The sequence below is a fragment of the Tachyglossus aculeatus genome, chromosome 5, assembly GCF_015852505.1.
Source record: "Tachyglossus aculeatus isolate mTacAcu1 chromosome 5, mTacAcu1.pri, whole genome shotgun sequence".
Lineage (NCBI taxonomy): Eukaryota > Metazoa > Chordata > Mammalia > Monotremata > Tachyglossidae > Tachyglossus > Tachyglossus aculeatus.
The window spans coordinates 61,954,315-62,024,734 of NC_052070.1; the positions used below are offsets into that span (position 1 = coordinate 61,954,315).

Consider the following 70,420-nt stretch of genomic DNA (forward strand, 5'->3'; position numbering starts at 1 on the left):
GCACATAGTAAGCACTTAATAAATGCCATCATTATTATTGAGAAGCAGCGTGGCTCAGTGGAAAGAACCCACCAATTGGACTAGAGTCAGCAATAAATGGCCTAAAACTAAAAGCTCCCATGTCTTGGGGGGGAGGGGGGTCTGGGCAACCACCTGCTGCTTGGTGGTGACGGTTGGCGGTCATAGAGAGGCAGCATGGCTCAGTAGAAAGAGCCCGGACTTTGGAGTCAGAGGTCATGGGTTCAAATCTCAGCTCCGCCAATTGTCAGCTGTGTGACTTTGGGCAAGTCACTTAACTTCTCTGTGCCTCAGTTACCTCATTTGTAAAATGGGGATTAAGACTATGAGCCCCCCGTGGGACAGCCTGATCACCTTGTAACCTCCCCAGTGCTTAGAACAGTGCTTTGCACATAGTAAGTGCTTAATAAATGCTATTATTATTATTATTATTATTATTATTAAACCCCATTTTCCAGATGAGGGAACTGAGGCCCAGAGAATAATAATAATAATAATGGCATTTATTAAGCGCTTACTATGTGCAAAGCACAGTTCTAAGTCCTGGGGAGGTTACAAGGTGATCAGGTTGTCTCATGGGGGCCTCACAGCCTTGCTCCCCATTTTACAGATGAGGTAACTGAGGCACAGAGAAGTGAAGTGACTTGCCCAAAGTCACAGAGCTGACAGTCGGCGGAGCCGGGATTAGAACTCATGACCTCTGACTCCAAAGCCCGGGCTCTTTCCACTGAGCCACGCTGCTTCCTAGCTCCCAGGGGGGAGTACCGGGTGGAGATGCCACAGCCTCCCTCACGCCCCCAGTCCTTCTGGGAGATTCCTTTATGGGCTGCCCAGCCCTATGAGTAATAGGGAAGCAGAGATACAGAGACGCAGCGTGGCTCAATGGAAAGAGCCCGGGCTTGGGAGTCAGAGGTCGTGGGTCCTAATCCCGACTCCGCCAAATGTCTGCTGTGTGACCTTGGGCCAGTCACTTAACTTCTCTGAGCCTCAGTTCCCTCATCTGGAAAATGGGGATGAAGACTGTGAGCCCCACGTGGGACAACCTGATCACCTTGTATCACCCCCAGTGTTTAGAACAGTGCTTCGCACATAGTAAGCGATTAACAAATGCCATTATTATTATTATTATTATTATTATTATTATTATTATTATTATTAGGGAAGCAACGTGGCCTAGTGGAAAGATCACGGGTCTGGGATTTGGAGGACTCGGGAGTCACAGGACCTCCGGGATTGTCATCCTGGCTTCACCATTTGCCTCCTGTGTTGTGCCTTTGAGCAAGTCACTTTTCTTTGTTCCTCAGTTTCCTCATCTGGAAAATGGGGATTATTTGTTGGGGATTGTATGTTGCCAACTTGTACTTCCCAAGCGCTTAGTACAGTGCTCTGCACACAGTAAGCGCTCAATAAATACGATTGATTGATTGATTGATTGATTAAATGGCGCTTCTCCCTCCAAAAGAAACTGTATCCATTTTAATTACACTGTATCTACCCCAGGGTTTCGAACAGTGCTTGGAACCTAGTAATCATTTAACATGCATAGCCGTTATTATTACTATTACTATTTATTATTAATCAGCATGGTCTACTGGAGAGAAATGGGCCTAGGATTCAGAAGGACCTGGGTTCTAATCTCGGCTCCGCCGCTTGTCTGCTGTGTGACCTTGGGCACACTTCACTTCTCTGTGCCTCAGTTACCTCATCTGGAAAATGGCAATTAAGACTGTGAGTCCCATGTGAGGCAGGGACTGTCTCCGGCCTGATTAGCTTGTATCTACCCCAGCCCTTCGAACGGTGCTTGTCATATAGTAAGCATTTAATAAATACCATCGTTATTATTATGATTACCTAATGATAATAACCTTTTCCAGGCTCCCAGGAGAGTGTTTCCCTTTTCTCCAGAGTCAACTAGGATAGGATGGGTTGGCTCTTTCTGCCCACCGCTGAACCCAAAGTAGAAACTGCTGGCCGGTTAAAATATTGATGAGGGCAGGACACAAACTCAGCTATCGAATTCTTAACGGTGCCTTGTTCTCATCTCCTACCTCTTCTTGACATCTTATTTATACCCTCTTGGAAGGGAAGATCCTTTCACATCCAGCAACCTACTTCTCTCCCCACCGTCAAACCCCTTCTAAAAAAATCACATCTCCTCCAAGAGACCTTCCCCAATTAATTTGTTCTCACTACCACTTTATATCTCTCATTCATTCAGTCATATTTATTGACCAGTAACCATGTGCAGAGCACTGTTTTAAGCTCTTGGAAAGCACAATTCAGCAACAAATGGAGACAATTCAGTCATATTTATTGTCAAACCCCTTCTAAAAAAATCACACCTCCTCCAAGAGACCGTCCCCAATTAATTTCTGTTCTCACTACCACTTTATATCTCTCATTCATTCAATCATATTTATTGACCAGTAACTGTGTGAAGAGCACTGTATTAAGCTCTTGGAAAGCACAATTCAGCAACAAATGGAGACAATTCAGTCATATTTATTGACCAGTAACCGTGGGAAGAGCACTGTATTAAGCTCTTGGAAAGCACAATTCAGCAACAAATGGAGACAATTCAGTCATATTTATTGTCAAACCCCTTCTAAAAAAATCACATCTCCTCCAAGAGGCCTTCCCCAATTAATTTCTGTTCTCACTACCACTTTATATCTCTCATTCACTCAGTCATATTTATTGACCAGTAACCGTGTGAAGAGCACTGTATTAAGCTCTTGGAAAGCACAATTCAGCAACAAATGGAGACAATTCAGTCATATTTATTGACCAGTAACTGTGTGAAGAGCACTGTATTAAGCTCTTGGAAAGCACAATTCAGCAACAAATGGAGACAATTCAGTCGTATTTATTGACCAGTAACCATGTGAAGAGCACTGTATTAAGTTCTTGGGAAGCACAATTCAGCAACAAATGGAGACAATTCCTGCCCACAATGGCATTTATTAGGTGCTTACTATGTGCAAAGCGCTAGGGAGGTTACAAGGTGATAAGGTTGTCCCACGGGGGGCTCACAATCTGAATCCCCATTTTACAGGTGAGGTAACTGAGGCACAGAGAAGTGAAGTGACTTTCCCAAAGTCACCCAGCTGACAACTGGCGGAGCCGGGATTTGAACCCATGACCTCTGACTCCAAAGCCCAGGTTCTTTCCACTGAGCCACACTAAGGGGGGAGACAGACATCAATAGCATCAATATAAATAAGTAGAATTAATAAAAATAAATAGAATTAGAAATTTGTACATATAGAGACATGTTGGGTGGGGAGGGAGTCAGACTGTGAGCCCACTGTTAGGTAGGGACTGTCTCTATATTTTGCCAATTTGTACTTCCCAAGCGCTTAGTACAGTGCTCTGCACATAGTAAGTGCTCAATAAATACGATTGATAACGATGATGAAATAAGTAGAATTAATAAAAATAAATAGAATTAGAAATTTGTACATATAGACACATGTGGGGTGGGGAGGGAGTCTGTTGGACTGTGAGCCCACTGTTGGGTAGGGACTGTCTCTATATGTTGCCAACTTGTACTTCCCAAGCGCTTAGTACAGTGCTCCGCACACAGTAAGCGCTCAATAAATACGATTGATGATGATGATGAAATAAGTAGAATTAATAAAAATAAATAGAATTAGAAATTTGTACATATAGACACATGTGGGGTGGGGAGGGAGTCTGTTAGACCGTGAGCCCACTGTTGGGTAGGGACTGTCTCTATATGTTGCCAATTTGTACTTCCCAAGCGCTTAGTACAATGCTCTGCACATAGTAAGCGCTCAATAAATACGATTGATGATGAGGGAGGTAGAACAAAGGGAGGGAGTCAGGGAGATGGGGAGGGGAGCCGAGGAAAAGAGGAGCTCAGTCTGGGAAGGCCTCCTGGAGGGCGTGAGTTTTCAGTAGGGCTTTGAAGGGGGGAAGTGTGCTAGTTTGGCGAATTTGAGGAGGGAGGGCACTCAATAAATACGATTGAACGAAGGAATCCCAGGGCAGAGGTAGGATGTGGGCCAGGAGTCGACGGTGGGACAGGCCAGAACGAGGCCCAGAGAGGAGGTTAGAGGCGGCAGAGGAGAGGAGGGTGCCGGCTGGGCTGGAGAAGGAGAGAAGGGAGGGGAGGTAAGAGGGGGGAAAGGTGATGGAGAGCTCTGAACCCAATAGTGAGGCTTGATAGGGACATTTTGCCGTCAACTCCCACGTCAGCACTTTCGCACCACCTAAATACTTGGTAGCATTTACGTCCATATCTTGTGTACTGTAGTTCTTCCTCCTATCTGTAATATGTTCGTCTTCCCCTCTAGATTGTAACTTCCTTGAGGGCAGGGATCATATGCCTAGTCCAGTGCTCTGTACCCATGAGACACTCGGTAAATACTAGTGAGGCTTGATAGGGAGATTTTCTCTCAACTCCCGTGTCAGCACTTTCGCACCACCTAAATACTTAGTAGCATTTAAGTCCATATCTTGTGTACTGTAGTTCTTCCTCCTATCTGTAATGTGTTTGTCTTCCCCTCTAGATTGTAACTTCCTTGAGGGCAGGGATCATATGCCTAGTCCAGTGCTCTGTACCCAGGAATCACTCAGTAAATACTAGTGAGGCTTGATAGGAAGATTTTGCTCTCAACTCCCATGTCAGCACTTTCTCACCACCTAAATACTTAGTAGCATTTAAGTCCATATCTCCTGTACTGTAGTTCTTCCTCTTATCTGTAATGTGTTTATCTTCCCCTCTAGATTGTAACTTCCTTGAGGGCAGGGATCATATGCCAGTGCTCTGTACCCAGGAAACACTCAGTAAATACCATTCATAGTTGATGATGTGCACTCATTCTGTTATACTCTCCCAAGTGTCTAGTACAGTGTTTTGCACCCAGTAGTCACAGCAAATACTATTAATTGTGGGTGGCCAGAGCAAGGCGTAGTGGATAGAACACAGGCCTGAGAGTCAGAGGGTTGTAGGTTCTAATCCCGGCTTTGCCACTTGTCTGCTGTGTGACCTTGGGCAAGTTGCTGTACTTCTCTGGGCCTCAGTGACCTCATCTGTAAAATGGGGATGAAAACCGTGGCCCTCCCCATGTGCGACAGGGACTGTTTCCAACTTAATTAGCTTGTATCTACCCCAGCCCTTAGAACAGTGCTTGAAATAGAGTAAGCATTTAACAAATGCTATCGTTATTAACATCATCATCATCCTATGATAATAACCTTGTCCAGGCTCCCAGGAGATCGTTTCCCCTTTCTCCAGAGTTAACACACCCTGATTAACTTGTATCTACCCCAGCCTTTGGTAGAATGCTTGGCGCATAGTAAGCGCTTAACAAGTACCGTAACAATAATACAAATATCACGCATAGTAAGCGCTTAGCAAGTACCGTAACAATAATAAAAATATCAATTACAATATTATATCATAACATACTCGGCATATGTAATAATGTAACATAACATTTTATATATTATATAGCAATATTAATTGTTATATACTATCATTTATTATTATATAACATATTGCATCATTACATATTATAGAGGAAAGAGCACGGACTTGGGAGTCAGAGGTCATGGGCTCAAATCCCGACTCCGCCGCGTGTCTGCTGTGTGACTTTGGGTGAGTCACTTCACTTCTCTGGGCCTCAGTTCCCTCATCTGTAAAATGGGGATGAAGACTGTGAGCCACACGTGGGACAACCTGATCACTTTGTATTCATTCATTCATTCAATCGTATTTATTGAGCGCTTACTGTGTGCAGAGCACCGTACTAAGTGCTTGGGAAGTACAAGTTGGCAACGTATAGAGACGGTCCCTATGCAACAGTGGGCTCACAGTCTAGAAGGGGGAGACAGAGAACAAAACAAAACATATTAACAAAATAAAATAAATAGAATAAATATGTACAAATAAAATAACTAAATAAATAGAGTAATAAATACGTACAAACATATTTACATATATGCAGGTGCTGCAGGGAGGGGAAGGAGGTAAGGCAGGGGGATGGGGAGGGGGAGGAAGGGGAGAGGAAGGAGGGGGCTCAGTCTGGGAAGGCCTCCTGGAGGAGGTGAGCTCTCAGTAGGGCCTTGAAGGGAGGAAGAGTGCTAGCTTGGCGGATGTGTGGAGTATCCTCCCCAGTGCTTAGAACAGTGCTTTGCACATAGCAAGCACTTAACAAATGCCATCGTTATTATTATTATATAATAATAACAAATACCAACATTATTATTACGATGATAATAATAATAATGGCATTTATTAAGCACTTACTACGTACAAAGCACTGTTCTAAGCACTGGGGAGGTTACAAGGTGATCAGGTTGTCCCACGGGGGGCTCACAGTCTTCATCCCCATTTTACAGATGAAGTAACTGAGGCACAGAGAAGTTAAGTGACTTGCCCAAAGTCACACAGCTGACAATTGGCGGAGCCAGGGTTTGAACCCATGACCTCTGACTCCAAAGCCCATGCTTTTTTCCACTGAGCCACGCTGCTTCTCCATAATATATAACAATGCAATATATAATATATAATAAACCAATAAATAATAATACTTGTTTTGTTGTTTGTCTCCCCCTTCTAGACTGTGAGCCCACTGTTGGGTAGGGACCGTCTCTCTATGTCGCCGACTTGGACTTCCCAAGTGCTTAGTCCAGTGCTCTGCACACAGTAAGCGCTCAATAAATACGATTGAATGAATGAATCAATGAATGAATGAATGAACAGGCCCACACTTAGTCCAGTGCTCTGCACACGGTAAGCGCTCAATAAATACGATTGAATGAATGAATGAATGAATGAATGAATGAACAGGCTCACGCTTAGTTCAGTGCTCTGCACACACAGTAAGCGCTCAATACGATTGAATGAATAAGTGAATGAATGAATGAATGAACGAACAGGCCCACGCTTAGTCCAGTGCTCTGCACATGGTAAGCGCTCAATAAATACGATTGAATGGATGAATGAATGAATGAATGAATGAATGAATGAATGAATGAATGAACAGGCCCACACTTAGTCCAGTGCTCTGCACACGGTAAGCGCTCAATAAATATGATTGAATGAATGAATGAATGAATGAACTTCTAGACAGTGAGCCCCCTGTTGGGTCGGGACCGTCTCTATATGTTGCCGACTTGTCCTTCCCAAGCGCTTAGTCCAGTGCTCTGCACACAGTAAGCGCTCAATAAATACGATTGAATGAATGAATGAATGAGCAGGCCCCGCCCCTTTCCCCTCAGGCCTCACCTACTCCCCCTCAAGCCCCGCCCCACGCCCCCAGGCCCTGCCCATTCCCCTCAAGCCCCTCCCCTTTTCCTCAAACCCCGCCCCTTCCCTCAGGCCCCGCCAATTTCTCCTCAAGCCCCGCCCTTTCCCCACAAGCCCCGCCCCGTCTCCAGGCCCCGCCCCTTCCCTCAAACCCCGCCCCTTCACACAGGCCCCGCCCAGTCCATCAAGTACCGCCCCCTTTCACTCAAGCTCCTCCCCTTCCCCCATAAGCCCTGCCCGTTCCCCTCAAGCCCCGCCCCTTCCCCGGGCCCCGCCCCATTCCCTCAGGCCCCGCCCCATTCCTTCCGTCCCAGCCCTCTCTCTCAAGCCCCGCCCCTTTCCCCTCAAGCACCGCCCCTTTCACTCAAGCCCCGCCCCTCCCCCCTCAAACCCCGCCCATTCCCCCTCAGGTACCGCCCCCTTTCCCAGGTCCCGCCCATTTCCCTCACGCACCGCCCCTTCCCTCAAGCACCGCCCCTTTCACTCAAGCCCCCCCCTTCCCTCGGGCCCCGCCCCTCCCCTCAGACCCCGCCCCTGTCCCGCAAGCCCTGCCCGTTTCCCTCAAGCCCCGCCCCTTCCCCTCAAGCCCCACCCCCTTCCCCAGGTCCCGCCCCTTTCCCTCAAACCTCGCCCCTTCCCTCAAGCACCGCCCCTTTCACTCAAGCCCCTCCCCCTCAAGCTCCGCCCATTTCCCCTCGGGTCCCGCCCCATTCCGTCAAGCCCCGCCCGTTCCACCGGGGCCCGCCCCTCCCCTCGCGCCCCGCCCCTTTCCCGCAAGCCCCGCCCGTTCCGCCTCAAGCCCCGCCCCTCTCCCCTCAAGCCCCGCCCCCGGCCTCTCCCCGCCTTCCACGACGTCACGGGCGCGGCGCCGGGCTCCTCCCGGAAGCGGAAGCGGAAGCGGAAGCGGAGTCGTCGGGGACGGGAGGCTCCTCCCTGTCGCCCGGCGGCCATCTTGGAGGCTGAGGCGGCGGTGGCGGTGGCGGTGGCGGTGGCGGGCGGGTGTCGGCGGCCCCGGGCCCGCGGCTCCCCGGCCCGATCCCCCGGCCCGATCCCCCGGACCCGCGACCACCGTGGAGCGCGGGGCCCGCGCCGCCCCCGCCCCGGGAGCCCAGCGGCCGCGGAGAGGTGAGCCCACCGTCCCCCTCGCCTTACCTCCTTCCCCTCCCCACGGCACCTGTACAGATGTGTAGACGGATTTATTACTCTATTTTATGTGTACACATTCTATTTTATTTGGTTAATACGCTTTGTTTTGTTGTCCGTCTCCCCCTTCTAGACTGTGAGCCCACTGTTGGGTAGGGACCGTCTCTAGATGTTGCCAACTTGTCCTTCCCAAGCGCCTAGTCCAGTGCTCTGCACACAGTAAGCGCTCAATAAATACGATTGAGTGAATGAATGAATGACGGGACGGGCCTAGCCTCGCACCATAGCCCCGCCGGCTAATCATCATAATTATCATAACAATAGTCATTCATTCAATCGTATTTATTGAGCGCTTACTGTGTGCAGAGCACTGCACTAAGCGCTTGGGAAGTCCCAAGTGGGCAACGTATAGAGACGGTCCCTACCCAACGGCGGGTTCACAGGCTAGAAGGGGGAGACGGACAAAAGAACAAAACATATTAGCGAAATAAAATAAATAGAATAGTAAATATGTACAAGGAAAATAAATAGATTCGTTCATTCAGTCGTATTTAATGAGCGCCTACTGTGTGCAGAACACTGCACTAAGCGCTTGGGAAGTACAAGCTGGCAACATATAGAGACGGTCACTAACCAACGGCGGGTTCACAGTCTAAAAGGGGGAGACGGACGACAGGACAAAATATATTAACGAAATAAAATAAATAGAATAATAAATATGTACAAGTAAAATAAATACATTCATTCAATCGTATTGAGCGCTCACTGTGTGCGGAGCACTGGACTAAGCGCTTGGGAAGGACAAGTTGGCAACCTATAGAGACGGTCCCTATCCAACGGCGGGCTCACAGTCTAGAAGGGGGAGACAGACAAAAGAACAAAACATATTAGCGAAATAAAATAAATAGAATAGTAGATATGTACAAGTAAAATAAATAAATTCATTCAATCGTATTGAGCGCTTACTGTGTGCAGAGCACTGGACTAAGCGCTTGGGAAGGACAAGTTGGCAACATATAGAGACGGTCCCTACCCAACGGCGGGCTCACAGTCTAGAAGGGGGAGACAGACAACAGAACAAAACATACTAACGAAATAAAATAAATAGAATAGTAAATGTGTACAAATAAAATAAATAAATTCATTCATTCAGTCGTATTTATTGAGCGCTTACTGGGGAGACAGAGAACAAAGCATATTAACAAAATAAAATAAATAGAATAAATATGCACAGATAAAATAAATAGAGTAATAAATTCATACAAAACGATGATGGTGACACTTATTCAGCGTTTACCATAGGCAAAGCCCCGCTCTAGGCGCCGGGGATCCCCGCCCCCCCCCCCCCCCCCCCCCCACAACGCTCACAGTCGCCCTTTACAACGAGGCGGGGGGAGCCTGGAGGGGAGGGGTCCGGCAGCTCCAACCCGCCCCCCCATCAACCCATTGATTCATTCATTCAGTCGTATTTATTGAGCGCTTACTGTGCGCAGAGCACTGTACTAAGCACTTGGGAAGTACAAGTTGGCAGCATTCACTCATTCAATCGTATTTATTGAGCGCTTACTGTGTGCAGAGCACTGGACTGAGCGCTTGGGAAGTACAAGTTGGCAACATATTGAGATGTTCCCTACCCAACAGTGGGCTCACAGTCTAGAAGACCCGGGACGCCTCCCTTCCCGCCCCTGAATTCATTCAGTTGTATTTATTGAGCGCTTACTGTGTGCAGAGCACTGCATTAAGCGCTTATGGAGGGGTGGGGCTGTGGAGGGTGTCCCGTGCCCCCCCAGCCTCCAGTCTGTGTTGTGAAAAATGAAATCTGCGGTGGCGACCCCGCCTCTCCCAACCCGGGCTAGCCTGGGGGTCCCGGGGTGTTCAGGAGCCCCCCCCCATCCTATAGTAAGCACTTAATAAGTGCCATCATTATTACCCCCCCCACCGCGACCCCCGCTTATAATAATAATGGTGTCTATTATCATCATCATCAATCGTATTTATTGAGCGCTTACTATGTGCAAAGCACTGTTCTTAGTGCTATTACACGCTTACTATGTGTAAAGCACTGTTCTAAGCGCTGGGATAGGCACAAGGTGATCAGGTTGTCCCACTGGGGGCTCCCAGTCTTAATCCCCATTTTACAGATGAGGTAATGTTTGCATCTAGGGCCCCATCGCCCTAGAGTTCCAGTAACTTCCTCGCCCCCCCCCCCCCCCCCCCCCCCCCGGTGCCCTGGGGGAGGGGGATGTCCGAGCCCCCCAAGACCGGGGTCCGGCGGAGCAAGCTTGGAAACCAGGGTGAGGGCGAGGGGGCCTGGGTGAGATCCAGGAGTGTCAACAAGAGAGGAGCGGTGACGGCTGTGTGAGTGAGTGAGTGAGTGAGTGCTGAGGTGGCTTTCGTGGGGCCAGGGGCCGGGCAAACCTTCCTGTGACGTCTAGTAGATCCTCTGCAGGAAGGGGAGTGGTTTGGGTACCCTGGGAAGGCCCCGAAGGCCTCCCCCCTGGCTCTCTCACAGCCTGATGATGATGATGGCATTTATTAAGCGCTTCCTATGTGCAAAGCACTGTTCTAAGTGCTGGGGAGTTACAAGGTGATCAGGTTGTCCCACGGGGGTCCTCACAATCTTCATCTTCATTTTACAGATGAGGGAACTGAGGCACAGAGAGGTTAAGTGACTTGCCCAAAGTCGCACAGCTGGCAATTGGCAGAGCTGGGATTTGAACCCATGACCTCTGACTCGAAGGCCTGTGCCCTTCCTACTGAGCCACGCTGCTTCTCTGGTGCTCTGCAGAGCACCCCCCAGTCACTCTCCACATCCCCCCCAGAGCCTCATTTCACTTGGGATGCTCACTGTTCACCTGTTGGCAGAGGCTTAGAGGAAAGAGGCAGCAGTGGGGTTTGGCCACCCTGGGACTTATATATGTATATATGTTTATACATATTTATTACTCTATTTTATTTGTACATATTTATTCTATTTATTTTGTTAATATGTTTTGTTTTGTTCTCCATCTCCCCCTTCTAGACTGTGAGCCCGCTGTTGGGTAGGGACCGTCTCTATATGTTGCCAACTTGTACTTCCCAAGCGCTTAGTACGGTACTCTGCACACAGTAAGTGCTCAATAAATGCGATTGAATGAATGAATGAATGAATGGGACTTGGGTAGCTGGAAAGGAGGCAGGACCCCACCTCTAGACTGTAAACTCATTGTGAGCAAGGAATATGTCTGTTTATTGTTACATTGTGTTTTTCCAAGTGCTTAGTCTAGTGCTCTGCACACAGTAAGTCTTAATAAATAATAATAATAATAATAATAATAATAATGATGGCATTTATTAAGCGCTTAGTATGTTCAGGTTGTCCCATGGGGGGCTCACAGTCTTAATCCCTATTTTATAGATGAGGGAACTGAGGCCCAGAGAAGTTAAGTGACTTGCCCAAAGTCACACAGCTGACGATTGGCGGAGCTGGGATTTGAACCCATGACCTCTGACTCCAAAGCCCGGGCTCTTTCCACTGAGCCACACTGCTTCTCTGATGCTCTGCAGAGCACCCCCAGGCACTCTCCACATTCCTCCCCCCCCCCCCCCAGCCTCATTTGACTTGGGATGCTCACTGTTCACCTGTTAGCAGAGGCTTGGACGAGAGAGGCGGCTGTGGTGTTTGGCCACCCTGGGCCTTGGGCAGCTGGACAGGAGGCAGGACCCCACTTCTAGACTAAACTCATCGTGAGCAGGGAATATGTCTGTTTATTGCTGCATTGTGTTTTTCCAAGTGCTTAGTCCAGTGCTCTGCACACAGTAAGTGCTTAATAAATGATAATAATGATAATGATGACATTCATTAAGCGCTTACTATGTGCAAAGCACTTTTTTAAACGCTGGGGAGGTTACAAGGTGATCAGGTTGTCCCACGGGGGGCTCACAGTCTTAATCCCCATTTTACAGATGAGGTAACTGAGGCCCAGAGAAGTGAAGTGACTTATCCAAAGTCACACAGCTGACAATTGGCGGAGCTGGGATTTGAATCCATGACCTCTGACTCCAAAGCCCGTGCTCTTTCCACTGGGGCACACTGCTTCTCTGTACAGTTGACTGACCACAGAAAGACTGTTCGGTAGGGTTGCCCTCAGTTTCAGTCAAAGGTGACTACAACTCGAGTTTCCAGGGGATGGGGGGGTAAGCCCGTGAAAGTCTGAGACCCATTCTGTTGTGTCCCTAGGCTATTTCAAGCGGTGATAATTGTTAGGCCCTGGCCATTTGGATTACTGAACACCTACAGAATTCCTGGGCCTGGACTTGAGGCCTGAGAAAGTACAGTGGGGCAAGATGCACCTTTGCCTTCTGTTGCATTTGTAAGGGTGGCCTGGTCACTGCTCACTGTCTCAGAGACAGGAAAGGCAAGGCAGAGTCCCTGGCTTGGGTGTGATTATTAAGCTGTCGATGAGTTTTGAAGAAAACTTTACCTTCCAATCCATCAATCAATCAGTTGTATTTATTGAGCACTTACTGTGTGCAGAGCACTGTACTAAGCGCTTGGGAAGTACAAGTTGGCAACATATAGAGATGGTCCCTACCCAACAGTGCACTCACAGTCTAGGAGGGGGAGACAGAGAACAAAACCAAACATATTAACAAAATAAAATAAATAGAATAGATATGTACGGGTAAAATAGAGTAATAAATATGTACAAGCATATATACATATAAACAGGTGCTGTGAGGAAGGGAAGGGGGTAAGGCGGCGGGGGATGGAGAGGGGGAGGAAGGGGAGTGGAAGGAGGGGGCTCAGTCTGGGAAGGCCTCCTGGAGGAGGTGAGCTCTCAGTAGGGCCTTGAAGGGAGGAAGAGAGCTAGGGTCTGCTGCCCTGGGTGCCAAGGAGATGGGCGGTACCCGCTTGAGCAGGTTCAAAGCCTCAGGCTGCCCTGCAGAGTCCACCTTCGGCAGCTATTCCCAAGGCAAAGGCCCTCTTGACGAGGCTTTGAGCCCTGGGCCCGCGGTGGGGTCCGACACTCACCTCTCTCCCCACTCTCAGTCCTCCCCCTCCTCCTCCACACCCCTTTTCTTTCTGCCCGCATTTGGACACCTCCGTAGCAGATGAGCCTGCTGCTGAGGCACCGCTGAGCTGTCCTGTCCTCTCGGGACTGGCCCTGACTGGCTGGCTGGGAGTCGGAGGTCAGGCCAGCTCACCCCAGCTCTTTACCTCCCCACTCCTCGAGCCCCATTCCTTCTGGGAACTGAGGGTGGGAGGCGGCTGGTCCCTAACTCCCTCCTTGAGCGCATCGAGGGACAACTTGGGGCCCCAGTTTGGAAGTGTGTTTTCCCTCTCGGTCTCTGCACCCTCGTCATAGGTGCCAGCTTAGGGTGGTTACTGGGGGAGGCCTGCAACTTTCTCCGAGCGACCAGTCAGGAGGGGTTTGGAGAGGCGCCTCGGTGGGCAGTGAATCCACAGCTTCATTTGGACTGAGGCGGAAGGTCCCGGCACCGATCACGGGGCCAGAAAGAGAACTGAGAGCTCACCTCTTCCAGGGAGCTGCCCGCCGGTGGCTGTCTAACTCATAAGGCGGAGTAGCCACCTGGACTGTGCTGAGTTGGATGTTATGGAAGTGACTCGGTGTCATCTTTTGACTCGTGAGCCAACTGTGTGCCCCGAGGGCAAATCAGGGTGGCCGAGTGCAAGGTGCGGAGGGAGGGCCTGAGCAGCGTGGCACAGGAGCTGCAGGAAGCTCACTCAGCTTCTCCCCCAATGCCAAATGTCCACACACCCTCCTCCAGCCGAGACCCCCAGGCCCTGAGCCGGCCTGGCCTCTGACTCCCAGCTGACCATCCCGGGACTAGTCCCGAGAGGACAGGACAACTCAGTGGTGCCTCAGCGGCCGGCTCGTCTGCTGCGGAGGTGGCCAAACCTGGGCAGAAAGGGAAGGGGTGTGGAGGAGGAGAGGAGGGAGGGAGGGAAGAGAGGGGAGTGTTCAACTTTTCCCCACTGCAGGTCTGGGGGCTCACAGTCTCTCAGAGAAGGTCTTTGCCTTGGGAGTCGCTGCCGATGGTGGACTTTGCGGAGTGGCCTGAAACTTTGAATTTGTCTAAGTGGAGACTCCAAGGGGAAAGAAAGAAAGTTGGGGTCACCAAGTCCTGGCTGGGGGTTGATTCAGTGATTCCCTCCCTCACTTCCTGCAGGGGTCAGACACCAGGGCCAGGCTCTTCCCGCAACCCTGAACCAAAGCGACCCCCGCCAGAAGAGACCTTCCCTGAGCGTTTGAGAGGAGCCAGGGGTCTCGGCTCTAGGAGCTGTGGATTTGTGAGTGGCAGGATGGAGAGGAGAGACACCTTCTGAACTGCCCCACGCCCCCAGGGGTGATCACCAGCCTCCTTTCATTGAAGTATCAGCCAGGAGACCCTCAACTCTGTTGTATTGTACTCTTCATTCATTCATTCAATCAATCGTATTTATTGAGCGCTTACTGTGTGCAGAGCATTGTACTAAGCGCTTGGGAAGTACAAGTTGGCAACATATAGAGACGGTCCCTACCCAACAACGGGTTCACAGTCTAGAAGGGGGAGGCAGACAACAAAACAAAACATACTCTTCCAAGCACTTAATGCAGTGCTCTGCACACAGTAAGGGCACAGTAAATACCATTGATTGATTGACCCTGATCGGAAGAGCAAGGAGATCTTCAGTGTCCCTCTGGGCTTACTTCCTTTCTGCTTCTGGTGGGCAGTGTCCCACCAGTGTCTGGTGGGCCCTAAGCTCTTGGATCCACCCACCGTCTGGCTGCCCGCCCAGCAGAAGAGCATGTGGGGACCAAAGGCTGGAGCGGGGCAGGGCACCCAGTCACATTTGCAGCTGGATTGGCTGGTCCGGCCCAGGCCAGCACCGACAAAGAGGGAGCTAGAAGAACCCATCCTCAAACCCCTGACCACCGTAGCCCCTGCTGAGACTGTCATTTAGCACCTGGGAATGTGTACGTGGAAGGGGGAGCTTAGTGCGTGTGTGCATGCACCCGCACACCTCTGTTCAACCCCCACTCCCCCAAGTAGAGAAGCTAAGAGAACCAGCAAGGGCCCGAAGAGACTGGCACGAGGCCTTGTTCCCCGTTCTGTGCAGGAAACGTGGCAAAGGAGGCGATGAGGGGCAAGGAGAACCATGGCCCTCAGCTGAGCTGAGGAGGGCCCCTGGTGGGGCCTACGGGGACTCGGACCGGGAGCCGGGGCCACCCCCGGTATCTCACCAAACGGGTGTGTGCTTTCGGTCCCCCCCAGATGAGCGCCGCCGGTAACAAGCGAGCCCCGACCACAGCGACGCAGCGGCTGAAGCAGGACTACTTGCGCATCAAGAAAGACCCGGTGCCGTACATCTGTGCCGAGCCCCTCCCTTCCAATATCCTCGAGTGGTAAGGGGGCTGGCCCCGCCGATATCGCGAGTCCCAGTGCGGCGGGTCTTTCCCCAAGTTGGGGCGGGGTCGCTCAGCTCCAGGCAAGACCTGCGATTTTGGGCCCCTGGCCCCCCGAGGCATTTTAGCTCCCTAGGAACACTCATCCCTGGTCCCTGGGATTGTCCTTTTCACACCAGAGCGCAGCAGCGGCCAGCCTGGGCTGGAAACGAGAGATTGCGTGTGTACGTGTTTAACATAGGCAAGGGTGTTTCTGAAAGGGGACTGCTGGTGGGTTTGGGGTCCACAGTGGGGCCCAGAAGGCAGGGGGATATGGTGTGTGGCTTTAGAAGCCACTGGTGGATGAAGCTAAGGGGAAAAGAACACATGGCTGAGAATTCCTTACTGCGGACATTCTAGACCCTTGGTCTCCAGAAACATCCATCCTGCCCAGGCCTGTTGCACCTGGTCTCGTGATTCTCCCATGCTAGCCCGGGCAGGAGTCCGTCGTTTGCACGGGGGCCAAGACGTCTCTTCCAACTCATCCTCGACAGCAGCCTCTCCGAGAACTGTTCAGTGACCATTCCCAGTAGCCCCGGAGGGTGTCCAGACTGGCCCAGCCCTTTGCCGTATATCTGGCTGGCTCTCCCTTGGGGGATTAGGTGCTGCTGACAAGCTGGCCTTCATGCTCAGAGCCCCTGGAGAAGAGAACCAAGGAGAGAGCAGCTTCCCCGGCCAGGCAGCCCACTGTGCTCTGAGTGGACTACATTCTGGATTCTGCTCTCGGTGGAGAAGAACCATCACCTTTCCATCTTTTTCAAAATCCAAACCGGCCTCACCATGTCTATTATTTTTTCCGTGCTATTTGTTAAGCGTTTAGTGTGTGTTAAACACTGTTTTAAACACTGGGGTAGATACAAGTTAATCAGGCCGGTTAGAATCCCCTTCCCAAATGGGCCTTATAGTTTAAAGTAGGAGGGAGAGAAGGAGTTGAATCCCCATTTTGCAGTTGAGGAGACTGAGGCCCAGAGAAGTGAAGTGATTTTTCCCAAGGTCACACAGCAGACAGGTGGCAGGGCCGGGATTGGAACTCAGATTCTCTAGCTCCCGGACCCACGCTTTAGGCTCTAGGCCACACCGCTTTCGGTCTGTTCCCGAACCTGAGTGGAGTCTGCCCTCGGGGCTGGACTTCCTGTTTCTGTTGGGGTGAGGGGTGTCTCCTGTTTTTCTCTTATGCTTGAGAGCAAATTTAGTGTCAGTTTGGAGCTTTTAGGAAGCAAATACCACAGGTCACGGGCGTGAAGGAAGGCCCTGGGCTCAGCACCCTGCCTTCTCCTCAAACTCCTGAAAGCAGGTTGACAGTGGGTATATGGAACAGGTCTCAGACTCAGACCTGGCCTGGGGGTCTGCCCTTGGAGCAAGGAGTTGATGAGCTTATGGAAACCTGCCCTGGAGAGAATGGACGTGCCAAAGTCACTTTGGAGAGAGGCTGAGCTATGATCTCCGATGTTTCTGAAGCCCAAAGCTCAGGCAGGTTTACTCCACTCTTGGTCCCACAGGGTGACAAGCTCTGGCAATATGGCATCCTGAAGCCCTTTAACTAGTTTTTTCTGTCTGTCCCTCAGGCACTATGTGGTTCGTGGCCCGGAGACGACTCCTTATGAAGGTAAGTTCTGTCATGCCCAGGCCTTCCTGGCTGGTAGTGAGGGGAGACATCCACCCCTAACCCACGGCCTCACTCTGGGCCGGGCCTTGAGGGCTTGGGAGCCAGAGTTTGACCGCAGATATCCACCTCCCCCTGTTCCTAGAGGGGTTTCTTTTTCCTGAAATCAATTCTCCTAGATCCCGGTTGCTGCCCAGCATCGGGATAGCTTTGGAAATGGTAGCCAAGGCAAATCCTCAAATGGGAGAGTGCTGGGAGTGCTGGTTGTGTGATGGAGTTGGACCATTTCCCACCATGGGGCACACCTAGCGGGTCACCCTCCCGCCCCACTCCTGTCACTCTTAGGTTTCGCTGCTATTCTGCGGGACTTCAGGGCTCCAAAACACACGTGTTGCCTGGGGGACTTCCAGACCCTCAAATTGTTGAATCTTATCCACTCTGTGCTCTTAAACAGCAAAACTGGCTAAAATGGTATGTGTGTGTATCTTCCTTCTGGATCTTTCCAACAACTGTGAAGGCCGCCTCGGGGAACAAAATGTCCTGAGAGCCAGCCCCTGTCAGGACCCGCTGGCTCAGACCTGAAGCAGTCTCATTCCTGGGCTACATCGGCAGGCAGCCCAAGGTGCTGCCTCCAATAGAGACCCCGGAATACTCAGAGGAATCGGGGGGGTGGTCTCCCTTGGCTGTGACCTGAGTTTAGCTTTATTCTGCCAGTAATCCAACGAAGACTGAGTGTCCATGACTCATCTGTGACCTTGGAGCCTGAGATGGGACAGAGCTGGGTCCCAGGGTGAACTTGGGTGGGGCAGTTTGGAATCAAGCCTCCGTAGTCCTAGAAGTAGTGATGGTATTTAGTGAGCATCTGCTGAGGGCCAGACATTCGACTAAATGCCTGGAGAAATACAACAATAATAATAATAATAATAGTTTTGGTACTTTTTTGAGCACTTACTGTGTACAAAGCACTGTTCTAAGCGCTGGGGAGGATACAAGGTGATCAGGTTGTCCCATATGGAGCTCACAATATTAATCCCCATTTTACAGATGAGGTAACTGAAGCACAGAGAAGTTAAGTGACTTGCCCAAAGTCACACAGCTGACAAGCGGCGGAGCTGGGATTTGAACCCATGACCTCTGACTCCCAAGCCTGGGCTCTTTCCACTGAGCCATGAAGTGAAATACGTTAGAGAAGTAGCATGGCCTAGTGGGTAGAGCACGGAGCTGGGTTCTAATTCTGGCCCTACCACTTGTGTGTGATCTTGAGCAAGTCACTTCACTTCTCTGGGTCTCAGTTACCTCATCTGTAAATTGGGGATCAAGACTGAGCCCCATTAAGAGTGTGTCCAACCTGTTTGCCTCGTATCGACCCCAGCGCCTAGAACGATGCCTGGCGCGTAGTTAAGCACTTTAACCTGTCTTATGCTGTCAAGTTGTGTCAGACCCAGAGCGACTCCATGGACACATCTCTCCCAAAACGCCCCATCTCCATCTGCGATGGTTGTGGTAGTGTATCCCTAGGGCTTTCTTGGTACAGATACAGAAGTGGTTTACCATTGCCTCCTTCTCTGCCCTCGATTCTCTCCCAAGCTGCTGCTGCCACCCAGTACGGGTGAGTTTTGACTTGTAGCAGATTGCCTTCCACTCGCTAGGCACTGCCCAATCTAGGAATGGAGTGGTTATGCCTCTGCTTGACTCTCCCTCCCAAAGTCGAGACTAGTGAAGTACTGGATACTTTCCAGGTGCGATCCTGAGAGGGGAAAGCACTTAACGGATGCCATTAAAAATGTACCCTGCTCACATGGAGCGAACATCAAGCAGGGAGGTGGACATAAGAGTACTTACAGATAGCGGAATCAGAATAAATATTTAGGCTGGATGCAGGCAAGGATTGGTGACGGCAAGCAGAACTCCTCTTTTCCCTTAAATTATATACGCTGCTCTGTTCTTATCTTTTCTGTTCCTTTTCTGTATTATCTTTCTTTATGGGTTTGTCTCCAGGCCCCTCTCCCTCGTTTCTGCGTCAGTCAAGGACCAGGACCCGTGTCTAATTCTCACCCATGTGTTCTTCCCCAGCACTTGGAACACGGCATGGCACACGGCATACACTTAATAGATTCCATTACCACTCTTACTGCGGCATGTGTAAACATGTGCCAAGGATGGGAATGGGTACATGAGGGCTAGAGGTGGATTGATTTGATCGGGAGTTGTGATTTGCGGTCCCGTGTGATAGGCAATGATCACCTCATGCCTCCCCTCTCGCAACCAGCTGATGTGGCGACTCGACCCTCCCCTAGGGCCTTCACTGACCACATGGGTTGATGGTGTAGGGTCGAGGCTTCCAAAACCACACGGATTCCCGATGATGTGGAGCCTGGAATTGAATGGACGTGCCCTGGCCCGAGGGGCAGTCACCGAGTGGCACTTCCATTCTTTCATTCAATCGTATTTATTGAGCGCTTACTGTGTGCAGAGCAGTGTACTAACCACTTGAGAGAGTACACTAGAACAATAAACAGGCACATTCCTTGCCCACAGTGAGCACCTCGGTGTTATCCCGAATTCATTTCCCTGGTTCTGGGCAGGGCCTGGGATGGGCCCTCTTCAGATCAGCTCCAGGACCACGCCAAGCTACCAGTGTTGTGGGCAGCAAAGAAAGAGGTCTCTGTCAGGAAGCCATGCCCGATGCCACGCTTGGTGGTTAGCGATTCCATGATCGCTGTCCTTGGGCTTCATCCAGGTTGTTTGCACTGGGAGCCCTCCAATTCTGTCAAAAAAAGAGCGTTCCCCTGACATACAAAGACAGTCATCCTTCCCTTCACTGTCTCTCTCTCCCTCTCTCTCTCTGTTCCAGGTGGCTATTATCATGGAAAACTAATTTTCCCCAGAGAATTCCCTTTTAAACCTCCAAGTATTTATATGACGACCCCGAATGGAAGATTTAAGTGCAACACCAGGTAAGAGTACTTTGCCGAGTTCGGTATGTGTTCCCCGCTGTTGTGTTCAGAGACGCCGGCCCAGGGCCTTTGACGCCGATGGGCTCCTTCCTCTCACAGGCTGTGTCTCTCGATCACTGACTTCCACCCGGACACGTGGAACCCAGCGTGGTCCGTGTCAACCATCTTGACGGGACTGCTCAGCTTTATGGTGGAGAGAGGCCCCACGCTGGGCAGCATCGAAACGTCCGACTTCACGGTGAGCTCTCCATCGTGAGTGAGATTCCACGGTGCTGAATGGGGCGTGAAATCTGCAGGAGGGAAGACTAGTGGGGAGCGTTCAAACCTCAGCGTTGGAAGGGATTCTAAAGGCCACTTGGTGCGGCCATCTGGTTCCAGGCAGGCCAGTGCCTCGCCTCTGTGGGACAGACGGATCTCTCTTCTCTCCTTGAAGGCGGTGGTGATGTCCCTGTGGGATTTGTGGTGTTCGCATCCGACCCCTTCGGGCCCTCCCCGGCCCTGCCGGATATCTCCCAATCTCTGCAGGATGGCGGCCCTGCCCGTTGAGGAGAGAAACATACCACCGAATTCCCTGGGCGGGTCAGCCCTGTTAGACTCTAAGCTCCCTGAGGGCAGGGATCCTGTCCACCAACTGGATTGAACTCTCCCTACTGTTTAGTACAATGCTCTGTGCACAGCAAGCACTCGGTAAATGGCACTGATTGACTCCTTGTGTGCAGAGTGAGCCTGGCTTGGGCCCTTTCTTGAGGATGGGAACTGTGTCTTTTAGGATGCCCTGCTCACTGAGGGCAGCCAGGAAATACTGTTGATTGGAGTGAACTAGCCAGCCGGGGGGAAGAGCTCAGCCCTTGCTCCTAGGACCTCATGCTCCTTTCCCGAAGAGCCACTTCCCTGGCAAGTCTGGGCTGAAACTCTGACTCTTAATTTAATTTTCTTTCTTTCTTTCTTTCTTTCTTTCTTTCTTTCTTTCTTTCTTTCTTTCTTTCTTTCTTCCTTTCTCTCTTTCTTTCTTTCTCTCTTTCTTTCTTTCTTTCTTTCTTTCTCTCTTTCTCTCTTTCTCTCTTTCTCCCTTTCTCTCTCTCTCTCTCTCTCTCTCTCTCTCTCTCTCTCTCTCTCTCTCTCCTCCCCCCCTTCACTCTCTTTCCTTCTCTTTCCTCTGTCTCTTTGTCTCTCTCTCCAGAAAAGACAGCTGGCTGCACAGAGTTTAGCATTTAATTTAAAAGATAAAGTCTTCTGTGAGCTGTTTCCTGAAGTCGTAGAGGTAAGAATCTCCCCGTTGAATGGGCGGGCATTGGGCTCCCGCTTGCCTTGAAGCAGAAAATGCCTTCCTGCAGGGCCCCACCTGACAGGATCGCCTGATGTAATTCCGGAGGGGAGAGGAGGGGAAGGTGGGGGGCTCGCTCAGCCTGAAATGGGGAAAGCTTCATGTGCATGGGACTGGGAGAGCTGGGGTGAAAAGCGATGGGCCACTGACCACCACGGATAGGCAAGCCTCCACTCCGCTGTCCCCCCTTATCACCACCCTCTTGTTGCCCTTTCTTTCTGTCCCCGTCTCTGTCTGTCTCTGTTTCTCTCTGTGGGTCTCCCAGGAGATGAAACAGAAACAGAAAGCCCAGGATGAGCTCAGCAGCCACCCCCAGACCCTCCCGCTGCCCGACGTAGTCCCCGACCGGGGGGCTCATCACGGCCACAATGGCATCCAGCTTCTCAACGGGCACGGGCCGTTGGCCGGCCCCAACCAGCCGGGTCTCCAGCAGGCCAACCGGAACCACGGACTGCTGGGAGGCGCGCTGGCGAACTTGTTTGTCATCGTGGGCTTCGCCGCCTTCGCCTACACAGTCAAGTACGTGCTGCGAAGCATAGCGCAGGAATGAGCGGCGGGGACCCACCTCGAGACCAAATTAGCGGTAGGTGCAAAGCGAGCTGGGGCCCTCTGGGCGCCGGAGGCCGGCACGGGGGCGGCACCCTGCCGGGGCCACCCGCCGGGGGCCCGGGGAGCACCGGTTCCCACCGGCAAGACTGGAATGAAGCCGGTGCCGCCCGTCCGTCCGGTTCCCGGGGAGAGACGAGCCGCTCCGATTCGTCGTCCGCGTGGCGGCGGCGCCCGTCTGCCCGTCCATGGCCATCAAGCCCTCGAAGCGTCACCGATGGAACGCCGCCGATGCTTTGACTCTCCTTTTTTATAGCATTTGCTCCCTTTGGTTCTCTGGACCCGATGTTTTAAGTAAACAGGTTGTTTTTCATCCGACTAGATGGGGTCGTTTCTCAAAGCCGAACTGGCAGGCGCAGAGCCCCGCCCCGCCCTGCCTCACACTCTGGTGGGGGAGAGCTCGGGGAGCCCTCCGACGGGGCAGCGGAGGACCACGGGAGTAGCGTCGCCACCGCCAGGCAGGGGAGGATGGATAGGAGCTAAGGTTCTCGCTGCCGCCGTGCTGGTTGGGGGAAAACGTGTCAGTTGTGGGCAGCTGGAGGCGAGGAAGGGGAATATTCAGAAACATCTGACGGATCAAACACGTCATTTGAGCTGGGAGTCCCTGGGGGGTGAGGCACCTCTCCTGCCCGGGTCGTCAGGTGAGGATGCGGGCTTCTAGAAGAAAACCATTTCCACTTCCAAGAGCAGCGCTGCTCTGCCCCTCCCGGCCCGGAAGCCATGGTCCTGCCATGCCTTCTGACCTCAACCCCTGGTTACGTCCCCCCTCCTGGCCTGGGCCGCTGGGTGTTTGGCCTGTGAGGCTTGGTCCCTGGAACCAAGCACAGGGGGCAAGGACATCTCCGCCGGGGTCCCCGGCAGGCCGCCTTTGAGCGCAAACTATGTGCAGAGCCCTGTACTGAATGCTTGGGAGGGCACAACCCAACAGAGTTGGCAGACCCATTCCCTGTGCACGAGCTTGGCTAGTCAGGCCTCTGGAACGGAGGTCACAGAGGCCCGTGGCCCTCCTCCACCCCGATGGGGGCCCTGTTACCCAGCGGTCCAGTTCTCCATCCCGGGCTTCCCTGGCACAGAACCGCTCTGCTCCCCAACTCAGGCATAGGAGGCGGTGGGGCTCGGGTGGCCTCCCTCATCCCTTCCTGCCCGGAGAAAGGGAGTCCTGTGGGTCACTTGTGGAGTCCTCGGCCAGGTACGGTGCCCGTCCCCCAAGACCCATGGGGCTGATTGGCACACACGTCACTCCCTTGTATTCAAAGCGCTAGGAGTCTGCCGTTTGGGTGGGGCCTGAGGGGAGGGGGCTGGTCAGTGGTCGGAGACGCACCCTCCAGTCTGCCGCATATTCCTGTTTTCTGTTCTACAGAGCCTAATAAATGTTACCTCATGTACCTCCAGCTGGTCTACCTGGGGTGTGTGTACCCACGGACGGATTAGCATCTGAGTCGGGGGGCCCGGGAATTGGACGACCATATCCTAGCCCAGTCTGGCTTCTCTGGGCAGCATTGGGAGGTGCCAGCGGGATTCTCCACGGCTCCACGCTGAACCAGGAGGGGACTGGGCTCAGGGTGGGAAAGGGGGGACTGAAATCTCAGCCCTCAGCAGCCTCTACTGTGCTTGCAGCCCAGCAGCTCCGAGCAGGCCGGCAGTCGGGCTCCTCACGGCCTCTGCTTAGCGAGGATTCTCGCCGACCAGCCGGCGCCGGGGTGCAGCAGCCGACAGTTCCAATCACCAAGACCGTTGGCCACTTTTTGATCACGGTCCTTGGCAGCCACAACCCGCACCCGTAGCCTTGGCATCGTCCTCAACTCCTCAGTCGCCTCTCACATCCAGCCTACGGTTTAAAGCTGCCGCTCTTTCATCCACCACGTTTTTCAGATCTTCCCCTTTCTCCTCACCTGTACAGCTGATAATTGTGGTATTTTTAAAGCGCTTACAATTTGCCAAGCACCATTTGAAGCCCTGGGGTAGGTGTAAACAAATCGGATTGGGCACCGTACCTGTTCCACATGGGGTTCCCGTTCTTAATCCCCATTTTGCAGATGAGGGAATTGAGGCACAGAGATGTTAAGTGACTTGCCCAAGGTCTCACAGCAGACATGGCAGAGCCGGGATTAGAACTCAGATCCTCCTGATTTCCAGCCCCATGCTCTGTCCGTCAGACCACACTGCTTCTAGTGCTCAGGTTTGAACTCGTCATGTCCCCATATTGGAGACTTCAATACCAATCTCCTTTCTGGTCTTCTGGCCTCCAACAGCAGAGGAGTGAGGATAGGAGGGAGAGAGATGGCTTAGGGTCCATAAAAATTATCTGAAAAGTCAGTACCTGTCTACCCTGTCTTCAAAACCCTCCAATAGTTAATTGCCAGTTTATTTTTTATGGTATTTAAGCACTTACGTGTCAAACACTGTTCTAAGTGCTGGGGAATGTACAAATTAATTTGATTGGACACCTGTCCCGCATGGGGCTCACGGTCTAAGTAGGAGGGAGAACAGGTATTTAATCCCCATTTTACAGTTGAGGAAACTGAAGCACAGAGAATTTAAGTGACTTATGCAAGGCCACACAGCAAGCGATTGGCAGAGCTGGGATTAAAACCCAGGTTCTTCCGACTCCCAGTCCCGTGTTCTAGGCCACCCTGCTTATCAGCTACAAGGGGTCAACGGCAAGATGAGATCAGGGTGTCCTTGACTCCTTTTTCTCATTCAACCCACATACTAAGTCTATCACTAAATCCTACTGGTTTGACCTTTTCTCTCCATCCAAACTGCTACCATATGAATCCAGGCACTTACCCTATCCCACCTTGATTACTCTATCAACCTCCTTGCTGACCTTCTGATCTTCCTTCCTCCTGTCTCTTCCCCACTCCAGTCCATACTTCACTCTGCTGCCTGGATCGTTTTTCTACAAAAATGTTCAGGCACGTTTCCCCACTCGAGAACGTCCAGCGGTTGCCCATCCGTCTCCGCATCGAACAGAAACTCCTTACCATTGGCTTTAAAGCCCTCAATCACCTTGCCTCCACCTCGCCTCACCTCGCCTCACCTCAGCTCTTACTACAATCCAGTCCGTACATTTTGCTCCTCTAATGCTAACCTCACTGTACCTCAATCTCATCCATCTTGTCGTTGACCTCTCGCCCCCAACCTGCCTCTGGCTTGGAACACCCTCCCTCCTCATATCCGACAGACAATGACTCTCCCCTCAAAGCTTTTTTGAAGGCACATCTCCTCCAAGAGATCTTCCCTGACTATTCATTCAGTCGTATTTATTGAGTGCTTACTGTAAGTCCTCCTCTCCCCCCTCCCATTCCCTTCTGCGTCCTTTGACTTGCTCCCTTTATTCATCCCACCTCTGATCCCCACGGTACACGTGTACGTATCTGTAATTTTATTTATTTACATTGTCTCTCTCCCTCTAGATTGTAAGCTTGTTGTGGGCAGGTAATGTGTCTTATGTTGTTATAGTGTACTCTCCCAAGTGCTTCGTACAGTGCTTTGCACACGGTAAATGCTCAATAAATGGGATTGACTGACTGAGTAGGTTGGTGTTAGAGGAGCCAAGTGTGTGGGCTGGATTGTAATGGGAGAGGAACGAAGTTAGGTAAGGGGGTCTGCTGCTGGACTGCCATACAGCAGTTGGTCTGGAATTTCTGTTAATCAATCGTATTTGAGCGCTTACTGTGTGCAGAGCACTGTACTAAGCGCTTGGGAAGTACAAGTTGGCAACATATAGAGACAGTCCCTACCCAAGATGGATGGGCAGCAAGTGGAGGTTTTTGAGGAGTGGGGAGACATAGACTGAACATTTTTTTTTTAGACAAACAATCCGGGCAGCAGAGTGAAGTAAGCAAAAACTCTTTATTATTGGTTTCAGGATCCTCCACCACTCTTTCCTCACTGCCTATTCATTCATTCAATCGTATTTATTGAGCGCTTACTGTGTGCAGAGCACTGTACTAAGCACTTGGGAAGTACAAGTTGGCAACTTGCAGAGTCGGTCCCTAACCAACAATGGGCTCAGTCTAGAAGGGAGAGACAGGCAACAAAACAAAACATGGACAGGTGTCAAGTCATCAGAACAAATAGAATTAAAGCTAGGTGCACATCATTAACAAAATGAATAGTAAATATGTACAAGTAAAATAGAGTAATAAATCTGTACAAACATTCATTCATTCATTCATTCAATTGTATTTATTGAGCGCTTACTGTGTGCAGAGCACTGTACTAAGCGCTTAGGAAGTAGAAGTTGGCAACATATAGAGCCGGTCCCTACCCGACAGCGGGCTCACAGTCTAGAAGGGGGAGACAGACAACAAAACAAAACATATTAACAAAATAAAATAAATACAATAAATATGTACAAGTAAAATAGAGTAATAAATATGTACAAACATATACATATATACAGGTGCTGTGGGGAGGGGAAGGAGGTAAGGCTGGGGGGATGGGGAGGGGGAGGAGGGGGAGAGGAAGGAGGGGGCTCAGTGTGGGAAGGCCTCCTGGTGGAGGTGAGCTCTCAGTAGGGCTTTGAAGGGAGGAAGAGAGCGAGCTTGGCGGATGTGTGGAGGGAGGACATTCCGGGCCAGGGGGAGGATGTGGGCCAGGGGTCGACGGTGGGACAGGTGAGAACGAGGCACGGTGAGGAAGTTAGTGGCAGAGGAGGGGAGGGTGCGGGCTGGGCTGGAGAAGGAAAGAAGGAAGGTGAGGTAGGAGGAGGCGAGGTGATGGACAGCCTTGAAGCCCAGGGTGAGGAGTTTCTGCCTGATGCGTAGGTTGATTGGTAGCCACTGGAGATTTTTGAGGAGGGGAGTAACGTGCCCAGAGGGTTTCTGCACAAAGACGATCCGGGCAGCAGCGTGAAGTGGGGAGAGACAGGAGGATGGGAGATCAGAGAGGAGGCTGATGCAGTAATCCAGTCGGGATAGGAGGAGAGATTGAACTAGCAGGGTAGCGGTTTGGATGGAGAGGAAAGGGTGGATCTTGGCGATGTTACGGAGGTGAGACTGGCAGGTTTTGGTGATGGATTGGATGAGGGGTGAATGAGAGAGCGGAGTCGAGGGTGACACCAAGGTTGCGGGCTTTTGAGATGGGAAGGATGGTAGTGCCGTCAACAGTGATGGGAAAGTCGGAGAGGGCAGGGTTTGGGAGGGAAGTTAAGGAGTTCAGTCTTGGACATATTGAGTTTCAGGTGGCGGGCAGACAACCAGATGGAGATGTCCTGAAGGCAGGAGGAGATGCGAGCCTGGAGAGGGGGAGAGAGCAGGGGCAGAGATGTAGATTTGGGTGTCATCAGCGTAGAGATGATAGTTGAAGCGGGGGAGGGGAAGGAGGTAGGGCAGGGGGGATGGGGAGGAGGAGAGGAAAAACAGGGCTCAGTCTGGGAAGGCCTCTTGGAGGAGACAAGCTCTCAATAGGGCTTTGAAGGGCTGTTCATACTCATGACTCCTCCCAAGCTCACCTCTCGGCTGTACCCGCCTTTCAACTTGCCCCCCCTTTCAACTGGCCCTTTGCCCATAGTGCCCTCAGGTCTGAAAACTCCCTCCCCCACTCACCAAATCTGGCCAATTTCAGCCCTCCTAAAATCCCACTTTCCCAAGCGTTCCTTGACTAATTTTCAGCCACCCCTTCCCAACCTCCCAATTCTTATCAGTCCTTCAGCTGTCTCTTGCACGTATATTTAATTGTGCTCACCTTCAGCTCTCTCATTCAGGCACCGCATGCAGGAGGGATGAGGGTGGGGGACGCATCCCCTCTACCTGTCACCCCTGCTACTCCTGGGTGGGAGGGGCCAAGCCCAGAACCAGCTCAGTCAAGGTGCAGGTGCCAATGAGGCCGCCCAGGAATGGGGGATATAATAATTATAATAATAAAAATGGTGGTATTAAGTGCTTACTATGTGCCTGGCACTGTACTAAGCACTGGGGTGGGTTTGAGATAATCAGGTTGGACACAGTCCCTTCCCAACATGGGGCTCACAGTGTCAATCTCCATTTTCCAGAAGAGGTGACTGAGGCATGGAGAAGTGAAGTGACTTGCCCAAGGTCATGGAACAGACCAGTGATGGAGGCGGAATTAGAATCCATGACCTTCTGAATCCCAGGCCTGTGCTCTACAACAATAAAATAATAATAATAATAATGGCATTTGTTAAGCGCTTACTACGTGCAAAGCACTGTTCTAAGCACTGGATCCACTCGACCATGGATATTCTTGCTGCCGGTGGTTGGGCTTTCGGGATGGGCCACCGGCCAGTTGGGGAGACTTACGGTTCCCACCCCCAAGGGACTGGTGATTGCCACATTAACTAATGTCTGTGTGGTTGTCTGGGGGTCTTGGCCCTTTCTCCAACTCCCCGGAGGAACTGTTTCAGCAGCCCCTGGTGTCTGTCAGCCCTGCTTCTTGTCTGCAGGGAGGGGAATCATTCATGCATTCAATCGTATTTACTGAGCACTTAACTGTGTGCAGAGCACTGTACTAAGCCGTTAGGGAGAGTACATTATAACAATAAACAGGTACATTCCCTGCCCGCAAGGAGCTTATAGTGTAGTTAATCAGTGGTATTTAGTGAGTGCTTACTGTGTGCAGAGCATTGTACTAAGCACTTGGGGGGGGCGGGGGGAGAATGCAATAGTAATAATAATAATAACAATGACATTTATTAAGCACTTACTATGTGCAAAGCACTGTTCTAAGCGCTGGAGAGGTAACAGTGTGATCAGGTTGTCTCACAGGGGGCTCACAGTCTTAATCCCCATTTTACAGATGAGGTAACTGAGACACAGAGAAGTGAAGTGACTTGCTCGAAGTCACACAGCTGACAAGTGGCGGAGCTGGGATTTGAACGAAATTGAACTCCATTTGACATAGACTTGGTCCCTCGCTCCCAGCCCCACAACACTTAATAATGATGATGGTATTTGTTAAGCGCTTACCATGTGCAAAGCACTGTTCTAAGCGCTGGGGAGGCAACAAGGTGATCAGGTTGTCTCACGGGCGGCTCACAGTCTTAATCCCCATTTTACAGATGAGGGAACTGAGGCACAGTGAAGTTAAGTGACTTGCCCAAAGTCACACAGCTGACAATTGGCGGAGCTGGAATTTGAACCCATGACCTCTGACTCAAAGCCCGTGCTCTTTCCCCTGAGCCACACTGCTTCTTATGTACATCTCTGTAATTTATTTATATTGATGTCTGTTTCCCCCTCTCATTTGTAAGCTTGTTGTGGGCAGGGAATGTATCTGTTCATTGTTATATTGTGCTCTCCCAAGAGCTTAGTACAGTGTTCTGCGCATAGTAACAGCTCAATAAATATGACTGAGCAAATTGGTAGATGCAATCCCTGCTCGTGAGGATCTTACAGTCCATTTGGGGAAATATACATTAAAATAAATTACAGGCGGGGAAATAGAGTTATAAGGATGTGAACACAAGGGCTGTGGGACTTGGATAATAGAATGCTTAAGGGGTATACAGCCAAGGGCATAGTTGACAGAGGGGAGGATTTATTCAGTCGTATTTATTGAGCGCTTACTGTGTGCAGAGCACTGTACTAAGCGCTTGGGAAGTACAAGTTGGCAACATGGGTGGATGGATAGGGGAAATGAGTTAGGGCTTAGGGAACTTCCTGGAGTTGTGGTTTTAAGAGGGTTCTGAAGGTGGAGAGAGTGGTGGACTGTCAGATATGAAGGGGGATTGAGTCCCATTTATTCATTCATTCATTCAATCGTATTTATTGAGTGCTTACTGTGTACTAAGCGCTTGGAAAGTACAAGTTGGCAACATGCAGAGACGGTCCCTACCCAACAACGGGCTCACAATCTAGAAGGGGGAGACAGGCCCAAGGGAGAATGTGGGCAGAGGCTTCAGTGGCAGGATAGATGAGCTCTAGTTGTAATAAGTAGTTTGATCTTAGAAGACCAGACTGTGCAGGTTTGGTTGTAGAAGGAGTTCAGCTAGATGCAGTAGGAGGGAGAGAGTGGACCGACTGCCTTAAAGATGTGAGGAGTTTCTGTCCGGTGCAGAGGTAGGGTGGGCAACCATAGGAGGTGTTTGAAGAGTGGGAAGATATGAACTGAGCGATTTTGCCGAATAATAATAATTGTGGTATTTGTTAAGCACTCACTATGTGCCAGACACTGAACTAAGTGCTGGTGTAGATGCTGGTGTTTTAATCCCATTTTACAGAAGAGAGAACGGAGGCACAGAGAACTTAAGCGATTTGCCTTAAGTCACAGAGCAGACAAGTGGCAGAGCCAGGATGAGAACCCAGCTCGGAAAAATGATTAAGGCTGCTGGGGAGGCACGGAGGTCAGAGAGGTGGCTAATACAGTAGTCAAGGCGGGAAACAAGAGCTTGGATCAGCGTGATGGCAGATTGTACAGCGAGAAAAGGGATGGCACGGCTTCAAACCTCTCTCAGGGCAGACAGGTGGGTGGGCAGCTGTTTTGCCCTCCAATCAATTGATGGTATTTATTGAACACTTAGTATGTTGAGCACTAAACCGAGTGCTTGGGAGGGCAAAAAACAATGGAGTTGGTATAACATGAACCCTGCCCTCAAGGAGCTTACTGTCTAGTGGGAGAGAGATTTTAAAACGAAGTACAGATAGGGGAAGCAGCAGAGTATGAGTATATGAACATAAGTGCTGTGGATGGGATACTAAACTGCTTAAGGAGTCCTGATCCAGAAGAGAGGGAGAATAGTGCGGTGGTTAGTCATGGAAAACTTCCTGGAGGAGATAAAACTTAAAGAGGGCTTTGAAGATGGAGAGAGGTGGTCTATGGGCTATTAAGGGGGAAGGAGGTCCAGGTAGGAGGGACGACGTGATCAAAATGGTTGACTTCAAGATGAGATTGAGGCGCAATGAATAGGTTGGTTTTAGAGGAGTCGAGTGTGCAATCTGGGTTGTCATGGGAGAGGAATGAGCTTAGGTAGAAGGGGCAGAGCTGATTGACAGCCATACAGCCGTTGGTCTGGAGTTCCTGTTGGCTACGGATACGGATGGGCAGTAATTGGAGATTTTTGAGGAGTCGGAAGATGTGGACTGAGCATTTTTTGAGGCGAGAGGTCCAGGCAGGAGAGTGGAGTATGGGCTGACATCTGCCAAACTAAAACACTTCGCCCCCTTCAAAGCCCTACTGTGAGTCATTCATTCATTCAGTCGTATTTATTGAGCTCTTACTGTGTGCAGAGCGCTTGGGAAGTACAAGTCGGCAACATATAGAGACGGTCCCTACCCAACAGCGGGCTCACAGTCTAGAAGGGGGAGACAGACAACAAAACAAAACATATTAACAAAATAAATAGAATAAATAGGTACAAGTAAAATAAATAGAGTAATAAATCCGTACAAACATATATACATATATACAGGTGCTGTGGGGAGGGGGTGGGGAGGGGGAGATATATATTATAAATCTGAACCTCTTATCCACTGACCTGTGGGTAAGATAAAAGAATCTTTTGGGGAAGCACTGTGGCGTAGTGAAAAGAGCACCAGCTTGGGAGCCAGAGGACGTGGGCTCTAATACTTATAATAATGATGATGGTATTTGTTAAGCGCTTACTATGTGCCAAACACTGTTCTAAGGGCTCGGGAGCCAGAGGATGTGGATTCTAATAATAATGATGGCACCTGCTAAGCGCTTACTGTGTGCCAAGCACCTTTCTAAGCGCTGGGGTAGACACAAGGTCATCAGGGTGTCCCCCGTGGGGCTCCCAGTCTTCAGAGAAGCAGCGTGGCTCAGTGGAAAAGAGCCCGGGCTTTGGAGGCCGAGGTCACGGGTTCAAATCCCGGCTCCGCCAAGTGTCAGCTGAGTCCGTTGTTGGGTAGGGATTGTCTCTGTTTGTTGCCGGATTGCAGACACTTCCAGCCCCTTTAGAGAAATGGAAACCGGCCTTCCTCGGCTTCTCTTGCCCGTTAAAAGTGTTTTCCCCCCAAAAGAGGCCCCGGCCCTCGAATTGCAGGCCCAGCCCGGTGGGTGAGCGTCTCCTGCGCTCGGGGAGCCGCGTCTCGCCACTAGGTGGTGCTAGGAGACCATCGAGGCTGCTGTTTGGGCAGCCGTTCATTCATTCATTCATTCATTCATTCATTCATTCATTCATTCATTCATTCATTCACTCACTCACTCACTCACTCATCCATCCATCCATTCACTCATTCATTCATTCATCCATCCATCCATCCAGCGTGGCTCAGTGGAAAGAGCCCGGGCTTTGGAGTCAGAGGTCATGGGTTCGAATCCCAGCTCCACCACAAGTCTGCTGTGTGACCTTGGGCAAGTCACTTAACTCATCTGAGCCTCAGTTACCTCATCTGTAAAAATGGGGATTAAGACTGTGAGCCCCACGTGGGACAACTCGATCACACTGTATCCCCCCCAGCGCTTAGAACAGTGCTTTGCACATAGTAAGCGCTTAACAAATGCCATTATTATTATTATTATTATTCACTCATCCATTCATTCATATTTATTGAGCGCTTACTGTGTGCCGAGCACTGCGCTACGCACTTGGAGAGTACAATTCGGCAACAAATAGAGGCAATTCCAGCATGGGCCTGGAAGTCAGAAGGTCATTCGTTCATTCAATCGTATTTATTCATTCATTCATTCATTCAATTTATTGAGCGCTTACTGTGTGCAGAGCACCGTGCTAAGCGCTTAGAAAGTCCAAGTTGGCATCAGATAGAGACGGTCCCTACCCAACAGCGGGCTCACAGTCTAGAAGGGGGAGACAGGCAACAAAACATATTAACAAAATAAAAGGAATAGAATAAATATGTACAAGTAAAATAGAGTAATAAATATATATAAACACACACACACACACATATATATACATACACAGATACACATATATACACACATATATACATACACATACACACACACACACACACACACATATATATATATATATATATATATATATATGCAGGTGATATACATATTACAGTGCCAGGCCCATAGGAAGCGCCTAACAAATTCATTCATTCATTCAATCGTATTTACTGAGCGCTTACTGTGTGCAGAGCACCGTGCTAAGCGCTTGGGAAGTCCAAGTTGGAAACATAGAGAGACGGTCCCTACCCAACAGCAGGCTCACAGTCTAGAAGGAGGAGACAGGCAACAAAACAAAACATATTAACAAAATAAAAGGAATAGAATAAATATGTACAAGTAAAATAAATAGAGTAATAAATATGTACACACACACACACACACACACATATATACATGTATATACACAGGTGATATACACATTACAGCACCAGGCCCGTAGGAAGCGCCTAACAAATTCATTCATTCATTCAATCGTATTTATTGAGCACTTACTGTGTGCAGAGCACCGTGCTAAGCGCTTGGGAAGTCCAAGTTGGCAACAGATAGAGACGGTCCCTACCCAACAGCGGGCTCACAGTCTAGAAGAGGGAGACAGGCAACAAAACAAAACATATTAACAAAATAAAATGAATAGAATAAATATGTACAAGTAAAATAGAGTAATAAATATGTACAAACATAGATACATATATACAGGTGATATACATATTACAGCTCCAGGCCCATAGGAAGCGCCTAACAAATGCTATGATGATTATTATTAGTAATAAATAATCACAATTATTATTACTTAAACCTTCTCTTACATCTGCAGACATATCCCAGACACCCCGTCTCCCCCACACACACACCCCCACCGTGGGAGAGGGAAACTGAGGCCCGCTCAGAGCACTGTCCTATGCGCTTGGAGAGTACAATTTGGCAGCAAATAGAGACAATCCCAGCATGGTCCTGGAAGTCAGAAGGTCATTCATTCATTCAATCGTATTTATTGAGCGCTTACTGTGGACAGAGCACTGTACTAAGCGCTTGGGAAGTGCGAATCATCAACATACAGAGACGGTCCTTTCCCAACAATAGGCTTACAGTCTAGAAGGGGGAGACAGACAATAAAACCAAAAAAACCAAGTAGACAGGTACCAATAGCATCAATATAAATAGAATTATTTAGAAGCAGCGTGGCTCAGTGGAAAGAGCCCGGGCTTTGGAGTCAGAGGTCATGGGTTCAAATCCCAGCTCTGCCAATTGTCAGCTGTGTGACCTTGGGCAAGTCACTTAACTTCTCCGAGCCTCAGTTACCTCATCTGTAAAATGGGGATTAAGACTGTGAGCCCCACGTGGAACAATTTGATCACCATGTATGCCCCCTCAGCGCTTAGAACAGTACTCTGCACATAGTAAGCGCTTAACATATGCCATCAAAAAAATTATAGATATATATGCGTCATTAATAAAATAAATAGAATAATAAATATGTACATAGATACACAAGTGCTGTGGGGAGGGGAAAGGGGTAGAGCAGAGGGAGGGAGTCGGGGTGATGGGGAGGGGAGGAGGAGCAGAGAAAAAGGGGGGTTCAGTCTGGGGAGGCCTCCTGGAGGAGGTGAGCTCTCAGTAGGGCTTTGAAGGGGGAAAGAGAGCTAGTTTGGCAGATGTGCGGAGGGAGGGCATTCCAGGCCAGGGGGAGGACGTGGGCCGGGGGTTGACGGTGGGACGGGTGAGAATGAGGCCCAGTGAGGAGGTTAGTGGCAGAAGAGCGGAGGGTGCGGGCTGGGATGTCGAGTCCGGGGGCAGGGAATCCTGGGGGCCACCGGCCCGGGCTACCTAGTGCCAGGACCGGGGGTGGGAGGGTCCGGCCCTGTTAAATACTCCCTCCGTAGGGGAGAAAGAGTGGAGGGAACGAGGTGGAGAAAGTGATGAGAGAGAGCCCGGGCTTGGGAGTCAGAGGTCATGGGTTTTAATGCCGGCTCCACCACTTAGCTGTGTGACCTTGGACAAGTCATTTCACTTCTCTGTGCCTCAGTGACCTCATCTGGAAAATGGGGATGAAGACTTGTGAGCCCCACGTGGGGCAACCTGATCACTTTGTATCCCCCCCGAGTGCTTAGAACAGTGCTTGGCACTTAGTAAGTGCTTAAATATCGTTATTATTAGAGAGAGAGAGAGACACTAGAGAAAGAGATGGAGAGATAGATATTGCAGGGCTGCTTCGGGCTACGCAGCAGCCTCGGTCCTCAGGTGGGGGTTGACCAGGCTGACCGGGCAGCGCATCTGAGAGGGACCATTGAATGAATGAATGAATGCATGAATGAATGAATGACCAGCGAGGAGCCGAAGAGGAGAACTATTCTAGCAAGTGAAGACTGATCATCATCATCATCATCATCAATCGTATTTATTGAGCGCTTACTGTGTGCAGAGCACTGTACTAAGCGCTTGGGAAGTACAAATTGAGTGCTTGGGAGAATACAACAGAACTAACAGACACTTTTTAAAAATGGTATTTAAGTGCTTATTGTGTGCCAGGCACTGTACTAAGCACTGGAATAGATGTAAGCTGATCAGGTTGGGCACAGTCTATGTCCCACATGGGGCTCCCAGTCTTAATCCTCATTTTACAGAGAGAGATAGGATGGTATAATGGATAGCGCACGGGCCTGGGATTTAGAAGGTTATGGGTTCTAATCCTGGCTCTGCCATTCATCTGCTGTGTGACCTTGGGCAAGTCCTTCACTTCTCTGTGCGTCGGTTATCTTTTCTTTAAAATGGGAATTGAGACGGTGAGCCCCACATGGGACAGGGACTATATCCAACCCGATTTGCTTGTATCTACCCCAGTGCATAGTTCAGGGCTTGGTACATACTAAGTGCTTAACAAATACCATCATTATTATCATTAGAGAGGAGGGAACTGAGGCACAGAGAGGTTAAGTGACTTGCCCAAGGTCACACAGCAGACAGTGTGCCTGGCACATAATAAGCACTTAACAAATACCATTTTAAAAAAAAGTGGTAGCAGGAGTAGCATTATTGAGCTCCAATTTGGTAAGAGAAGCTTGGGGAAGTACAGAATTACCAAGTGACACATTCCTATCCAAAGAGACTGAGCAGAAATATGTACATGTTGTCTTATTGACAGCTGCTGCCCAGGACTGCTGCTTGTCTCTTATTCCCGGTGCCACGGATGGAGCGCTTGGGCTGGAGAAGTGGGGCGTCAGAGGGAGAGGGGTCAGGAGAGGTCGAGGCTTAGGGCAGGGGGCGGCGGACCCCCGCGTAGTCCTGTCACCACGTGCGTTAATAAAAGTACCTGGGAGGAATATATGAGAGAGACAGAGACAGAGTGAAAGAGAGAGAGAGACCATACAGAGAAGCAGTGGAAAGAGCAGGAGCTTGGGAGTCAGAGGTTGTGGGTTCTAATAATAATAATAATAATAATGGCATTTGTTAAGCGCTTACTATGTGCAAAGCACTGTTCTAAGTGCTGGGGTGGATACAAAGTGACCAGGTTGTCCCACGTGGGGCTCACAGTCTTCATCCCCATTTTACAGATGAGGGACCTGAGGCACAGAGAAGTTAAGTGACTTGCCCAAAGTCACGCAACTGACAAGCAGTGGAGCCGGGATTTGATCCCACGATCTTTGACTCCCAAGCCCGGGCTCTTTCCACTGAGCCACGCTGCTTTTCAGTGCAGGCTCCGCCACTTGTCAGCTGTGTGACTTTGGGCAAGACACTTTACTTCTCTGGGCCTCACTGACCTCATCTGTAAAACGGGGATGAAGACTGTGAGCCCCAAGTGGGACAACCTGATGACCTTGTATCTACCCCAGTGCTTAGAACAGTTCTTTGCACATAGTAAGCATTTGACAAATAATAATAATAATAATAATAATAGCATTTGTTAAGCACTTACTATGTGTGAAGCACTGTTCTAAGCATTGGGGGGATACAAAGTGATCAGACTGTCCCACGCGGGGCTCATGTCTTAATCCCTCTTTTGCAGATGAGGTCAGTGAGGCCCAGAGAAGTGAAGTGACTTGCCCAAAGTCACACAACAGACAAGTGGCAGAGCCGGGATTAGAACCCATGACCTCTGGCTCCCAAGCCCGGGCTCTTTCCACCGAGCCACGCTGCTTCTCTAAGTACCATCATTATAAGTGCTTCGTATAGTGCTGTGTACACAGTAAGTGCTCAATAAATAACGATTGATTGAATGAATGAATGAATCCTCCTCCTCCTCTTCTTCCTTCTCCTCCTCCTCCCCCTCCTCCCCCCTCCTTTCCCCCCCTCCTTTTCCTCTTCTTCCTCCTCCTTTTCCTCCTCCTCCCTCCTCCTCCTCCTCTTCTTCCTCCTCCTCCCCCTCCTCTTCCCCCCTCCTTTTCCTCTTCTTCCTCCTCCTTTTACTCCTCCTCCCTCCCTCCTCCTCTTCTTCCTCCTCCTCCTCCCCCCCTTCCCCCACCTTTTCCTCTTCTTCCTCCTCCCCCTCCTCCTCCCCCCACCTTTTCCTCCTCTTCCTCCTCCTTTTCCTCCTCCTCCCTCCTCCTCGTCTTCTTCTTCCTCCTCCTCCCCCCTCATTTTCCTCTTCTTCCTCCTCCTTTTCCTCCTCCTCTTCTTCCTCCTCCACCTCCTCTTCCTCCTCTTATTCCTCCTCTTCTTCCTTCTCCTCCTCCTCTTCTTCCTTCTCCTCCTCCTCTTCTTCTTCCTCCTCCTCCTCTTCTTCCTTCTCTTCCTCCTCCTCTTCTTCCTCCTCCTCCTCCCCCCTCCTTCTCTTCTCCTCCTCCGTCTCCCCCTCCTCCTTCTCCTCCCCCCTCCCTTTCCTTTTCTTCCTCCTCTTCCTCCTCCTCCCCCCTCCTCTTCCTCCTCCTTCTCCTTCTCCCTACTCCTCCTCCTCTTCCTCCTCTTCTTCTTCCTCCTCCTCCTCCTCCTCCGCCTCCTCTTCTTCCTCCTCCCCCTACCCCCTCCTCCTCGCCCTCCTCCTCGTCCTCCTCCTCCTGTCCCGGGGCCGGCGGTGCCCTAGCCCCCTGGGCCCTCCCCCCGTCCGGGCGGGGCCGGGGCCGGGGCTAGTATTTATGGGGCGGGGCCGGCCGGGCCGGGCCAAGCTGTAGCCGGGGGGAGCCCAGCCACCCAGGGACCCACCTTGTCGCCCCTTCTTCTCTAGCCCGGGAGTGGCCGGGGAGGGGGGGAGGGGAGAGCCCCGCTGGCCGCAGCAAGCCGGGCCGGGGCCTAGAAGGAGCAGGGGTGGGCGCCCCCGTTGCCCCCGGCGATGACCGGGCCGGCGGCGCGTCGGTTCTGACCGGGGCCGGCCCGGAGCAGCGGATGGAGGAGCCGCGGGCCGGGGGGCCCCAAGCCCCGGGCCGGTCCCCATGAGGGAGGGGGCCGAGCCGGACTCAGCGCTTCCCGGAATCCCCGCCTGCGCCCCGGACCCGCCAGCTGGAAACTTACTTTAGCCTCTGCCAGGAGCTGCGTGGCGTGAGAACCAGACCACTCTTGCCAGGTCCAGCGACGCCCTGTCCAGCGTCTCCCCATCTAGCATCTCCCCGTACAACGACTCCCGGAGTCTCTCCGTCCAGTGTATTCACCGCCTCCTCGTCCAGCGTGTCCCAGTCCAGCATCTATCCATTCAGCGTCTCCCCGTCCAGCGCCTCCTTGTCCAGCGTATCCCTGCCCATCATCTATCCATCCAGCGTCGCCCCATCCAGCGTCTCCCAGTCCAGCGCCTCCTCATCCAGCGTATCCCCGTCCAGCACCTATCCATCCAGCATCTCCCCCACCCAGCATCCATCCATCCAGCATCTAAACATCCAGAATCTATCCGTCCAGCATCTCCTCGTCTAGCATCTATCCATCCAGCATCTCCCCGTCCAGCATCTATCCATCCAGCATCTTCCCGTCCAGCCTCTCCTCATCCAGCATCTATCCATCCAGCATCTTCCCGTCCAGCATCTCCTCATCCAGCATCTATCCATCCAGCATCCCCCCGTGCAGCATTGCCCAGACCAACTCCCCCCGTCCAGTGTTGCCCAGACCAACGTCCTCCCATCCAGCGTCACCCGGTCCAGCATCTTTCCGTCCAACGTCTCCCTGTCCAGCGTTGGCCGGCCAAGGCTGCCCATGGGTCCGGGAGCCGGCGGGCCTGAACTCTTGGCTTCTGGCAGTTCCCCAGGGCGGTGAGCTCCGGCGCCAGCCGGGAAGGAGGAAGGTTGGCTGGCAGGCCGTGCCGGGCCAGGCCAGGGGCCGATGTAGGGCGCCTGCAAGATTGGCACCCAGAGGCTACTGAGCGGTTCCAGCGGCTGCAGCTGGTAGGGCCATTGCAGTGGGTCTGGACTTGTGGGTCCCCCTACCCCCCCACACAAATACACACACACACGTGCACACGCACGCACGCACATACAAGCATCCCCTTCCCCCTCCACCCCACCAGGTTCCCTGTTATCCGGGCCCCTCGCCCCGCTGCCCAGCAGGATGAAGGGCTGGGTGGTGGCAGTGGCGGCCTCACTGCTTTGGCAGCAACTGGGTCTGCTGCGGGGGACAATGGGCAGGAAGGAAAGGAAGCGGCCCAGGGAGCCAGGCCAGGCCACCGAGCCCTTCAACGCCACCATGTCCAACAGTGAAGAGTTGCCGGCCCGCCCCAAGGTATGATGATCCGGGGCTGGGGGGTAGCCATGGGGAGCAGGAACAGGAGAGGGTCCAGGTGAGAAGGAGGCTGAGGAGATGGGCCCCAGAGGGAAGGGAGGCTGAGGAAATGGGATCAGGGGAAAGGGAGGCTGAGGGAATGGGCCAAGGGGAAAGGGAGCCTGGGGAAGCAGGCCTGGGGGGAGAGGGAGACTGAGGGAGAGGGCCTCAGAAGGAAGGGTGGCTGTGGGAGTGGGTTCAGAGGAGAGGGATGTGGAGTGGGAGGCTCCCAGAGGGAAGGGAGGCTTGGGGAATGAGCTTAGGGGAGAGGGAGGCTGAGGGAACAGGCCAAGGGGGAAAGGGAGGCTGGGGGAGTGGGTTCAGGGGAGAGTGATGTTGAGGGGGAGGCTCCCAGAGGGAAGGGAGGCTGGGCAGTGAGCTCAGGGTAGAGGGAGAGTGAGGGAGTGGTCCCTGGGGGAAAGGGAGGCTGGGCTGATGGAACAGGCCCAGAGGAGAGGGAGGCTGAAGGAGTGGGCCTTAGAGGGAAGGGAGGTTGGGGGAACCGGTCCTGGGGGAGAGGAAGCCTGGGGGAGTTGGGCCTGAGGGTGCAGGAAGAAAGCAGAAGGACCTGGGGGTCTCTGACTCCAAATGCTGGTGGGCATGGGGGAAAAGTAAGATGCTGGAGAAACCCTGGGCCAGTTCGAGCGGACAGAGGCGAGAGTTGAGAGGAAGGAGCCGCCGGGCTGGGAGGTGTTTCTATGTCTGTGTGCGGGCCTGGGTGTCTCTGCGTGTCCTGTGAGTGGCCCTCGAACGAGCGGGAAGCGTGAGCGGCCCTTGGTCCAGGGAGTCGCAGGCTGGGGGTGGGGGAGCGTTATGGGCAGTTGGAGTGACCGCGTGGACTGGGGGTGATCTGGACCAACCTGGTGGTGCCCTCCGTCTTTAACACCCCCTCCAGCTCCTCCTCCTCCTGCCACCCCCCAGTTTGCCCCTTCTATACTCTCCTGTGGCTCGGGCTGGGCTGGGTCACGACGGGTGGATGGGATAAATTCCGGCTCAGAGTCCACAGCCCCTCCGAGACTGAAGCCCCCACCCCTTCGCTGGGAGGACTGGTAAATAGAGGCAGTCAGGCATGCAGAGATGCCCAGACTAACTTAATAATAATAATAATAGTAATTATGGTATTTGTTAAGCGCTTACTATGTGCCAAGTGCCGTTTCTAGAGTTGAGGTAAGTACAAGGTAATCAGGTTGTCCCGCATGGGGCTCACAGTCTTAATCCCCATTTTACAGAGGAGGTAACTGAGGCACAGAGAAGTGAAGTGGCTTGCCCAAGGTCACACGGCAGACAAATGGTGGAGCCAGGATTAGAACCCACGTCCTCTGACTCCCTTTCCACTAGGCCATGCTACCCCTTCCAGCCTGCTGTCCGCCCTCTCCCAGGGGAGACACCAGCCTAGAACGAGCCGTTTTCTGGGACGGCATATGTTTGGTTTCCATGTCTCCTCCCGATCGATCAATTCTGGGACGACGTATGTTTGGTTTCCACATCTCCTCCCGATCGGTCAATCAGTCGCTGGTATTTATTGAGCGTCTTCTGTGCACAGAACTCTGTACTCAGCGCTTGGGAGGGTACAATATAATAGAGTTGGTAGACACAGTCCCTACCCAAGGAGTTTACAGTCTAGAGGGGGAGACGGACACTAAAATCAATTATGGATATGGGCAGAAGGGCGGGGGTGAATATTGAGTTCTATTCACCTCCACGCTTCCGGTCACTCCATCCCCCGGTGTGTGTGGGTGGGGGGGATCAGGGTCTCTTTGACTTTGATTTATGAGCCTGTCTGTGGGTCTCTGTGTCTGCCTGCCTGTTTATAAGGCTGGTAGGGGGCCAACTGTGCAGGGTTGATGGGGCAGAGAGACCCGGTTTGCAGTCTGTCTAAGCTGCTAGGATGTTCTTGGTTCTGGGAGGAGACTGGGGTGAGGGAGCCTGGGAGTCCAGCCCAGTTCGCTGCTGGGAAACATCTGTAACCACAGATGGAAACCCTTGGGCCTCAGCCCCCTTCGCCCCCACGGCTGGCACCAAAGGCTCAGGGAGTTGGGGAGAAGGAGCCCCAGGCTAGAAGTGTGTGTGTGTAAGTGTGTGTGTTTGTGTGTGTACACTGTCCCCATCTGGCTTCTTTGCCTCTCCCCTGAGGTCCAGGGGACACGTGTCGGGGGGACGGTGGGGGGTCTTAAAAGTGGTCAAGGTTGAGGAGCCTGCCTTGGCAGCGCTTAGAACAGTGCAGTGCTTAGAACAGTGCTTGGCGCATAGTAAGCGCTTAATAAATGCCATTATTATTAGTAGTATTATTGGAGCCATGAATGTCCCCTCCTTGGCTTCGATGGATGCCGACAGTCTGGGTCCCAAACTGCAGGATTCCGGGCCCGGGTCCGGAGTCGGAGGGGTGGGAGGGTTGGGAGCGGGCCCTCCAGTTAGTTTGTGCTAGGCTGTCCTCCTCCATTCCGACGGCGGCCTCCGGTGTTGGGGTGGGGCCGGGGGCGGGGGCCGGGTTGGGTTGGGGCAATGCCAGTGGTGCAGGCACTGGAGGGCTCGTTGCTGGCGGGTTTGATCTCCCGCTGGGCACAAGGCATCAGCAGACCAGGGTCGTTGGGGGTGGTCCTTTGGGTCAGGGGGTCGGGATGAGACAGAGGGCCGGCCCACCCCTTCCAGCCTCTGGCCTGTGCAAGGCCAGGCCTGGGGGGCAAGGGGGACCATCCTGGAGGGGGGCAGGAGACGGAGTCATTTTGGGTAGAAGTGGGAGGACCAGGGCAGCTTCGGTCAGGAAGGACGGGAGGCCGGTCTCTGGGCCTTGGCCCAATCCAAAGAACAGAAGCCCAGCCCAGGTGGGTGGGAAGACCCTGGTTCCACCCAACTTATCCCAGCAGAGCCCAGCGAGGGACCCAGGCCTGTCCCTCCCCGCCCCACCTCCCTCCCAACCAAGGGCTCCCTGCTCACAAACAGACTGGCTGGCAGCAAAGCCAGGACCCTTCCCCCCACCTTCTCCTTCTCTTCCTTTCCTCGCTCTTTTCTCTCCCTCCAATGCCCCTCTGATGGCCTCATCCCTCCCCCAAACCAGACCGGTTCTAGGCAGAAGGCAGAAAAGGGCGCAGTCTACTGCTCCTAGGCAAGTGCTCAGGTGGGCACGTATGGGCGCCTGGGGATATGTGTGTGTGTCCACGTACGCTTGCTCACACGGGTATACCGCAGCAAGGCCGATACGGTGCAGGGATGAGTGGAAGTGCTCTGATTCCCAGCTGCTGGGGAACTGGGCAGGTATCCCCAGTTCCAGAAGTGGGGGAAAAGTCATTGTTTTCCACCCTGCTGACTGGGCTGGGCTCCCAGCCTTGTTCACCTTTGTCTCTGAGAGCAAATGAGAGGTTGGAAAGACCCACATGGGGTCTCTCTACCTGCTCGACCTACTTTTACCCACAAATCTCCTTCCTCTCCCGAACCCACACTTCCAATGCAAATATTAGGGGGCTAATAGGTTGAATCTGTCCATCCCCCTGCCTCTGTGCATCACTGCCCCAGCCAGCTTCCCGAGTTCTTCATCCAATCACCCTCACCCTCAGTGAGTTCTTCCTTATGTCTAACTGCATCCTCTCATGCTCCTTGGCTTCCTCTTGCAGGGCCGTGGGCTGACTGGGTCTTGCCCCCCGTCTTCGGCCACCCTGGAGCTCAGTGTCAGGACCCTCCTTTCCCTTCCCGTTGGGGTTGGGGGGCTGGGGGTTGCCCTTCCTCCACTCCCGTGGATCCCCCTGGTCGGAGGCTCCAGCCTCAAGACCACTCCACCATGCAGCTCCCAGAGGCTACGGACCCGGAGATGACCGACGCTCACAGGACCTGGCTCAACTTTGTCCGACGCCCGGACGACGGACAGGCCAAGAAGAAATGCCGTGGGAAGGACAGGAAATTAGTAAGTTTCTGGTAGCCCCCACCCTTCCCAATGACCAGGTTCGAGCCTTCCTCCGCCCTCCCCACTGACCCCTCATCCCACCACCGCCGATCTGGGCCATCCCTCACTGACCCCATCCCTCCTGGACAGCCCAAGGAGGGGGCGGGTGGGGGGAAAGGGCTGCTCTTTCCTGTTTCCCTTTGGGTTGTGTCTGGGGTGTGGGGGGAGGTAAGGTGGCGAGGGCAAGGCCCGCCGGCTCCGCTGCGCCTGGACTTGATTCTCATTGTCTCGTGTCGGCGGCTCGAAGCGCGGCCTCGCAGGCCCCCCGGGTCCTCCCGGCCCTCCGGGACCCCCCGGCCCCCCGGGAGGCGAAGTCACGGAGGAAGTGCTCCTCGCAGAGTTCAAGGAGATGCTCAGAGGTGAGAGCGGCCACCCAGCACGGGCAGGGGGTGGGCGAGGGGTGGGGTCAGCCAGGATTCTGGACAGGGGCCTCCCGGAGGCAGGGTTCAGTTGATGCCTTTTCCTTCACCAGTTTCTTTTGGGGAAACAGTCTGGGTGGCAACCTCGGGAGGGATGAACAGAGCCCCCCTCCCCATAGCCCCCACCCGCTTTCCCCTTTCCCCACCCCCCACCCCTACCTCTTCTCTTTGCCCCACCCCCTAGTGCCTTCCTAATAATCTTAATAATAATAATAATGGTATTTGATGATGATGGTATTTGTTAAGCACTTACTATGTGCCAAGATCTCTTCTAAGCGCTGGGGTGGGATACAAGGTAATCAGGTTGTCCCACATGGGGCTGGCAGTCTTAATCCTCATTTTACAAATGAGGGAACTGAGGCACAGAGAAGTTAAGTGGCTTGCCCAGGGTCACACAGCAGACAAGTGTGGGTGCCGGGATTAGAACCCACATCCTCTGACTCCCAAGCCTGTGCTCTTCCCACTAAGCCACGCTGCTTCTCCAAGCGCTTACTATGTGCCAGGCACTGTACTAAGCGCTGGCCCCGCCCCTCGTCCCTGTCCCTTCCATTTGCCCTGCCTCTTGTTCCCTCTAGACTATGAGCCCATTGTGGGCAGGGATTGTCTCTCTTTATTGCTATAATTGTACTTTCCAAGCGCTTAGTATAGCGCTCTGCATACAGTAAACGCTCAATAAATACGATTGGGAAAGTACAATACAGCAATAAAGAGTGACAATCCCTGCCCACGAGGAGCTCACTGTCTAGAGGGGAACAATTATGCCCAACACGGGTCTTGAACCCACAACCCTGAGATTGGGTCATGAGCAGCATAGTGTAGTGGATGGAACATGGGCCAGGGAATCAGAAGGTCGTGGGTTCTAATCCCAACTCTGCCACTTGTCTGCTGCGTGAACTTGGGCAAGTCACTTCAGATCTATATGTAAGATCTGTATATATCTATAATTAATAATAATGATGGCACTTGTTAAGCACTTACTATGTGCAAAGCACTGTTCTAAGCACTGGGGAGGATACAAGTTGATCAGGTTGCCCCACGGGGGGCTCACAGTCTTCATCCCCATTTTCCAGATGAGGTAACTGAGGCCCAGAGAAGTGAAGTGACTTGCCCAAAGTCACACAGCTGAGACTGAGCCCCCTTTTTCCTCTCCTCCACCCTACCTCCTTCCCCTCCCCACAGCACCTGTATATATATTTGTACAGATTTATTACTCTATTTATTTTACTTGTACATATTTACTATTCTATTTATTTTGTTAATGATGTGCATAGAGCTTTAATTCTATTTGTTCTGACGATTTTGACACCTGTCCACATGTTTTGTTTTGTTGTCTGTCTCTCCCCCTTCGAGACTGTGAGCCCGTTGGGTAGGGACCGTCTCTAGATGTTACTGACTTGTACCTCCCAAGAGCCGAGTACAGTGCTCTGCACGCAGTAAGTGCTCAATAAATACGACTGAATGAATGAATGCTTCTCTGGGCTTCAGTTACCTCATCTGTAAAACGGGGATTGAGACCGTGAGCCCCACGTAGGGCAAGGGCTGCGTCCAACCCAATTTGCTTGTATCCACCCCAGCTCACAGTACAGTGCCTGGCACTGAGGCTCAGAGAAGTTAAGTGACTTGCCCAAGGTCACACCGCTGACAAGTGGCAGAGCCGGGATTCGAACCCATGACCTCCAAGCGTTGGGGTAGATGCAAGCTATTAGGTTTTATTTTACTTGTCCATATCTATTCTATTTATTTTATTTTGTTAGTATGTTTGGTTTTGTTCTCTGTCTCCCCCTTCTAGACTGTGAGCCCACTGTTGGGTAGGGACTCTCTCTATATGTTGCCAACTTGTACTTCCCAAGCTTAGTACAGTGCTCTGCACACAGTAAGCGCTCAATAAATACGATTGATGATGATGATGATGATGGCACATAGTAAGCGCTTAACAAATACCATCATTCTCTCTTTTCTTTGCCTTGCCCCCTCATCCCCGCCTCTCGGGGCTGAGGCCTGCTGTGTCTTCCCCCAGAGGCCACCGCACGCCGCTCCGCCGTGGCCCCGGCCGTGCCCCCCAGTGAGCTGCCTCTACTGTTCCTGTCCCTGGAGGAGGCGGCTTCCCCGCCCCGGAGGGTGGAGGAGGGCTTCCACTGCCGTCTCAAGGGGCAGGTGGTGGTGGACAAGCGGACCCTCATGGAGCTGCAGAACTTCCAGACGGTGAGGGAGGGACCCCCGGCCCACGGGATCAGACCCCGGCCCACGCCACCCAATGGGCACGACGCCTGTCAGTCGGGGTGGGTGGATGTGGGGTACCTGGCCCACCGCTCTGACGTGAGGACCCCGGACTTCAGGTGGGGCCGCAGGCCCCAGGACATTTCTAGGTCTGGGCTGGGCAGGGGAATGACTAGCCAGTGAGCCCACTGTTGGGTAGGGACCGTCTCTATATGTTGCCAACTTGTACTTCCCAAGCACTTAGTACAGTGCTCTGCACACAGTAAGCGCTCAATAAATACGAAAATGAATGAATGAATGAATGGTGGCCCTGTGGGGTCGCCTCGGCCCTTTGATTTTATAATGGCATTTAATAAGCGCTTACTATGTGCAAAGCACTGTTCTAAGCGCTGGGGAGGATACAAGTTGATCAGGTTGTCCCACGAGGGGATCACAGTTTTAATCCCCGTTTTACAGATGAGGTAACTGAGGCACAGAGAAGTTAAGTGACTTGCCCATAGTCACACAGCTGACAAGTGGCGGAGCATGGATTTGAACCCATGACCTCTGACTCCAAAGCCCGTGCTCTTTCCACTGAGCCACGTTCCTAGGTCTTCCCGTCCACGAGCGGGTTTGTCCCCCCTTCTAAAGAAACCTAAAATGGGTGAACTGTCCCACAGGCATGCCCACTTAGGTACGCAGGCACGTCCCCAAGCAGGCACACACCCAGGGTGCACACTCCACAAACCTTCACAACACGCTTGGCCACAGGCATGTTCTCATTCCAAAAGACACCCTCTCACCTCCGTACAAGGCCAGCATTCCAAGTTGGGAATTTTCCCTTGGGTTCAGAAAGCAGAGGAGGGTGACTTCAAAGGAGGGCTTCCCTCCTGGGCCTGCAGCTTCCTCCCTAGCCATGTGGAACTCTGACACTACCACCACCACCACCTCTTCCTCCTCCTCCTTTTAATTTAATTGCTTTGATGAGGGTTGGGCTGGGGAAAAGAGTCACCTCAAAGCAGTGTGGCCAGGGGAGCAGAGCACGGGTCTGAAAGTCAGAAGGACCTGGGTCCTAATTCTGGCTGCTGTGTGACCTTGGGCAAGTGACTTAACTTCTCTGGACCAAAGTTACCTCACCTGTAAAATGGGAATTAAGTCAGTGAGCCCCATATGGGCCGTGGACCGTGTGCAACCTGATTACTTTGTATCTACCCCAGTGCTTAGTACAGTGCCTGGCACATAGTTAGTGCTTAATAACGTGAGCCCGCTGTTGGGTAGGGACCGTCTCTATATGTTGCCAACTTGTACTTCCCAAGCGCTTAGTACAGTGCTCTGCACACAGTAAGCACTCAATAAATACGATTTAATTGAATTGAAAAAAAAATCCTCATTCTTTGGTGCCTATAGGAGGAGGGGGGAAGATGGTCCAGTTAGGCTGGGTCTCCCAGTGTACACCCCAGTCTCTACTGGACCCACAGTGGAACACCTCAGGGCATTATCTGTAATCGATTTTAATATCTGTAGACTATATGCTCCTGTAGACTATATGCTCCTGTAGACTATATGCTCCTTATGGGCAAGGAGCATGTCTACCAACTTTATGGTAAGCACTTAGTGCAGTGCTCTGCCCACAGTAAGCTCTCACCAAATACCATTGATTAATTGCTAGATTTGATCCCATCTTGGTGATTGGATTGTGCTAAGTTTTTAGGAGAATACGATAGAATTGGTAGATATGATCCTTGCCCTCAAGGAGCTTACCGTCTAGTTTCCAGTCTGTCCATATCTAGCCAGGTATCGGTTTACTGTGTCACAAGGGCGGGTGGGCATGGGCACTAGCGGAGCCGGGGTGGGGTCACACAGGCATAGGGATAGGAATCCAGACGAAGGGCAGAGAGCCTGGCCCTTGCCAGCTTCTCCCTCCGTCGGTAGTTGAGCATGGCTCTTTGGGCTCTGGTCAGGAACCCTGAAGGCTGCTTCACCTGTTCCCCATTGTGGCTGGTGTTGGGCAGCCCCTCTGAGACCTCGGGGGGAGGAGAAGGGTGTCCCCGTGGCTATTATGCTGAACGAGGATGGAGAACCCCTCATTTGATACCGGGCCGAGCTACCCTAGTTCCTTGTCTTTTCTGTGCTTTGCTTTCCCCGTCCGTGGAATGGGGCTGATGCCCTGGACCCCCTGCTGGCCTCACTGGGCTCCAAGTGACCCTAAGCTGAGTCAATCCTGGTGGGAAGAGCCCATCCACAGGTCAGCCTGATCTTGCAAAGCCACTTTCCTGGGTAGTGAAGATGTGTTTTCTGTCCTCAGCCTTTGGCCAAAGGGGCTTTCCTCCGGGGGTCCGGCCTGAATCTGGCCTCTGGCCGCTTCACAGCCCCAGTGTCCGGCATCTATCAGTTCTCAGCCAACGTGCACATCGGTGAGTCCTGATTTCAGCTGGGGTCTGTGGGGAGAGGGACCAAATCCACCAGGAAGAAGGACTAGACACTGAGGGGAAGGGCTCAAGGGCTGAGGAGACCCTCTGCATTTTGATGGAAGACCGTCAGCCCCGTGGCCCCTCATTCCATGTCCAGCTCCACAGTCCATCCAGTCTAGGGCTTGGTCTCTGACAGGCACCAGGTCGCTCAGAGGAACCCCCCCTCTCTAGACAGTAAGCTCATCATGGGCAGGGAATGTGTCTGTTTATTGTTGTATTGTACTCTCCCAAGCACTTAGTACAGTGCTCTGCACACGAGTGCTCAATAAATATGACTGAGCAAATGAACCGTGTGGTGGTTGTCCTTCTGGACACCCACCCTTTGGTCCAGGATGGATCGTCCAACACCCCTGAGTCTCCCCTCTCCATCCCAGACTTTCCCCCTGTGACCCAGCATGGACCTTCCAACATCCCTGACTTGCTCCTCTCCATCCCTGATGCTCCCCCAGTGATCCAGAATGGAACTTCCAACATCCCTGACTCTCCCCACACTCCATCCCTGACACTCCCTCCAGTGACCCAGCACAGACCATTCAACACCCCTGTTTCTCCCCTCTACGTCCCTGACTCTCCCCCAGTGATACAGCTTGGGTGCTTCTCCTGCCTTAATGCCCTCTATCAATCAATCGATCAATCCGTAGTATTTATTGATCACTTACTGTGTGCCAAGTGCTGTACTAAGCTGTTGGGAGAGTACAAGAGACAGTAGACCCATTCCTGTCCACAATGAGCTCACAGTCTAGAGTTGATAGATGTGATCCCTGCTCACTGACTCTGAGGGACCCTGGGGTTGAGGCTGCAGCAGACTGGGGTCTCCGGCTGCTTCTGCGCTACCTTGGGCCGTCCCCTGGACCACGCCCCTCTTCCCCATCCCCAAGGTTTAGTTTGGTGGGTGGGGTTGGAGCAGTGTTCAGCACCCCACGTTCCCAGCATCACGTCCCGGTGGGCCCAGGGCGGTGGCCATCTGGCTCCCACCGGTTCCTTGCTTGCCCTCAGCCATGAGGAGCCAGCTAGGGGAGCAAAGTGGACAAATACGGGGCCTTTCACTCCCCACTTCTGCCACCCCCTGCTTCCCCTGCATTTCCCAGGCAAAGCGTCAGGACAGCCTGGGATGAGGATAGGGTTGAGGGGGCTTTGAGTGGTCTCGGTTGGCCGGCGTCCCTCTGCATGGGCAGTGCAGGCCAGCAGCTCTTTGGCCCCAATGCGGGTGGTCCCATCTTGGTTACACCTTGGCTGGGTATAGCGGTGCCCCCTTCTTCCTTAGCAGTGCCTGCTTCAGAGACCCAGGGTTGCTCTGACCTAACTTCAGTTGGTCCCCCTCAAGGGAGGCCCCTGACCTAGCCGGGCGGGAGGACTCAGAATTGTCTTACCCATCAGTTCTTGCTCTCTGTCTCTCTAGCTCCAGCAGTGGCTGGGGCTGGGGGACCACGGGTAGCTAAGTGCCCTTACCAAGAGGGAGGCAATGTGAGTGGATGGGGGAAGGTGTAGCCCCAGCTTCTGCCCGAGAAGGCTGAGAAAACGGGGGCGAGCATTGGGCTGGGAGGTCGCGTTGGTGGCAGCTAACGGGTCTCCCCCATCCCTAAGATCATAGTGAGCTGAAGAGCAGAGCGCAGCTGCGTGCCAGAGACAACGTCCGTGTGTTGATCTGCATCGAGTCACTCTGTCACCGATACACGTGAGTGACCCAAGCTGGGAGAAGCTGCCCTGAGATAATAATAATAATAATAATGATGATGATGGCATTTATTAAGCACTTACTATGTGCAAAGCACTGCTCTAAGCGCTGGGGAGGTTACAAGGTGATCAGGTTGCCCCACGGGGGGCTCATAGTCTTAATCCCCATTTTACAGATGAGGTAACTGAGGCACAGAGAAGTTAAGTGACTTGCCCAATGTCACATAGCGGACAATTGGCGGAGCCAGGATTTGAACCCATGACCTCTGACTCCAAAGCCCGGGCTCTTTCCACTGAGCCATGCTGCGATTCTCCCTCCAGGGAGCACTCCAGGGGCCTGGCAAGGTAGCAAGAACCCCAACAGGGGCTCAAGGATAGCCACACAGGACTGGTCAGAGGTGCCAGGAAAGAGGAAGTAGTATTATTTGGAGTTGCCACCTTGGGGTCAGGCTGAATGCTCTTCAGGATCGCAGGATGGGGATGCCAGGGGCTTCAGGGATGCCAGCTTTTTTATTCTTTGCAAAAAAGGTTACAGGGGAGACAGGTCATCAGGCCTGCCCCGCAAGATGGATGATTGAGAACTGACTTGGGGGTGTTGAGAATGGGGGATTTGAGTCTGCGGGGTCTATGCAGGGAAGGAGGGAGGGTCTGGCTGCCTGACCCCTCTTGGGACCCTGAAAGAAGATTAATGTGGATCTGGCCCTGGGTAGAGGCTGGGATGACAGGGCTGCTTCCAGAGGTCTAAGTTTTGTAGAAGTGATGGTCTGGAAGGTCCTCAAGGCATCATTGGATGTGCTGTGTACACAGTTTGTGCTTAATAAATATGACTGATTGACTGACCGATTGACTGTATCCAGCCCCTTGCCTCCAGGACATTGTGGGCAGCTGGGAGAGGGAGGGAATCAGAGGGTGAGGAAACCAATCATTCAATCAGTGGCATTTACTGAGCTCCTCTGGTGTAAATGATGGCGTATTGAGTGCTTGGCTGAGTACAGCAGAAGCAAAGTACACATTCTCTGTCCTGTAGGAGCTTACAGTCTAGCAGGGGAAAGAAGGGGAACAAGAGTGGAAGAGAGTAGAGTTCATTTCCTTGGCAGGGTGGGGGTTATGGTGAGGGGCAAGTGGGTGGGAGGCAGTGGCCAGAATTTGCCTTAAGTGTTGAGTCTAGTGGGACTCACCAGGTCTACCAGGTCAGAGGGGGAGTGGGCCCTGGCCTCTCGCCTTGATGGCCTGGTCTCCATCTCCCCACAGTTGGGTCTGCTCCTCTGAATCCCCCTCTGGCCTGTGGTCCCTCCAGAAAAACCCACTCAAGGCAGTAGGAGGGAGAGGAAGTGGGGTTGGGAGAAGAAGAAGGGTCCTGTGGAACCAGAAGTCCTCCAGCTACTATAGTCTGCCCTTCCTACCCCTTCCATACTTCCCTCTGGCTCCTGCCTTCTCCCACCCCTTCCATATTCCCTCCTGACTCTGCTCCCTTCTGCCCCCTCCATACTCCCCCGGACTCCTGCCCCCTCCATACTTCCTGCTGACTCCCACCCCATCCATGCTTCCCTCTGACTCAGCCCCTTCAAAACTCCCTGCTGACTCCTGCCCCCTTCATACTTCCTGCTGACTCCCACCCCATCCATGTTCCCCAATGACTCCTGCTCCCTCCCACTCCCTCCTTGCTCCCTGCTCACTCCCCACCCACCCACGCCCACCCGCCGCCATACTCCCTGGTGACTCCCGTCCCCACCATGTTCCCCGTTGACTCCTGCTCTCTCCATGCTCCCACTGACTCCTGCCCGTTCAATGCTCTCCAATGATTCACACCCCTCTGTACTCCCCACTGATTCCTGCCCCTTTCCACCCCCTCCATGCTCCCCGTTGATTCCTGCCCCTAGGTCGCTGGAGGTGATTGCAGGTCTGGAAAGCAACAGCAGGATCTTCACAGTCTATGTGCATGGTTTGCTGCAGCTGCAGGTAGGGACTCTCAGCACCCCACCCCCACCCCGGCCCCACATCTTCCTTCGCACCCCTCTCTGCTCTTCCCCTCAGCCTCTCCTGTGCCCTGGCCCTGGGAAGTGGCCCAGGACAATCTGGTTCTCCATCAACACCCCAGAAGTCCTTCCCCGCAGCCTCCACCTAGCCTATAGCTTAGTGTCCCCAGTCTCCTCCATCTGCCCCTTCCCGGGTCCCCTTCCAGAGCCCACCCCACAATTTCCCAGCTGGCAGAGCTTAGCTTACACTCTGCTCTTGGTCACCCCAAGTCCCCATGTTCTGGCCATTCTGGTACTGCACAGGGAGGGGGAGGGGGAGAGGGGGCAGGCTGGGAAGGGGGAGCAGGTGGGGCACTGGAAAACCCAGGACTGGAAGGCAAGAGACCCGAGTTTATTCATTCATTCATTCATTCATTCATTCATTCATTCAGAGCCTGTTGTTGGGTAGGGACTGTTTCTATATGTTGCCGACTTGTACTTCCCAAGCACTTAGTACAGTGCTCTGCACACAGTAAGTGCTCAATAAATACGATTGATTGAATGAATGAATGGATTCAATCATATTTATTGAGCGGCTTACTGTGTGCAGAGCACTGTCCTAAGCACGCGGGAGATTACAATACAACAATCAACAGACACATTCCCTGCCCACAGTGAGCTGAGTTCTTGTCCCAGCCCAGCTCCATGTCAGGCTGTATGACCCTGGGTGAGTCACTCAACCACTCTGGGCATCAGCCTTCCTGTCGGAGAAATGGGGAAAGTTCTACGTGTCCGGAGCGAGCTCCCGGGGGCGGGGCAGAGATGAACAGAGAGTTCTATCAGCCAGATCCTGGGAGCTGGTGGGCAAAGGCAGAGCCACTGGCACCCTAATCCTGTCCTCCCCACCGCCGCCGGCGGTGGCCTCATGCCTTCTGCAGGCGGGACAGTACACTTCGATCTTCGTGGACAACAGTGCTGGAGCCCCTGTCACCATCCAGAATGGCTCCGACTTTATGGGTGTGCTAATGGGCCTGTGACCGTGCCTGAGACTGACCGGACCCGGGGGAGACCGACCACACCCTGGACTGGGAACAGCGTCTCTCCCCCCCCCCACCCGGTGCCTGTCCACCCTGCGCCAGCTGGGCTGACTGTGGGGCTCCAGAGGGCCAGGAGTGGGCCTGGTTGTCCCTCTGTTTGGCCCCCTCTGCCTGGGCCCACCCCTGGCACCAGCTCTACTTCGTCTCCACCCCAATCCAGAGTAATTATGATTGTGAATAAAGGAGAGGATGGCTGTTCCGGTGTCCATGAGTCCTCTGCGGCTGGAGTTGGGTGAGGAGGGGTGAAGACATGGGTCTCCAGCCCAGGCTCTAGGGGTGGTGGCAGTGTTGCACTAGCCCCAGGGGGAGGGGAGAGACCTAAGTCAAGACCTGGGTTCCAGAATGAGGGTTAGGGTCGAGCGGGTCACAAGTTCCCACTGGCCGAGGACACCATCCTGCCCCATGCGAACTTTCTGCTTCTGTGCCTGGAACATTGCCTTGGGGACTCCCGTTCTCCTGGTCTTTAATTGTAGTTGGCTGTGGCACCCATCCCACCTGGTGTAGCTGGTCAGAGGGGGTCATCCCACAGCCGGGCAGAGGGAAGGCTGCTGGGAAACTGTTCTGGGCTGGTGCCCCTGTGCCTCTTCCCATTGGCAGCAGTGTGCACAGGAAGAGAGTGGTGAGAAGGGGGTAGGATTGGGGTCCCCAAATACAGCCTGGGCTTGCCCTTCTGTGGAGGGTCTTCTGAGGTTTCCCTCAGCCCCATTTGGAGCTACAAGTCTGGGCTATTCTTAGGGTCCCACCACATGGTCCTTGCTCCTGATTTGGCCTTGGAAGCTGAGCCTGGAATGGGGAATGGGCTAAGCTCATCAGCGCCTGTAGGAGCAGAGGGTGAATTTGGAAGTGGGCCGGGCAAGGAGTGCCGAGGAGGTCCAGCAGCAAGTAGGATTCCTGTCTGGATACCTGAAAGAAGTTGCCCAGGTGGTGAAGTGTTGCCCAGAGAGGCCAAGAGGTGCTGCAGGCTGGTCCGGCCTGGCCACGGCTCCAGGACTGACCCCAGGTAAAGTCCCCCTTGGGTCCTGCCTGTGCGTCGTTAGTCCAAGAGGCATCCTTGAGGCTGGAGGTCAGGAGGACAGGAGCCAGGGGAGATGTCAAGTGTTATACCAGGTCAAAGACAAGTTTCAGTCTTCCTTTGTAGAGCCTGGGGGCAAGGGGTGTCAGGTGGATGAGGGTGGAACACCAGTCCCAGGGCCCAGACAGAATTCTGGGAGGTTGTTAGGTCTGTGGGACTGTGGGGTTGGGGAAGACAGGATCAGGTTGACTCTGTGGTTTGTTTGGTTTTATGGCCAAAGCTAACGAATCACGCAGGAAGGAGCCGGGAGTGAATCACTGACTGGCTCCTGGGGGACCGGTCCAGGAATTGGGATCCAGGCTAGCGATGCCCAGGCTCCGGAGGGACTGTACTCCTGGGATGGCCCACAGGAGGGTCACTCCTGGCGGGTGGTCACTCCTGCTTCAGCCCCTGGTTTTTCTTTCCCTGCCCTGAACTGGCAGCCACGGGGCTACCTGAGCCTCTGAAGAGCAGAGTTCTGAACCAGTGGCCAGCTCTCTGCAAGAGTACAGACAAACTTTGCCCTCAAGGAGCTCCCAACTCCCCATCCATGGTGACAGACAGATGGACCCGGAGACAGATCAGTGTGATTAGTGTGTAAAAAGCAGGGCATGTGAGTCATATCCTACTCACAACTACAGGTTGTGAATGTATGATGTTCAGAGGAGGTGCAAAAGTGCTGAGGTAGTAATAATAATAACTGTGCTATTTGTTAAGTGCTTATTGTGTGCCAGGCATTGTACTGTGCGCCGGGGTTGAAGCAGAGATGGATGGGTAAACATTGGAGATTTCAGAGGGGTGGGGAGTCATGTGTACAGTGATGTTTTAGGAAAATGATCGGGACAGCAGAGTGAGGTACAGACTGGAGAACGGAGAGGCTGGAGACAGGGGTTCCGGTGAGGAGGCTGATGCTGTAGTTGAGCCAGAATATGGAAAGTGCTGGATCCAAAATGGTGGCCTTTTGGATGGAGAGGAAGGGTCAGATCCTGAAAACGTTGTGAAAGAAAAAAGAGCAGGAGTTGGCAATAGACTGCATATGGGGGTTGAAAGAGAGGGGAGGAGTCAAGGATAATGCCAAGATTGTGGGTTTCAGAGACTGGGAGGTGGCAGTGCTGCACCTCAGACCCAACCCTTCTCACCTTATCAAAATACCTGTCCCTTCCCTTCCTCCCTCCCTGACTGCCATCTTTAATAATAATAATGATGGTATTTGTTAAGTGCTTGCTATGTGCAAAGCACTGTTCTAAGCGCTGGGGGGGATACAAGGTGATCAGGTTGTCCCACTTGGGGCTCACAGTCATAATCCCCATTTTACAGATGAGGTAACTGAGGCACAGAGAAGTTAAGTGGCTTGCCCAAGGCCACACAGCTGACAAGTGGCGGAGCTGGGATTCGAACTCATGACCTCTGACTCCCAAGCCCACACTCTTTCCACTGAGCCACGCTAACTGTTCACTCTCCAATGCCTTCTTCCCCACTGCTTTCAAATATGCTCATGTCTTGCCTATCTTAAAAAAAAAACCCCTCCCTCGACCCCAAGGCTCCCTCCAGTTATCGCCCCATCTCCCTCCTACCATTCCTTTCCAAACTCTTAGAGTGAGCTGTCAACACCCACTGCCTCCACTTTCTCTCCTCCAATTCTCTCCTCACCATGTCCAATCTGGCTTCCGCCCCCTTCACTCCACTGAAATCACCCTCTCAGAAGTCACCACCCTGCCAAATTTAAAGGCCTCTATTCCATCTTAATCCTCCTCGACCTCTCAGCTGCCTTTAATACCGTGGACTACTCCCCTCTCCTGAAAACCTTATCAAACCTTGGCTTCACTGACACTGTCCTTTCCTGGTTCTCCTATCTCTTTGGATGCTCATTCTCTGTCTTCGTTGCAGGCTCCTCCTCTGCCTCCCACCCTCTGATAGTGAGGGACCCTCTAGGGTCACTTCTGGTTCCGTTTCTATTCTACATCTATGCTCACTCCCTTGGAAACCTCATTCGCTTCCATGGCTTCAACTACCATCTCCACACAGATGATTCCCAAATCTGTCTCTCCAATCCTGACCTCTCCTCTTCTCTGCAATCTCGTATTTCCTCCTGTTCTCAGGGTATCTCTATTAGGATGTTCCCTTGACACCTCAAACTTAACACGTCCAAAACGGAACTCTTCCTCTTCCTACCCAAACCCTGCCCTCCCCCTGACTTTCCCATCACTGTAAACAGCACCACCAACCCTTCCCAAGTGCTTAGTACAGTGCTCTGCACACAGTAAGCACTCAATAAGTACGATTGAATGAATGAATGAATCTCACAAGCCCACAACTTTGACAATATCCTCAACTCCTCTCTCTCATTCAACCCACATATTCAATTTGTTGTCATCAAATCCTGCGGGTTCAACCTTCACAACATCACTAAAATCCACCCTTTCCTGTCCATCCAAACTGCTACCAAGCTAATCCAAACACATAACCTATCCCTCCTTGATTACCGCCTCAGCTTCCTTGTTGACCTCCCTTGTTGACCCTCCCCTCTCCAGTCCATACGTCACTTGGCTGCCTGGATCATTTTTCTACAAAACAGTTCAATCCACGTTTCCCCCATCCTCAAGGACTTCTAAAAGTTTCCCATCCACCTCCACATCAGAAACTCCTTACCACAGTATTTAAAGCACTCAATCACCTTGTCCTCTCTTACCTAATCTCTCTTATTTCTTACTACAACCTAACCCGCGTACTTCACTACTCTAATGCCAACCTATTTACTGTACCTCAATCTCATCTATTTCACGGCTGACCTCTCACCCACATCCTCTTCTGACCTGGAACGCCCTCCCTCTTCATAGTCGACAGACAATCACTCTCCACACATTCAAAGCCCTATAAAAAACACATCTCCTTTAAGAGGCCTTTCCTGACTGAGCCCTTGTTTCCTTTTCTACCACTTCCTTCTGTGTTGCCCTTGGATTTGCACCCATTATTCACACCACTCTCTTCCCCACAGAAGTTATGTACATATCTATCATTTATTTATATTAATGTCTGTCTTTTCCCTCTAGACTTTAAACTCGGTGAGGTCAGGGAACATATCTACCAACTCTGTTATACCATACTCTCCCAAGCACCTTAGTACAGTGCTCTGCGCACAGTAATCATCATCGAATGACGTCACGTTGTTTCCAATCCACAGTGACTCTATAGACATATTTTCCCCAGGATTTTCTATCTTCTACCACATCTATAGTTGCTCTGGAAGAGTTTTCTTGGTAAAAAATAGAGAAGTTTACCATTTCCTTCTTCCTTGCAGTAAAAACATAAGTCTCTACCATTGTCTTTGAACAACATTTTGATCACCTGATTATCCACTTCTGACTCTTTCTCATGCCGCTGCTGCCCAGCACAGGCAAATCAACTTTGTCTGATGCTTCAGCTTAGACTTTTCCTTATGGGTAAACCTGACTAGAGAATATCTCTCAATGGCACAGCTCTAAGCTTCACTAGTGTACGCAAACCCTCCTGCCATGATAAGGCATTGATTCACAGGACAGGCGCAGAGTAAGCACTAAATAAATATGTTCTTTCTCCTGGACATCTTTACACAGGTGGCTCACTGGCACCTCAAGCTCAGAGTGTCCAAAAATTGAACTCTTCACCTCTTCTGCCAAAACCTCTCTTCCACTTAACTCCGCTATCACAGTTGGTAATCAATCATTTTTACTTAGCACACAATAAGCACTAAATAAATATGATTATTATCAACTGTGGTGGTAAAGTTAGGCAGAGGAGAGGTTTTGGGAGAGAAGATGAAGAGTTCAATTTTGGCCACCAAGTTTGAGGTGCTAGTGGGCCATCCGTGTAGCGATATTCTGGAGAAAGGGGGACATTAAAGATAAGCACTCAGTAAATACGATTGAATGAATGAATGAATAAATGAATGAATTGGGGAGGTAAGAGGCCTGTACAGCCTGGTGACTTGTTATAGATTTGGGAGTCATCAACGTAGAGATGGTAGCTGAAGCCGTGGAGGCATGCCCACCTACCTCCTACCCCCAAAATATTCCTCAAACATGCCAAAGATGCCCACGTACCTCCTACTCCCAAAATATTCCTCTCGACTCCATGGAACACTCCAGTTATTACCTCATATCCCCAGTACCATTCCTTTTCAAACTTCTCCAGCAAATTGTTGTTTACATCTGCTGTCTCCATGTGCTCTTCTCCAGTTCTCTCCTTGATCCCCTGAAATCAGGCTTCTACTCCCTTCATTCCTCAGAAAAGACTCCCTCAGAGGTCACCAGTGACCTCCTTCTTGCTAAATTCAATGGCCTCTACTGTAGCCTAATCCTCCTCAACCTCTCAGCTGCCTTTAACAATGTGGACCACCCCTTTCTCCTGGAAACATTATCTAACTTCACTGACACTGTTCTCTTCTAGTTCTATTCCGATCTCTCTGGACACTCATTCTCAGTCACTTTCCCAGCCTTCTCCTCTATCTTCCACCCACTTTACTGTGAGAGTCCCCAAAGGCTCAGTTACGGGTCTCCATGTATTCTCCACCTAATGGAGAATTCATTCAATCCCATGGCTTCATCTACCATCTCTATGCCGATCTTTTAACTGGTATTTTTCAACGGTTTATTATGTGCCAGGCACTGTACTAAGCTCTGGGGTAGATGCAAACTAATCAGGTGGACACAATTCATGTCTCAGATGGGGCTTACAATTTTTAGTCCCCATTTCACATATGAAACAACTGAGGCACAGAGAAGTTAAGTGACTTGCTCAAAGTCACCCGGCAGACAAGTGATGGAACTGGGATTAGAACCCACGTCCTTCTGGCTCCTGAATCTGGGCTATATCCACTAGGCCATGCTGCTCCTCACATGGTTAATTCCCCAGTCTCCATCTCCAGCTCTGACCTCTCTCCTTTTCTGCAGTCTTGCATATCCTCCTGCCTTCAGGACATCCCTTTTTGGATGTCCCGCTGACACCTCAAATTTAACATTTTCAAAACAGAACTTCTCATCTTCCTGCCCAAACCCTGCCCTCCCTCTATCTTTGCCATCACTGTAGACAGCACCACCATTCTTCCTGTCTTACAGGCCCATAACCTTGGCATTCTCCTCGACTCATGTCTCGTTCAACCCCAACATTCAATTTGTCACAAAATCTGGTCGGTTCTACCTTCACCACATCTCTAGAATCTGCCCTTTCTTCTCCATTCACACTACTACCACGCTGAACCAAGCTCTTGTCATATCTCATCTTGACTATTGCATTCACCTCCTTGCTGACCTCCCTGCTTTCCGTCTCTCCCTTCTCTAGTTCCTACTTCAATCTGCTGCCTGGATCATTTTCCTAAAAAATCTTTCAGTCCACATCTCTCCATGCCTCAAAAAACCTCCAGTGGTTGTCCATGCACCTCTGTATCAAACAGAAACTTCTCACCATGAGCTTTAAAGCACTCGATCAACTAGTTCTCTCCTATCTTACTTACCTTACTGATCTCCCACTATAACTAACTTCGCTCTAACTGCAGCCTATTCACTATACCCCTATCTCATCTGTCTTGCTGCCAAACCCCCGCCCACAACCTCCCTCCGGCCTAAAACTCCCTCCTCCATTGTATCTGACAAACCACCACGCTCTCCAACTTCAAATCCCTACTAAAATCACATCACCTCCAAGGGGTCTTTCTTGGCTTTTCTTTCTCCCATTCATCCTATGCCTATGTGCTAAATAATTATGGTATTTATTAAGTGTTTACCATATGTCAACCACTGTTCCAGGAGCTGGGGAAGATACTTGATAATCAGGTTGGACAGTCTCTGTCCCACATGGGGTTCACAGTCTAAAAGTAGGAGCGAGATCGGATATTCATTCATTCAGTTGAATTTATTGAGCACTTACTGTGTGCAGAGCATTCATTCATTCAATCATATTTATTGAGCACTTACTGTGTGCAGAGCACTGTACTAAGCACTTGGGATGTACAAGTTGGCAACATATAGAGATGGTCCCTACCCAACAGTGGGCTCACAGTCTATAGGAGCACTGTACTAAGTGCTTGGAAAGTATAATTCAGCAAGGAATAGAGACAATCCCTGCCCACAATGAGCTCACAGTCTAGAAGGGGGGAGACAGGCATCAAAACAAATAAACACGCATTAATAGCATCAATATAAATAAATAGAATTATAGATATTAAATCCCCATTTTAGAATTGAGGAAACTGAGGCATAGAGAAGGTAAGTGACTTGCCCAAAGTCACCAGCAAGCAAGTAGCAGAGCCAGGATTAGAGATAAGGAGTTTCCATTTTATGTGGAGGTGGATGGGCAACCACTGAAGGTTCTTGAGAAACACAGCTTGAACGTTTTTGTAGAAAAATCATCCGGGCAACAGAGTGAAGTGTGGACCGAAAGGGGAAAGAAAGGAGGCAGGGAGATCAGTAAGAAGGCTGATACAGAATTCAAGGCAGGATAGGGTAAATGCTTGGAGTAACATGGTGGCAGTTTGGATGGAAAGGAAAGGATGGATTTTAAGGATGTTGTTAAGGTTAAACCAACAGAATTTAATGATAGGTTAAATATGTGAGTTGAATGTGAGAGAGGAGTCAAGGATAATGCCAAGGTTATGGACTTGTGAGACAGGAAGGATGTGGTGTCACCTACAATGATGGGAAAGTCATGAGAAGGACAGGGTTTGGGTGGGAATAATAATAATAATAATGTTGGTATTTGTTAAGCGCTTACATGTGCCAAGCACTGTTCTAAGCACTGGGAAGATGAGAAGTTCTGTTTTAGACATGTCAAGTTTGAGATGACAGGAGGACATCCAAGTAGAGATGTCTTGAAGGCTGGAGGAAATGTGAGACTGCAGAGAGGGAAAGGGATCAGGGATGGAGATGGACATTTAGGAATCATCTGCATAAAGGTGATAGTTGAAGTCGTGGGAGCAAATGAGTTATCCAAGGGAGTGGGTGTAGATGGAGAATAGAAAGGAACCCAGAACTGAACTTTGGGGGACACCCAAAGTTGGGGGTTGGGAAGCAGAGGAGGAACCTGTGAAAGAGATTGAGACTCAGCTGCCAGAGAGATAGTAGGAGAGCCAGGAGAGGACAGTGTCAGTGAAGCCGAGGTTGGATAAAGTTTCCAGGAGAAGGAGCTGGTTGACAGTGTCAAGGGCAGCTGAAAGGCCAAGGGGGATTAAGATGGAGTAGAGAGGTCATTGGATTTGGCAAGAAGGAGATCATTTGTGACCTTTGAGAGGGTGGTTTCTGTGGAATGAATGGGATGGAAGCCAGATTGGAGGAGGTCAAGCGGAGAATTGGAGGAGAGGAACTTGAAATAGCAGGTGTAGACAACTTGCTCAAGGAGTTTGGAGAGGAATGATAAGAGAGAGATGGGACAATAACTGGAGGGAGCTGTGAGATCAAGGAAGGGCTTTTTTAGGATAGAGGAGACATGGGCATGTTTAAAAGTAGTGGAGAAGAAGCCATTGGAGAGCAAACAGTCGAAGATGGCAGTTAGGGAGGAAAGAAGAGAGGGGGCAAGCATTTTGATAAGATGAGATGGCTGAGGCACAAAAAAGTGAAATACCTTGCCCAAGTCACACAGCAGACAAGTGGTGAAACTGGGATCCGAGCCTAGGTCCTCTGATTCCCAGGCCCATGCTCTTTCCACTAGGACACGCTGCTTCTGAGGTTCCCTGGGCTACAAGAACCCTGTGCTGGCCTGATGGGTATTAGTGCTGCAGTGAGGAAAACAAAGACTACTCCTTCCCAGACCAGGTCCAGGACAGGAGGTAAACTCCAGAGGGTTCCAGCAACTCAGACTTCAGCCCCCCCAATGCCTCCCATCCCTTGGGGTCTTCTGAGAGCTGGAGCTGCTTCTTCTCAGAGCTTCTGCCTCCTGGAGAGGGTGCAGGGGTCATTCATTTATTAATTCATTCATTTATTCAATCGTTTTTATTGAGCACTTACTATGTGCAGAGCACTATACTAAGCACTTGGGAGAGTGCAATATGACAATAAACAGACACATTCCCTGCCCACAATGAGCTTACAGTCCAGGGAGGGGAAGACAGACATTAATAGAAATAAATTACAGATATGTTCATACGTGCTGCAGGACTAGGAAGGGGGAAGAACAAAGAAAACAAGTCAGGGGGATGCAGAAGGGATTGGGAGAAGAGGAAAGGAGGGCTTAATCAGAGAAGGCCTTCAAAAGGCTTTGAAGGCAAGGAGAGTAATTGTCTGTTGGATTTGAGGAGGGATTGATTGATTGATTGATTGCAAAATGAGAATAACCCTCAACAGCCATCTCTATTTACGATACGTGGGACATATGTAGTAAGAGAGACAGCGACACAGAGAGAGAGAGAGAAAAGCATCCCTTCTTCTGAGCCCATTGGATTTAGACAGTTACCTTTCTCTGAATTTAAATCCTTTTTTATGTCTTCAGTAAATACTTAAAATATGAAACACTGGCTAATCACAGCTCATTGTGGGCAGGGAATGGGACTGTTTGGTGTTATAGTGTTATCTCCCAAGTGCTAACTGCAGTGTTCTGAACACAGTAAGTGCTCAATAAATACAATTGAATAAATGAATGAATCTCAGCCAGCATTCATTCCTACAGGGAAAACACGTTCTCATACATTGTGTGGCCCTCCATAAGGGACAAAAGCCCTGGCAATAATGGGAAAGCCTGGGAAAGTCCCATCCCCCCTGCCTTACCTCTTTCCCCTCCCCACAGCACCTGTATATATGTATATATGTTTGTACGTATTTATTACTCTATTTATTTATTTTATTTGTACGTATTTATTCTATTTATTTTACTTTGTTAATATGTTTTGTTTTGTTGTCTGTCTCCCTCTTCTAGACTGTGAGCCCGCTGCTGGGTAGGGACCGTCCCTATATGTTGCCAACTTGTACTTCCCAAGCGCTTAGTACAGTGCCCTGCACACAGTAAGCGCTCAATAAATATGATTGAATATGAATATGAATATGTTCATAAGTGCTGCAGGACTAGGAAGGGGGAAGAACAAAGAAAGCAAGTCAGGGAGATGCAGAAGGGATTGGGAGAAGAGGAAAGGAGGGCTTAATCAGAGAAGGGCTCTTGGAGGAGATATGCCTTCAATAAGGCCTTGAAGGCAGGGAGAGTAATTGTCTGTCGGATTTGAGGAGGGAGGGCATTCCAGGGTCCCTCAGGGCCTGCCCACTTCTGTGCCCCTCACCCCTGCATGGCCCTCTGGTCTTCTCCTCTCTGGAGGGGTCCCTCCGGGCCTCCCTTTGGCCTCTCGACCTGAGGTTCCTGGAAGGAAACAAAACCTGTTGTTGGATGGGCAGGGACAGTGAGTCAGGGGCCTGATGAGCAGGAGAGTCTGGGTGACTCAGGCAGGCAAAATCTGACGGTCTTTTTAAGCCAATGTCCCCCGGGGGGCAGGGGGCCAACCTTGGGAAGTCTGAGCTTCCCCGGAGCCCAGCCTCAGGGTCATCCCTAGCGACCCCTCCCCAACACCCAGAAGCCGCTGTCCATCAGCTCCCAGCCTGCCCCAAAGAGGAGTTGCTGCTGTCTTTGCCACTGCTTCTGCACCCTGGGGCTGGCCCCACCCTTCCAAGCTTGGATTAATGATCATAATAATAATAATAGTGCTTGTTAAGTGCTTACTATGTGCCAGGTATTGTTCTAAGTGCTGGGGTAGATACAAGTTAATCAGGTTGGACACAGTCCCTGTCCTACACACAGTCCCTGTCCCTGTCCTGTCCTGTCCTACATGCTCTTAATCCCCATTTTTTACAGATGAGGTAACTGAGGCCCAGAGAAGTTAAATGATTTACCCATGGTCACACAGCAGAAATGTGGAAGAGCTGGGATTAGAATCCAGGTCTTTCCAACTCCCAGGCCCGTGCTCTATCCACTGGGCCATGCTGGTTCTCTGAGTTTGGGGGTGGGATGGAGGCTGGTTTGGTGATTTCCATTCCCTCTCCTTCCCACCCACTGCCCCTTTCTCCACTCTCTCCACTTGCTTTCAACTTCCGAGGTTCGGACTGCTCTCCCACTCAGTCCCGGCTCCTCCTGAGATCTGCCTCCTTGTCCGGGGCCGAGAACAGAAGGGGGGATGTGTGTGCTTGCGTATTCATTCATTGATTCATTCAATCGTATTTATTGAGCGCTTACTGTGTGCAGAGCACTGTACTAAGCGCTTGGGAAGTACAAGTTGGCAGCATATAGAGATGGTCCCTACCCAACAGTGGGCTCACAGTCTAGAAGACTGTGTGAAAATGTGAGAAGTAGTGTGGCTCAGTGGAAAGAGCACGGGCTTTGGAGTCAGAGGTCATGGGTTCAAATCCTGGCTCTGCCAACTGTCAGCTGTGTGACTTTGGGCAAGTCACTTAACTTCTCTGTGCCTCAGTTACCTCAGCTGTAGAATGGGGATTAAAACTGTGAGCCCCCGGTGGGACAACCTGATCACCTAGTAACCTCCCCAGCACTTAGAACAGTGCTTTGCACATAGTAAGCTCTTAACAAATGCCATCATTATTATTATTCCCCCTTCTAGAGTGTGAGCCCGTTGTTGGGTAGGGATTGTCTCTATATGCTGCCAACTTGTACTTCCCAAGCACTTAGTACAGTGCTCTGTACATAGTAAGCGCTCAATAAATATGATTGAGTGAATGAATGAATGTGTGTGTGTGTGTGTGTGTGAGTGAGTGTGTGTGAGTGTAAGTGTGATACCCTTGTGTATGTGTGTGTGGGTGTTTGAGAATGGGGTGTGTGTGTGTGTGTGTGTGTGTGTGTGTGTGTGTGTGTGTGTGAGTGTATGTGGGCGAGATCCTTGGAACTTGAGAACCTTTCCAGGCAGAGGATTTTGTTTTTGGAGTTCTGATGGATGGTAGCACAAGTTTTAAAAAGCCACTTCCTTGCCAGCACTGTACAAAGCAAGGATGACAGTCTATCTGGATAGTATCGTCCCGAACCAGACCCATCTCCCCAAAGGTCTTTAATCCTGTTCTTCAAAGCAGGGAGCTTGGGCAAGCAGCCAGGTGCTTTGTGTAGGGCAGGGGGGGCTTGACTGAGTCTCCCAGTGCCCCCTTTGGCTGGAAGAAGGGACAAGGAAAGGTCACCTTGTCCAGCCCACTGCCTCGTAGACCAGTCCTCCCACTCTCTATAGGCATCCCTCACTCCACTCCCAGCTGTAGCCCTCCTCTCCAGGAAAGCTCCCTCTGCCACCCTTGCTTGGGGGAGGGAACTCTTTCTCTTTCCCTCTTAACGTCCTCTTGTTCTGCCTCTTTTTTAAAATGGAATTTGTTAAGCACTTGTTTTTAATGGTATTTGTGAGCAGCATGGTATAGTGGCTACAGCACGGGCCTGAGAGTCAGAAGGTCTTGGGTTCTAATCCCGGCTCTGCCACTTGTCTGCTGTGTGACCTTAGGCAAATCACTCAACTTCTCTGTGCCTCAGTTCCCTCGCCTGTAAAGTGGGGATTAAGACTGCAAGCTTTATGTGGGACAGGGACTCTGTCCAACCTGATTAGCTTGTATCTACCCCAGTGCTTAGAACAGTGCCTGGCACATAGTAAGCACTTAACATATATCCCAGCTCTGCCAACTGTCGGCTGTGTGACTTTGGGCAAGTCCCTTCACTTTTCTGGGCCTCAGTTACCTCATCTGTAAAATGGGGATTAAAACTGTGAGCCCCCCCCCCCCGGGTCAATCTAATCACCTTATAACCTCCCCAGCGCTTAGAACGGTGCTTTGCACATAGTAAGCGCTTAACAAATAGCATCATTATTATTATTATTGTTATACACCATCATTATTATTTTTATTAAGTACTTACTATGTGCCAGGCACTGTTCTAAGTGCTGGGAAAGATACAAGGTAATCAGGTCGGAAACAGCCCCTGTCCCACATGGGGCTCACGCTCTTAATCCCCATTTGGCAGATGAGGTAACTGAGGCACAGAGAAGCAAAGTGACTTGCCCGAAGTCACCCAGCAGACAGGTGGTGGAGCCAGGATTAGTACCCAGGCCCATATTCTAACCGTTAGGTCACCTTGCCTCACCCAGAGCCAGGGCCAGCAGGAACTGAGGCGGAGAATGTTGACCGCAGCAGCCTGCCTGGAGCAGTGTGGACAGAAAACTCTATCTTGGGTAGGGTTTGGGAGGGTTGATTGGGACTAGACAAACCATGCCCATGACTTCCTGCCTCTTCCCCTTGCTTGGGGGGTACCTGAGCCAGGCAGCCTGGGGAAGAGCCCTGGGGAGAGAAAGCTCCTGGGAAAATCAGCAGACTAATGAACCAGACTTATTAATTGAGTGCTTAGTGTGTGCAGAGCACTGTAATAATAATAATAATGATGGCATTTATTAAGCGCTTACTATGTGCAAAGCACTGTTCTAAGCACTGGGAAGGATACACGGTGATCAGGTTGTCCCTCATGGGGCTCACATTCTTAATCCCCAATTTACAGATGAGGTAACTGAAACCCAAAGAAGTTAAGTGACTTGCCCAAAGTCACACAGCTGACAATTGGCAGAGCCGGGATTTGAACCCATGACCTCTGACTCCAAAGCCCGTGCTCTTTCCTACTGAGCTGCGCTAAGTGCTTGGGAAAGTACAATAGAACAGAGCTATTAGACATGTTCCTTGCCCATTCATTCATTCAATCGTATTTATTGAGCGCTTACTGTGGCAGAGCACTGTACTAAGCACACATGGAGCATACAGTCTAGAGGAGGAGGCACTCATTAAAATAAATTACAGATATGATGATGATGATGGTATTTGTTAAGCACTTACTATGTGCCAAGCACTGTTCTATATGTACATATGCGCCGCAGGGCTGAGGATGGGGTGAATCAAGGGTACAAATCCAAGTGCAAGGGCGATGCAGAAGGGAGAGGGAGTAGAGGAAATAAGGGCTCTGTCAGGGAAGGGGTCTTGGAGGAGATCAAGCAGTAGATCAGTTGGATTTATTGAGCTCTTACTGTGTGTAGAATACTGTATTAAGCACTTGGGAGAGTACAATATAACAGTATCACAGACAAATTCCCTGCCCTCAGTGAGATGCTTTTAATGAGGCTTTGAAGGTGGGGAGAATGATTGTCTGTCTATAGCATATGAAGAGAGAGGGAGTTCCAAGCCAGGGGCAGGTTGTGGGCAAGAAGTCAACAGTGAGATAGATGAGCTTGAGGTACAGTGAACAGGTTCAGTCAGTCATTCATTCAATCGTATTTATTGAGTGCTTACTTTGTGCAGAGCACTGTACTAAGCACGTGGGAGAATACAGTACAACACTAAACAGTCACATTCCCGGCCCACAACAAGTTTACAGTCTAGAGTGGAGGAGACAGACATCAATACAAATAAATAAAATGACAGATAAGTGCTGTGGGGTTGGAAAGGGGGGAAAGAACAAAGGGAGCAAGTCAGGGCGATGCAGAAGGGAGTAGGAGATGAGGAAAAGTGGGGCTTAGTCTGGGAAGACCTCTTGGAGGAGATGTGCCTTCAATGAGGCTTTGAAGAAAGGAAGAGTAATTGTCTGTTGGATTTGAGGAGGGAGGGGGTTCCAGGCCAGAGGCAGGACGTGGGCTAGGGGTCGGTGGCGAGACAGGTGAGATGGAGGCACAGTGAGAAGATTAGCACTAGAGGAGTGAAATGAACATGTTGGGTTGTAGTAGAAAATCAGAAGGGTAAGATAGGAAGACAAGGAGTGTCTACTTGATGTAGAAGTGGATGCGCAACTACTGGAGGTTCTTGAGAAGTGAAGAAATGTGGACTGAATTTTTTTTCAATAAAAATCATCCGAGTAGCAGAGTTAAATATGGACTGGAGTGGGGAGAAACAGGAGGCAGGAAGGTCAGCAAGGAGGGTGAAGCTGTAGTTGAGGTGGGACAGGATCCCCCCTCCCCAACCCCCCCGCCTTACCTCCTTCCCCTCCCCACAGCACCTGTATATATGTTTGTACATATTTATTACTCTATTTATTTATTTTATTTGTACATATTTATTCTATCTATTTTATTTCGTTAATATGTTTTGTTTTGTTCTCTGTCTCACCCTTCTAGACTGTGAACCCACTATTGGGTAGGGGCCGTCTCTATATGTTGCCAACTTGTACTTCCCAATCGCTTAGTACAGTGCTCTGCACACAGTAAGCGCTCAATAAATATGATTGAATGAATGAATTATTAATAATAATAATAATAATGGCATTTATTAAGCACTTACTACATGCAAAGCACTGTTCTAAGCGCTGGGAAGGTTACAGGGTGATCAAGTTGTCCCACGGGGGGCTCACAGTCTTAATCCCCATTTTACAGATGAGGTAACTGAAGCCCAGAGAAGTGAAGTGACTTGCCCAAAGTCACACAGCTGATAATTGGTGGAGCTGGGATATGAATCCATGACCTCTGACTCCATAGCCCGTGCACTTTCCACTGAGCCATGCTGATAAGTTTGTAAATCAACATGATGGTAGTTTGAATGGACAGGAAAGAATGGATTTCAGCAATGTTGCCTAGGTAGAACCAACAGGATTCAGTGACATATCAATCAATCAATCGTATTTATTGAGCTCTTACTGTGTGCAGAGCATTGTACTAAGCGCTTGGGAAGTACAAGTTGGCAACATATAGAGACAGTCCCTACCCAACAGTGGGCTCACAGTCTAGAAGAATAAGTGGGTTGAATGACAAGGATGAGTTGAGGACATTGCCGAGGTTACTACCTTGTGAGACAGGGAGGGTGATGTTGCTGTCTACAGTGATGGGAAAGTCAGGGGGAAGACAGGGTTTGAATGGAGAGGTAAGGAGTTCTGTTTTGGACATGTTGAGTTTGAGGTGATGGTAAGACATCCAGGTAGAGATGCAGAGCACAGAAGGAGAAACAGATCAAGGCTGGAGATGTAGGTTTAGGAATAATCTACATAGACATGGTAGTTGAAACCTTGGGAACAAATGAGTTCTCCAAAGGAGTGGTGTAAATAGAGGTCCTCTGAACTCCTCTGTTCTCTTAACCACCTCATGAGGAACAGAGCAATAAACCGGGTGGGGAAGACAAGTGAGCTGTCTGGGACCGGGGCCCACGTCTTCTGGCTCCTAGCAGCTCCCCCAGGTCCCAAGTCCTGCTGGGGATTTGCAGAAATTGGCCCAGACACAAGGGTTGGGATGTGGGCTATTTTCAGGGCAGCCAAGGGACACCAAAAACATTTGGAGAATGAAGGCCCTCTGGCCCTGGAAAGCTGTGAAGTCAGCTGGAGTCAGTTCTTGGGTACCCTCTAGACTGTACGCTCCTCCTCTAGAATGTAAACTCCTTGTGGGCAGGGAACATGCTACCAACTCTGTTGTATTGTACTCTCCCAAGCACTTAGTTCAGTGCTCCGCACACAGTAAGCACTCAGTAAATCAATCAACAGCATTTATTAATAGTAATAATTGTGGTATTTGTTAAGCACTTAAGCCAGGCATTGCACTAAGAGCTGGGGTAGATACCAGCTATTCAGGTTGGACACAGTCCCTGTCCCACATGGGGCTCACCATCTTAATCTCCATTTTACAGATGAGGTAACTGAGACACAGAGAAGTGAAGTGACTTGCCCGAGGTCACACAGCAGACAAGTGGGATTAGAACCCAGGTCCTTCTCACTCCCAGGCCCGTGCTCTCTCCCCTAGGCCACGCTGCTTCTCAATTGAGAGCTTACTATGTGTAGAGCACAGTACTAAGCACTTGGGAGAGGAGAGAAGC

The 70,420-nt window shown here is 51.2% G+C and overlaps 2 protein-coding genes and 1 non-coding gene across 3 annotated transcripts; 2 read left to right on the forward strand and 1 right to left on the reverse strand.

Annotated features, from left to right (window-relative positions):
• Positions 1-8,354: 8,354 nt before the first annotated feature.
• On the forward strand, positions 8,355-23,751 carry UBE2J2 (ubiquitin conjugating enzyme E2 J2). The gene is made up of 7 exons (XM_038747228.1): positions 8,355-8,422; positions 15,701-15,831; positions 17,436-17,476; positions 20,328-20,430; positions 20,530-20,668; positions 21,611-21,691; positions 22,020-23,751. The coding sequence occupies exons 2-7, from the start codon at positions 15,701-15,703 to the stop codon at positions 22,302-22,304; spliced, it is 780 nt and encodes a 259-aa protein (XP_038603156.1). The 5' UTR covers positions 8,355-8,422; the 3' UTR covers positions 22,305-23,751.
• On the reverse strand, positions 19,093-19,230 carry LOC119929218. The gene has a single exon (XR_005451353.1). It is a non-coding gene; the product is annotated as a small nucleolar RNA SNORA7 (small nucleolar RNA).
• Positions 23,752-39,666: 15,915 nt separating the features above from the next.
• Positions 39,667-53,768, forward strand: C1QTNF12 (C1q and TNF related 12). The gene is made up of 8 exons (XM_038747287.1): positions 39,667-39,838; positions 43,656-43,772; positions 44,059-44,170; positions 46,248-46,432; positions 48,732-48,840; positions 50,482-50,572; positions 52,452-52,530; positions 53,465-53,768. The coding sequence occupies exons 1-8, from the start codon at positions 39,668-39,670 to the stop codon at positions 53,561-53,563; spliced, it is 963 nt and encodes a 320-aa protein (XP_038603215.1). The 5' UTR covers position 39,667; the 3' UTR covers positions 53,564-53,768.
• The last annotated feature ends 16,652 nt before the right edge of the window (positions 53,769-70,420 follow it).

Coding starts and splice junctions, on each gene's coding strand:
- UBE2J2 (XM_038747228.1), top strand. CDS start 15,701: ATGAGCGCCGCCGGTAACAAGCGAGCCCCGACCACAGCGACGCAGCGG. Junction 20,431..20,529: donor AGATTTAAGTGCAACACCAG/GTAAGAGTACTT, acceptor TTCCTCTCACAG/GCTGTGTCTCTCGATCACTG. Junction 21,692..22,019: donor TGTTTCCTGAAGTCGTAGAG/GTAAGAATCTCC, acceptor TGGGTCTCCCAG/GAGATGAAACAGAAACAGAA.
- C1QTNF12 (XM_038747287.1), top strand. CDS start 39,668: ATGAAGGGCTGGGTGGTGGCAGTGGCGGCCTCACTGCTTTGGCAGCAA. Junction 43,773..44,058: donor GTGGGAAGGACAGGAAATTA/GTAAGTTTCTGG, acceptor GGCGGCTCGAAG/CGCGGCCTCGCAGGCCCCCC. Junction 48,841..50,481: donor CTCAGCCAACGTGCACATCG/GTGAGTCCTGAT, acceptor CCCATCCCTAAG/ATCATAGTGAGCTGAAGAGC.